Source organism: Drosophila gunungcola, unplaced genomic scaffold, assembly GCF_025200985.1.
Source record: "Drosophila gunungcola strain Sukarami unplaced genomic scaffold, Dgunungcola_SK_2 000001F, whole genome shotgun sequence".
NCBI lineage: Eukaryota > Metazoa > Arthropoda > Insecta > Diptera > Drosophilidae > Drosophila > Drosophila gunungcola.
Genome location: NW_026453197.1, coordinates 6,130,735 through 6,197,087, shown reverse-complemented (window position 1 = coordinate 6,197,087; position 66,353 = coordinate 6,130,735). Strand labels below are relative to the sequence as shown.

Below are 66,353 nucleotides of genomic sequence, written 5' to 3'. Positions count from 1 at the left end.
TTTGGCCAACAAGTTTTGCAAAGACAAAACCATCCTTTAAAGTGTCAAATTTTCTCTGCTCTGTATTAGGCAGCCATGAAAACAATCTTTTTGTCAGAGTATTTGGAGTTTCATAAGCCTTTTCAGATGTCTTTTTTGCCGGCTGCCGGTTGCTAGTTGCTATTTCGATTTTTTTTGACTCGTGTTGGCGGTTAGCGAAAATTTCAACCGCAATGTTCAAAACAGCAGCGGAACAGGAGGAGAAAATCTGTTAAAATTTCAGCAGTGGCAATAGGCGCTTAAAAAAGCTAATGGAACATATGGCTGCCAGAGCAGGGCCAAGCGGATCTTAACCCACTCAAACCACGCCCAACCTTTCATGCCACCACATATTCCCACAAAACCGAATGGGGGCTTTCGTTTGCCCCTCGACGTTTCCGTATGTGCTGTTCACTGAAATAAATACAGCCTGAATTGCGAATTGCACGATTGGATTCGATCTGTGCTAATAAAATAGTGTGAAACTATTTGGGGATCGAGATATTTCAATTCTTTATATATTTCCTTACAAGACTGTGTTAAAAGTGTAGAAAAATTAATCATTCGATTATTATTAATTACTTCTAGGTTGTCATAGTCGTGTTCTATTAAAATTAACATTGGGCAATTTAAGTAAGTGCCCACACTACGTATGAGTAATAAATTAAAATTTTTATTTTGTATACTCTGCACAACAAGACAGAGTTAAAAGTATAAAAAAATTATTCTTACGATTAACCTTAATCGGAAGAGTGGTAAGTTCTATTGAAATTAACATTAAGCAATTTAAGTTAGTGCCCACACTACGTATGAGTGATAAACGAATGTCTTTGATTTTTCTATGTGCAGAAGCTTGGCCCAAAGTATGTCGAAATACATATTTACTATTAATTGATTTGTTTTTTTTTTTTATGATTAAATTATTTTCTCACAAACAAAAAACAAAACCGTGTTTTTTGCAAATTTACAAATTTTGGGCAGTGCAGCCACTCCACGTACAATTTCCGGCTGAACACATTTTGTGGTCGGGCGCAAATGCATTTATATTTGAGAAGTAGCAGCAACAACAACTGTACAGAAAGAAAGGGAAAGAGAAAGCAGGGATTCGGACGAAGAAAAGGGAGTCGCAGGGCAAAACAGGGTGAAGTTACCATCGGCGACGCTTACGAAATCTTAAGCCATTTCATTTTTGGTTCGTTGGCGTTTGTAGCATTTGCTATTTTGCACTATTTTTATGACTCACTACAGGGCAGCATTGGCACAATGGCCACGAGCGGGTTAAGGCGTATGGAGTCGGGAGGCTGCAACTTGGAGCAGCCGCTGGACCAGCCACGGGGCACTCATATTTCTTGAAACTCATACAAGCACTCACAGAAACTAATAGAGAAAGCCATCGAGCGTCGAGCAAAATAAACGTTTGCGGGCTAAAGACCAAATACAAAACAAACCGATCAATATATAGTGTATATGGTTAATTTTGTTTTCTATAAGAAAGTTGTAATTATTACAAGGGAGGGCACTAAAAACTCAAGCAAGCTTTATGGTACTATCGATAATTGAGAGATTTCACACTTCTTAAATATTAAAATCATAATACATATAATTTAAACATTTCTCAAATAACAATTACCAAACATTTTAAATGTTAACCAACAAATAAGCTTCAGTAATAGACACCGAAAAAAAATGATTTTTCAAGAAATTCTAATTCATTCTAGGAAATAAATATAGTGCTTGAGTATATTATTTTTTCAAGTTTTCACCAGCTTCCCTTGATTGTTTAGAGACTCTGCAATCCCCCCACACATGAAACATAAAACCCAGAAACAATGCAAATGCCCCTGCTCGATGGCTTATCGTAGAGAAATTCACTTCAGGGGCGGGGTGCTAAGATGAAGCGGGGTTCCAAGTTCATTTGCAATTTATTAAACGCAGCTATAAACAAATCGAAAGCGAAATGCCCGCCATGGCCCCCCAATGACCGCATTTATGTCGATTTAAGCCATATCGGCTGGACCGAGCCCATAAAGGAAGCCAGCCGGGTCGGAGGATATGAAGAGTCACTAAGTCAGTCGGCTGTGCTTTTGCCGTCCATCGTCCTCTGTCCGCCATTGGAATTGTGGCACGGCGTATTTTGTGGACTGCAGACACGCACCAGCCTATGGAACATGCATGAGGTCTGATGGAAGGGGAGCAGATTGCACATAAATAGCTGCCAGAAGTCAGCCGAGGTACACTGGAAAAAACGAGATATTTTGGGTCCTCAGAAAATATTTTCTTTAATAATAGGAGTAAGTATCTCAAAGATAAAAAGGGAATAATGCCATTAATTAAATAATAAATGTTTAAGAAATCTAGCTCAAGTTCAAACGAAAACGAATTAAGCTTTATTAAACCAAAATGTTGAATAAAGCAACATTTTAATTGTTCGAAAATCCGGAAATCGTTAGTTCAAACAAAATCATAAATTGATAAATACCACCAAATTACACAATGAAACACAAATAAACTATTTAAAATACCAATTTATTTAAGTAAAATTAAGTTTTTATTTATGAAACTATAAAAATGATATTTGTCATAATGATATTTACTGGTTTTGTTCCGTGCACCGGCGTTCACTAAGCTAATTTACTTTCATATGAACCGAACGGAATCCTGTGCAGCGGGAGGCGGCAGTCGGTTGGGTTGAGGGGCGTGGCAGGAGCGGACTGAGCCGAACTGAACTGAACGAAACGGAACGGAACCGAGGCAAAGCGAAGCGGGCTGAATGCAATGAGCATCTACATAACGCCCAGTAGTGATTTTCTGTGTCATTTGGTTGTAATCGTGTCTGTTGTTGTTACTTATTAGTATGTGTCCTGGTGTTTTGAGTGTGTGTGTGCCGGTGTACGAATGTGCATGTGTGTGTGTGTGTGGCATATTGCATGTCTTATGCCATATTGCGCCATTTGCATGGATGTGTGTCTCTATCGGAGGAGCCTGCTTGTGTGTGTGTGTGTGAGTGCGCCGTGTGCGTTTGCAGTTTGACTTGTCTTAATGGTCATGTTAAACAAATGTTTATCAGGGCATGCAGCTGCTTCTGCTGCTTCCATCCGTTGGCCCTCTCTTAACCCACTAAGACCCACCTCCAGTTCCAGTCAAGGCCATTAGTCAATTCGATAGTGGTTTTTGCTGTTGCACTGCATTAGGTAGTCGTTGCAGCTGCAACATAAGCCAAAGTAGCACCAACACATGAAATATGCATAACTAGACGAAGAAATGGCTAAGGTTAAGGTTAAAGTTAAGTGTTTTGCCAAATGGGCAAAAGGGCAATTGGCAAGCGGGCAAATTGCATATGCAAACAACTAATAGATTGCAGACGCACAAATGCATGTTTCTTCGCACACAAACAGGGGTTAACTTATGACAGCGATCTCGCAAACAAGCTGCACCAACAAGCCGGATTCAGTTATTAAATTATTATAATGTTTCCTTACTTCGGACTCCCTTTATCATATTAATTGGGCTGCCAAGCATGCTATTATGCGATTGTATGTTTCACCAATTAGGTTGCGGTCGTAAATATAATTATTACATCTACTTAAATTCGGTATACAAAGTAAGAAACTATATTACAGCTTTATTATTGTTAAATAAAATGATTCGATTTGTTGGGATAGATAGTAAGTAGTACAGCTAGATTAAATTTATCAATCATTACAAGCAAATATCAAACATATAACATCTTAGTATGTGCAATTCTATTTAATAAAAACCATATATTTGTATTACTCTTTGCCGCAAGTCAATTGTTTCCCATGTCATTAGAAGCTATTAATTAAAGATGTGATGCCCTTGTTAAATCGGCTGTAATAAATAAAAAAAAGGTGCGATAAATTGAATTTAACGATTTACTCATTAATCCGTTTTAATTGGACCAATTAAACGTGTTTCCCTTTTTAAAGTGCATTCGAATACTATATAAAATAATGCTCAAAATGAAGGCACTTCTGAATCAATTCGATTTAATCTTGTCCTCTCAACTCATGACTACCAGTTTAAGTTATTCCATGGCCGGAAGCACGCTCAGATTTAACAGTGCATATGTTGATTTTAATGCATATGTTTATTAACACTCTTGCAGCTCTACAAGTGATGGAAAAGCACATTAATAACCATAGCCGAAAGCGTGTTTGAAGCCTGCTGCTGCTGGTCACTTCAAGTGTTTGCACTAAAAATCGACATTTTTTCAATAGTTTTCATTTTAGGTGAAAAAGTGTAGTTTTTCTGGAATTAATTTTTAAATAAATCTCCCCGATGTGCGATGTGAAAACCATGTCTTTTATGTGGTGCGTATCGAGTGGGAAATGTTATTCACCACCTGGAAAATGGTGAGTTGGGTAGAAGCAACAGGTGGAAAATGACTTTCTAGTTTTCCATTCCATTTCCTTTTTCCTTTTCACATACTTAAGAGCAAAAATCAAACTCAATGCGCTTGTCAAATAAATATTACACACACACAAAGGGCCACATTCGCTTAGTCACATATAAGCAGACACGCACACACATTCAGAAGCGGAAGTTAAATGCTATAAAAGCGCACTCCCACTTCCGTTTCCTTTCCGCCCCCTCACCCCTTACCCAAAACCCCACTGTTTGCGCTACGTTTTCAGTTGAAAGGCAAAATTAACAATATGCAAAATTCATGTTAAAATATCGGAAAAATATATATTTCTTTCCTGCGCGCAAGCAAGGAATCCCTTTTTCCCTTTTTCCTCCCTTGTTCCCCTTTTTTCGGCCGCCTTTACGCTCTTTTCGTTTGGGTTGGCAGCAGAAATAAAACAGCACAGAAAAACGAAATAACCAGGAAACGGGAATCAAGGATATTATGGCCATATCGAATAGTTAATGTCCTATAACCTGCTCATAATTATTAAATATAAATTAGGTATATATTTTATACATTCTTTATTGAAATAATTTTAACTTGTATTAAAATAAAAGACTTGTGTTCATATCTGACAGCATTAACTTCTTGGCAGCACGTGTGACAACAATCCCTGTAAAGATTTGTCGTTCAAATTGCTATTTTAATTTGTGTTTCCAAACGTTTCCGAAAGTCAACATTAAGTTAAAATAGGAAGTTTCTTCTGACAGAGTACTGGACTGGTTTAAAAGCTAGTATAATGCATAATTATACCCTTTTTTGCGATTTAACCCCTGAATGACAAAGTACTATTAGTAAAATGTTGATTGCGACATTCATAGTTGCGACATTCATGGTTAGACCAAGGAGAAATCAAGAGCCGAGTCCTGGCGCATTAATTAATTTTATGCACTGTATCCTTGATCTACCATAACTCTTCAATATATGTAGTATCCCCATCTCGACATAGAGTATTCGGCACAAAAAAGGCATTAAAGGGTTGTGGGTGTGTTTTCCTGGCGGAGCAATGGGTTCGTTCGAGCGGCTTTCATATGCTTCATGCCAAGCAATAAAAATGTAACTCCTGTTGTTGTTGCTCATGTAGCTTTTGCTACTGTTTTTGTTGCTGCCGATGCGATGCCATTGAACGAATGAATGAATGAAAGCGTCGACCCATCGACGACTCAACTTCCACGAGATGCGGAACCGAATCTCGAAAAACTTTTCACCCCAGCAAAGTGAACGCCAATATATGCTATATATGTGTTCGGCAGGAGATGTGTGTGATGAGATCTTGAGTGTGTGCATATTAAAATACAGTTATCTCTTCTAGTTGAGCATTTATAAATATTTGTTTGCCTCAGTTCTCGACATGCACATTAAACCAAACCAAACCAAACCAAACCAAACCAAATCGAAGCCATCTCCGACTCTTCTTTTTCTGTCTGAGTTATTGAATTGGGCTTTAGTCGAGAGCGGGTTGCCGACCTTTTGGCCCCCGTAACCAATCCAACACAGTCGATGTCCCACCCACACAGCATCCCTATCCCTTCAGCCCCTGGGATGCTGCGGACACCCCATAGAAACGGGGGAAAACTCTTCGCAACCTTTCCCACTGCTCTTTTGTTCGGCCCCGGTCTTTATTTGAATTGTTTGGGCATAAGTATGTCAAATTTCAAACCATTTACTGGCTCCGGCCAGTGCATAAAAGGGAAAAAAAAACGCTCGAAAAAGTATTGTGAGCTGCTGGTTTTAAAGCGTCTTTGGGGGTTTCGTTGGGCCAAGGTCAGGGGTTCAGTGCTTGCCAGTTGCGAAATTTAATAAATATTATATTTATGAAGAGATTATGTTGCGGAGTGAGAGATTGTAATAAAATGGTTGTATTTTAAATATTCAAAGGGTCAGTCATCACGTTTCACATATGAGCGTATGTGCAGTCGTTAGGTGTAATTAAAATTACATATTTAATAATCGCATTAAGAGTATTTTAATGTCGAGAAGAGAGAGTTTTTTAACGCAGGCTTAAAAGAATATCTGTGAGCAAGCGAAAGCTGATATTTATCAAAGGCTGTACCATTACGCCATTTCATGGAATTTTCAATGTTTAACACATTCAAGGTGATATATAGAGAGACTCTAATTGATTCCAATAATTAAAACGAATTCATTGTGCAACATACAGTAGAACTGGCCTTGAAGCCTTGCAAAAAACTAGTGCTCTTCGGGGAATAGTTTGATGAAAAAATCTGCCCTTTCTTTTTCGCTTATTGGAAAATAATCAAATTAACTTACTCTGCATATACATGAAAAGTTACAAAAAAGTTGAGAAACTATCTCTCCAGCAAGGACACGCACACCCTATAAACTCCCATGCGACCGGCACCCCCACCTTCTCAAGGTCATCTGGCAGCAGAGCGTTACGAAATCGCAATAAAAAAAAAAACTAAAACTGGAAAAAATACGTAAAATTTCATTTTCAAATTGCACCCCAGTGACACATTTAGCCAAACTCCTAACCTTTCACTTGCCTGAAAGCCCAGCCTCTTGCATCGCCCCATCCGCCAGAGAGACACTCCCAAGACAATCGAAAAACTTTTCCGCTTCTCGTTCTCATTTCTAGGAGTTTTTCATTGTTTTTCTTACGACTCATTTCACGTTTTAATTTCTAGGCGTTGCGCCGACTTTCTGCGTCATTTGACACCGACGACAAAAATTTGTCGAGTAGTCGGACAGGGTGAAGTGTATGAGTACACGGATAAAAATATCATATCTTTTGGCTGCAATTTAAGTTATGAAATTATATATTTATAAAGATATACTTTTAAACACTATTTATTGTTAAAAATCTATTGTTTAAAATAAAGCATAATTTGCAATACGATTTTTAAAAGTCGAAGAAAAATAACTTTGGGCAGAAGTGCTCAAGTGTTGGTCAGAGTAATAAATGACACAAAGGTATCAATCTAGCATATTGTTTTCCTAAGTGTATGGGGGGATTTTAAATATTTGTCGTTGCTGGTACTTGCACTAAAAATCCAAATTGCTTGGCTTACTAAGAGTTCAATTACGTGCAGCTCGTGGAGGATAATAATGGCAAGGGATGATGATTAGGATGATGGGCCAGATGATGGCCCACATTGATAGCAGCTGCGATTGATGAGTGGGTGTGGGATTTCGACGGAAATGATCTAGGAGGTCTAGGTCCCGAGTCCGGCAATTGGTTTAAATTTTATTTATGAGCTGCCATCAAATCAGCATAAGTAGGTTAAACGCAAATGTCAATCGTAAATTCGCTGACTTCCAGCCACGCCCCCCACGCCCTAATAAAGCGGCCAAATAAATTAAATTGTCGCCCTGTCGCCGCAGCTGAGCTGAAATGCTAACCAAAGTACGTGCCTCCATCGATGTGCAGCATCTCCGACGGAGCGTAGGCGAAAAAAGTGTTCCGCAATATTTCATAAAGTGGAGACGGACGGCAGGAGGGGCTGGGGGCCAGCCTTATAGAATTAGCTAATGCTGACATGGATACCCAAGAAAGGAACCTAATCCCGGGGCATCGTTTGTTTAGCCTAAATAGGGGAAAGCCATGCCAATTGTAACCATCAAGAGGAAAAGTGGGGGGCGGCGCTTCAGGATAAGAGGCTTCCAAGTCCACGCTAATTGGCATTGCTGCCCAGCTCTAAAAAAATAATAATTTTATTATTTTAATGGCTACTGCTGGAAATTAACAGAGAAAAAGCGAACAGGGTTTAAAAACAATTTTTAGGGGACAAAAAATCATTGACAAATTAGCAATAATAAGATTATTTATAATTTCACATTTAATTGTGATTAAAAAAAATTAATTCGGTACTCCGATTTATGTTCTCATCCTATTATATGGGATTAGCCAATGTTAACATTTAAGATACTTAATATTAATTAGTCATTACCGCTCTCCCGCTGTCTTAAATATATGATATCGTCATTTTTAATATTTAGTTACGTTATAAAATAACTTGATTGTAAAAATTTCTTTAAAATTTCTGATTTATATATACATACATAACTAACATATACTATTATATTATTCTGTTTAAAAAACTGCAAAAGTTACATGACAGAGTTGTCAATTTGTGGTATATATCGAATCGGCTATTGACCCTGATTAAGAATACATATACTTTTTCCTTACATATCATGTTACACACCTTTTACTAACATTTACCCATTTAATCTATGAGTAACGGGTATTAATATTCTTTTTCAAAATACCTAAACAAAATAAAGCGTTACAATCCAAAAAATATAACCAATGTAAATATTTGACTTTGATGAGGCTTGGAGGTAACTAACACAACTCAACTGGAAAGTAATCCAACCACCACAAACAGCTATACGACAAAGGCTCTTAGACAAAGATAGGCAACTCCTAGCCGGAAAAACTTGACTTGAGCACCGTTCTATAAAACAAAAGCGAAGGGTTATCAGATGTGCTAAACATTTTGTTACAATGCTGTTCACATTAAAGTGAAGCTCTTTAGTCCTCGGTTTGAAAATCTCACCAAAGGAATCTTCATGGTTACCATGGGTGTACTTAAGGGGTTAAACCATATGAACTGGCAATGAATTATATGATAAACTGCAAGGGGGTGTAACAAAAATATCATCCAAGCAATAAATTTGGGTTGTAATATATGTAAAATTTATTAGGTAGCTAATTTTTGTATAGATTCGACATCATTTTAATCGATAAGGAACACCTACATATATAACTACATCTGTCAGCTGACGCAGTATTTTACAGAGCAGCTTTAAGCATTTAATACTCCCAAGTACTAGCGAGTTTCAAAGTGAAAAAGCACAATTTATGTCCTTTTAATTATATATCTCCCCTTAAGTACGCCCTTGATAGCCACCATGAACACACACATGCGCTGGGGGACACGTGTTCATCTAAATCTTTCAGTTAAAACTCAAGCATTTCTCACTAATGATGAGGGTGTCCCATCATCATCCGCACCACAGTTCTCCTCGCCCCCCAGCCCCACTCTCCTTCGGCTATGTTGGCCACTGTCTCCACATTTGTCCTTAGCCTGGTTAAACCTGTTAGCGTTAACTTTTGCTCCATCCCCTTTGGGTCTCCACACCTCCAATCCAGCGGCTGGGGACAAATTGATGGAGCCTCCTTTGGAGCTCCCTCGGCTCAGTCGTGCGCACTTGACCACACATTGGCGCATTGTCACGCGCCGGGCTCTCCAGTCTCCCTCCCTTGGAACCCCTTCCATCGCTGCTCCTGCCCCTGTCCCTGCCCCTGTCACATGTGAGTGACCCACCAGCATATTCATCAATAGAGTAGCAAATGCTTCTTCCACTCCTTCTGCTAACATTCGCTCCTTTTGGGTTAACAAAAAATCTGTTAAAATAAATCACAACAATTTGTACATTTTCGCCTCGTTGGAGTCTCACATAGGGGGCTTTTCCGGGGGGTTCCGGAGGGTTAGTTTCCCACAGCGGCGAAGATGATGGCCCAGGCGACACATGGCAGCCAGCAGGAATCCTTGAGTTCGGAGAGGACAATGTCTCCGCTTGGCTTGATTTTTTGGGCGATTAAGCTGTCATTTGGCTGCGGGTGAATGTTGCCCGCTAAGCCCGGGGCGTCCTTAACGGGGGGTATCTAATGGTCGAGTATAGGGTAGCGGAACTTATAAATTATTTGTTGCAAAAAAATAGAATTTCACTTTAAAAGAGATGAATAAATTTTTTAAACCAAGAACCCACTTTAAATATGCCTTTCCTATCGAAAATTAGTTAAGTATTGTTCAGAAATTTAACCAAGAACCCACTTTAAATATGCCTTGCCTATCGAAAATTAGTTAAGTATTGTTCAGAAATTTAACCAAGCAAAAAGTATGTTTTGAAATGGTATTGATGTATTGATCATTTATTATTTTATTTTTTTATAAAAAATATCTTTAAACTTATATTTACAATAAAAAACTGTTTATATTAACCATTGTCATTAGCATATATTAAAATGTTTATTACAATTTGCGAATTAAATTATATGTAGGTATATAAGATCTTATTATTTCGACTGATATTTTAACTATTTAAGGTGAGCCTCCCAAAACCCTATGAAACCCTGCCTCTGACCCGTATACGTGACCTCAGTTATCTGTCCTTCGGCCGATGGTGCGTGGGCGTTGTCCTGCTTAACTTATGACAGCTTTGATTACAGTCAATTTATTAGCAGCTTGCCGCCAACAGAAATCTGTTTGCCAAAGGTGGGCCAAATGTGTGGACCAGGGGGTTTGGGTATGGTGCGATTATGTGTGTTGTACAAATGTCAGTCATAATTGCTTAATCCCGCTTTTTTAATTAGCTGCCACCTGTGGCCGCCGAAACCAAAAACAAACAAAGCAAAACCAACCGAAACCAAAACCAAAACGAAGCCAAGCGAACCACAAAAAAATTTCTCACGCAAAAAAAGCTGTGAATGTTTGCCGGTTATGCTTAAAACCCTATTACCATGGTAATCCTTTTGACAAATGAATTTTAGCACGGCCTCATTGCAAGGGGGTTGCATGGAAAAATGATCAGGGGGGCGGTCATATTTTGTATACTACCAAAAACATATGTACATTCTCCCGATAACAGTTTTATTTAATTTTAATTTGAAAAAATTCCTCTGCTGCGTTGCAAGCTACTGACTTTACTGATATTTAATATCTACAATCTTGAGTTAACACAATTTTTTTAAGTGCACACACACGCATAGCTCGCACCTAGAGAGCTAGCTGTCACACGAACACAAGGAGGATTGACTGACGCCGAAAGAGAAGGAGACGCTAAAAAGTATGCTACAAAATCCGTATGCTCGCTGTCACATGAGCGGAAGTGCGCGGTCCCATATTCGTATGTCTTGCATAATAGGCAGGACATGAAATCCGAATGAAACCATTTGAGAGTTGGCGCCCAACAGTGATTCGGTTTTTGGATAATTTGCGGTTTTCCCTTTGCCATTCGGCCGTGAATGCCATTTTGAATTTTGTAGCCCGATTTCGACTGGATTCGCTTTTGGCAACAACTTAAATATTTTTAGTATTTACAATATTATGTATTGCTGTTATCTTAAAAGTTTTTTTAATACTGTTAAATTATATCTAAATTTATTGGTTTTTATTAAAAATATATTATTAAAATTCTTTTCTGAACGGGATGTGGTGTTTCTAAATTATTATATTTTTTGTCTTAATTGCAAGTGTCAGCCTGTGGTAAGTGTAAGTGCTCTCCAAACTTACAAACATTTGTAATAAGCTTCCTCAGTCAAGGGCATGCACTTTCACTCGCTCGACTTTCTCTGGCGTCCTAGGATAAAATCCACTTACTCACACTTTCAATTACAGAAAATAAAATATACAAATATTCATATACGAGTTTATTTTTGTTCAACATTTTGATGCAGTAAGCAACTCGAGAGCAATAGAAAATGAAGCGCCGCACGACATCCACCAAGGAGCTTTTGGCACATCCGAAATGGCTCCTTTGATGCGTAAGCAAAGCGATCTATAGAAGGTACTGCCCCCCAGGAACCAGAAATATATTTTTGTTTAGGTACGCGGCACGCACAATCCCACGGCGGCCATAGAAGATGCTTCTGCTTCAGGAACAATGGGGTAAAAAAGTTATTCTAAAGATCTACAGTTTTTATGTTTTTTTATTGTTCAACTGAATTTCACGTTTAATAATAGAAGACACAAAAATATATATAAAATGAAAACATTCAAATGGTTAAATTGAGTTTTAATAATGGTAATTGCGTTCTTTGCAATGGATTAGTTAAAATACGCTAGGAGTCACACGTTTGATAAGTACTTTGAAAAATTTGAGAAGGCTAAACAAATAAATTGAAGATATTAAACAATTTTGGAACTACATAAGTTATTTAAACATTAAAGTTTTGGATTATGTAAAAAAAAGTTTACAAAATTGCGCATTAAGTTGACAAATCCTTCCACTTCCACCGTGCACATGGCCTCAAGGACCTGCTATGCCTGCTGTTGCACGGCGGGTGGCCAATTTCTGGGTAGCAACATGCCATACATCAAAAATCTTTCACTCACTTTCGGCTGCCGCTGATGCGCGGGCAATAAAATATTCATTTGGCTCCTTTTCTGGGAGGCGATGCAACTTTCAAAAGGAGTTTGAGAAGGGGCGGTCCCGAGCCACGCCCTCCCATTCATGTCCTGGAATCGGGGATTGACACTCCAGCCAGGAGCCAGGGCACCCCTCATAAAAAATGTAATTTCCAAACAGTGGAAGAACAAAAAATATATGCATTGATGTGGGTGTGTGGTTCGGGGCTGGAAAATAAGAAAAACATTTGAAAATTTCAAATTGAATTTGCCGCACGCTTGAAGTTTTGGGCTCCCCAACCCGCGGCGGCGGCGTGTATGCAAAAGGCGTTGCCAAGATTACCAAGTGAAAGACCAGACGGCACACATAAAAGCCAGCAAAGGGGCTGGCTAAAAGGGGCTCTGAAACATGGCCAAAAGTGTAAGTGACATGAAAGCGGGCACACAAAGCGCACACAAAACCTTTAATAACTTTACGCTTTTTATTTTCAAGTGCACTCCGCAGGCACGCCCCCAGCCGCCCACCAAAAGGGAAAACAAAGGCCTTGCAACTTCCACTTTGAAGTTCGCATCGCCCTGCTTAATACAAACTAAAGCTTAGCCAAGGACTTTTGTTTTTTGTATTTTTTTTAGAATTTTTAGAAAACACTCCCCGCCTTTTTCTCAGACCGTTCAATCCGTAATTTATGACCTGTTTATTGTCAATAAATGCAGCCTCCAAGCAACCATTTTGTGTGTGCGGCTAAATAAAGACAAATGGAATGCCTATTTTCGGTTGGTGGCTCCCGGAAAATATCTAAAATAAATACGTATATCTCAAGGTGGATGGGTAATAAGTGGTTGAAAATTGTCCCCAAACTGTTTGGACTGCTTTTCGGGGCTTATAAATATAATTTATGGTCCGTCCATTGCCACATTAGTCAGCCTAAATTTGAGACTAAAGCTTAAAGCTTTCAAAGGCAAAACCCAAAAGTTGGAAGGATTTTAGAGCTACAACACTATTGCTTTTTGATTATATGCATCGAAAGTTAAAGACCATTCAATCCAAGCACCCTTCAGTTTATGCAGGTTTGTATCTACTTAAAATTCAGGTTTGTATCTATTTAAGATTGAGAAACAATTATTTTTCATTAAAACTTGAATCATTAAAAATATAGGTTTAAATTAACGAACAAATAAGTTGTATTTAGCTTTAAGACCATTTTTGAAAAAAAATCTCACCTAAAATATATATTCAGATACACATTTCCAAAAACATTATTTCATTGTATTTGATTTTTATAGAATAAGAACACTAATTCTTAAAATTATTTTAATGATAGTGGGTAATTGTTACACCAAGGCAAGTTTTTAAAAAAATTTAAACTGACTTCACATTCCATATCAGCAAAAAATGTCAGTCCTCTATTTCCAGCCAAAAATGTAATACGATAAAATCAGGTGCTTGTATAGAATGAGACAATGAATGAGCAATGGTAAAAATAAAAACAATTTTAACAAGTCAATCTATTTTAAACGAGCTACTCATTTGCGTACACTTGTTAATTTAGCAAAGGATAAATTTTCCAGCCAAATAAAGTATATATTCTAGACCAGCATAATAATAAATATGTAAGAATATTGGTCTGCAGTTTACAACTTTTTGCATTCTGTTACATTAAGGGTCTACCAGATAGTAATTAAAAATTGTAAAAAATCGAATTAAAAGTAGATAAGTTTTTGATTTCGGTTCCCGACCGTATAAAATGCGAGTAACATAAAATTTACTAAAAAAAAAATACTTAAAATTTCGAATTAAATTTATCTAACTCTTGCAGAGGGTATTATAAATTCAGTCGAAGTTTGCCACGCAATAAAGGAAACATTTCCGACCTTACGAATAAATACGAAAAAAAAATAAAAAAAAAGTGAAAGCTTTTTCGGAGAAATTTGTATTCCATGCTCAAACCAAAAATAACTTTCCATAGGGGAAAGCAACTCCACTAAAAGCTTAATCATAAAAAGTTGCCATGGATAGAAATCAAAATACATTTTATCACTGAAAAACAAAATGTGTGGTGTTATCTTCTTTCAATTTTTTTAAAGGATCGAAGCTTAATGTTTTTCAGTTGACAAAATGAAAACACATCATCGTGTTAATGTGATTTGTTGGGATTTCTTCATTCCCTGTGTTTATTACATTATTTAAGTATACATTTTACAAAAGTTTCAATATATTTAACTACGATGACCATTTCAATTACTGATCTTATCAGTTGAAGGCAAACAATTCTTGAGTGAGTTTAAGTATCATTTTAGTTTTTTCATGTTTGTTGATTTTAATTTTAAGTACATAAATATGTGGCATACTTCTCACTTCTGGTCTTCTTCTCTTACATCGTTTTGTTTTTGCATAGAAAACTAAGTACAATAGACAATAGAAAAATACACTTGACTATGTAAATACATATACATATTAAAAACGAACGTAGAGTAACCGACGAAGGCGCAACTGGCTTGAATAATTGGGCTTAGGCTAATGAACATTCAGTTGGTATTTGCTAATTTCTTCTGGTTATTGTTTCTTTTGCTTTGTTTGTTTGCTTTTTTTTTCTTTGTTTCTAAGTTGCTTGTCCTATCCTTGAGGTAGAGCATTTTCCGACTGCCAGTTGTCAGTGCCGAATGGCTTAAAGCTACCGCTCAATAAGTTTCTTTTCGTACATCTATATTCCTAGGGTTTTTTGTTGGGGGCACACACTCTTCCGCTTGAGTTTCGTGGAGTTTCAAGTTGACATTCGTGGATCTTAAACTAGGTTGGCGTCCTTGGCCATGCTGTAGAAGGCCGACTTGGGATTGTCCAGCAGTTCCGTGGGCGAGGCAAACTCCGTGATCTGGCCCTTGTCCAGCACGATCACCTTGTCCGAGTCCAAAATAGTGTTCAAACGATGGGCAATTGTCAGCACAGTGCACTCCTTAAACTCCGAACGGATTGTTTTCTGAAAGTGACATGCAAGTTTCAACATTATTATCGCAAACAGAAATATAGCAATATTTTCGACAGTTAGTTACCTGAATCAAATCATCAGTTTCCAGATCCACAGCTGCGGTGGCTTCGTCCAGCACCAGGACCTTGGTCTTTCGCAGCAGGGCACGAGCCAAACAAACCAGCTGCCGCTGACCCACCGACAGATTCTCGCCGCCCTCGGCAATCTCGTGGTTCAGGCCCGCTGCCAAACTCTTCACAAACGACTTCAGATGGGACAGCTCCAAGGCCTTCCAGATCTCGTCATCGGTTTTGATTTCGAAGGGATCCAGGTTGACGCGCAGCGATCCAGAGAACAGCACCGGATCCTGTGGGATGATTGTCAGGCGGGAGCGCAACATGTGCAGACCCATAGTGGCAATGTCCACGCCATCGATCGCGATTCGACCACCGGCAGCTTCAATGATTCTGAAAGGAAATCAATGTTGCTTTCGGTTAGCAATATTAATCCTCTCAACTTAAAAACAAGTTCTTTACCTGAACAAAGCCAATGTGAGACTGGATTTACCGGCTCCAGTGCGACCCACGATGCCGACCTTCTCTCCACCCCTGATGTCGAAGCTAACGCCGCGCAGCACCAGATCCAGACCTTCGCGATAGCGCACCTGGAAGTTCTGGAACTCGACGCGGCCCTCCTGCGGCCAGTTCTTGGGCTTGCTCTTGTCCTGCTCCAGCTCCCAGGCAGCTTCCTGCTTCGTCTCGCCGTACTCTTTGATGCGCTCCACGGACACGATGTTCGTCTCGATGTCGGAGGTCATGCGCACCAGCCAGTTGAGGGTTTGGGTCACCTGCAGGGCGTAGCTCACCGACAGACCCACCAGGCCGGGATTGGTTTGACCGCCCAGCACGGCAAAGAGCGAGGCGAACAGGATGATCAGATTGCCAACCATTTCAAGACGAATGGCCAGCCAACGGTTGGCGATCACAGAGGGATACTTGCACACCTGGTTCTCGTCCACCTTGGCATCGGATTCGTCAATGAAGCTAAAGTTTTGGGTTTTATGGAAGTAGATAATTGTTTTGCACAAATATACAAAATTCAAATACCGATTTCCAACGTTGTAGGCGCGAATAGTCGAGGCTCCGGTCACAGTTTCGCTGAAATGCGAGTAGATCGGGGATCGGGAGACGGATTCCAGACGCATCAACTGCCGGGAAGTGGCCACATAGAAGCGCTGGGCAAAGTAGTACAGGAAGGCGATGGGCACGATCACGGCCAGGAAAATCGGTGTGGACAGACTAATGACCACAATGGTAGCCAGAACCTAGCCAATATGAAAATAGCAATGTAAGTAAAGGCAATTCAGGGTAGGAAATTGGACCAAAAGTGCGTGGAGGTGCGGGGGTTAATAGAAAGAATATAATGAACGGAAATATGTTAATGTAATATGTCTTCTTTTTTTGGATCGAACGCTTTAACTTGATGAAAGGAAAAATTGAGGGAGAGGGAGTAATGAGAGAGAGTAATGAGGCGCCGCCAATTAATCGGGGTCTGGTTAGTTCTCTGATATGCACAAGGTTAATGTCGCTGGGGTTACTGCCGATGTGTTATTGTGTAGCAATTTGAAGACTCTTCCTGGTGCCTAGTGCTGTGAAATTACCTCGTAAGCACACCAAATGCAATCGTTCATGACCTGGCATTTTCTGGTCAACCGTTTCAACGTCTTTCGAGAATCGGGACAGTATGCGACCCACCGGCGTCGTATCGAACATGGTCATTGGTGCTTTCAGCACATTTTCGAGGAGCATCGAGTGCAGGACTTTCGCGGCATGCAAACTGCCCAGCGCCGGAGCCAAGTCCGTAAAAATTGACGTGAAACCTGCGATTGGGCAATTCAGTACGGATGGAGAATTAATTTTTCAATTCATTTAGCAGAATTCGACACTTCGAGTAGGTAAAATAGAAATGCCCAGGCAAGTCCCTAAGTGGGTTCGGGGTTGGCTTACGCTCCAAAAAAAATATTTACTGCATTTAACTTATTTTCATTTCATTTAGAAATTTTTGAGTATTTTAAATTTCTTTGTTCATATCAATAAATAAAATGTATTTTTACAGTTTTATAAAATGATTCGGATTTCAAAAATGTATTGTGTGATTTACCAGTAAATACTTTATATTTTTTGTGTACTCAGGCCAAGAGAAGAGAAGACAACCACAGGAAAAATAATCTTAAGTTAGGGATTTGGATGGGAACCAAAGTACAACATGCGCCCGGCCCGTCAAACCAACTATGTATTTACAGATTAGGGATGTGGAGAGCCGGAGAATGCCTCAAATTGCTACGGGTTGAGGGATTGGTACAGTGCAATTGATACCATAATGTTAGTCGTTATTAGTTATAAAATATGTATTTTATTGGTGGTCAGTCACAGCGAACGTACCCGAAACACTTGCGAGTTAAAGACGCGTATTAGTTCTGGCAATACAATATCCAATTTGTAAATATCGTTCGACAGACGATCGATAATTCGTGCCCGGGGCTTTATGTCGAAAAAGGCTTGCGGGGCATGCATTATGTGGCCAAATAGGTGGACAAATATTTTCCGGGTCCCGATCAGGGCACCCAAGTAAACGATAATCACACTGCCTATATAGCTAAAGACTTGGAATATCGAAGGGAATATATTCTTATAAATTCTGGACGTAAGGTTCACAAACTTTGTCATCTATTTTTGACTGACCAACAACAGCATTTAGGACAAGGGTTAGGAGACAGACTAATTTTGATGTTAATTTATGGTTTTTTTTAAGGACAAAACATTGGGGAAAAACTTATCGATTTAACGAAAATCAGTGGAATACGTTTGGATTTAAAAAAAAAAAACTAAAATTATATAACAGCCGAATGCTAGAACTGTTTAAAAGAAATACTGAATTATATTGGTTTGACCAACGGAATGTATATTAACGAGATTAAAAAAAAAAAAAATAAAACATTCTCATTTGAACTTTGGATACGAAAGATTACCTGAAAGGCCGTACTCATGACCATTCTAATATTAATTGGCATAATCAAGTCCAAGCAGTTGATATCGTTCGAACAGCGATCCAATATCCGACCCTTGGGCGTGATGTCAAAAAACTCAGAGGGACAATGCATGATGTGGTTAAAGAGTCGATGGAACACTCTGGATGAGGCATGTAAGGTGGCTGTGAAAAGGGTTATGGCGGCGCCGTAATTGCAAAGACCTAACTTGATTTAATGGGCATTAGAAATCGAACAGAGATATAAAATGAGATAAGAGATAAAGAGAGATATCAAATGTTAGAGATATGAACGAGATTTTGGGCAAAACCTTGCCACAACAAAGGTTCTGCACGTACAAACCGTAACTCTTTTAAGGCTACAAATCAAAAGTTATCAAAGTAACAACAGTAGGGGGGAGATAAAAACACTGAAAAAATTGGTGAAAATCAAATATGCAAATACCATAAAGATAAAGGTCATAAAGGAATCCATGGTGGCGGGCAACTCTTCGTCGACCACATCCATATCGCCGCTAAAACTGTTCAAGAGTCGCCCGATCGGAGTGATGTCGAAGAAGCGGCACACGGAGCCCCGGATTATGACGGCCAGCAGTTCATTATGGATGGTCTTGGCCGCATGGAAGCCGCCGAGGTATACGATTACCACCGCAAAGTACGCTAGCACACCTGGGACAATCGGAAAGGTGAAAGAGCGGAACAGGTGCGCCCACGAGCACTTGGTAAGTGACTAAGAAAAGGTTTTGATTGGATGGATTGACCGAATGAGGCGATTCCCTACATTATTCTTATTCTTTATCTATATCATATAAAACCGAAGCGTAATGGCAGCTCCCACTTATAAAGAGCACTTAAGGCTAGAGGCTCTGAGACCAGTACATCTGCAGAGTGTTTTGTTTTGTTTACCATAGCCCCTGGTTAAGGCTGGGCTTAAACTAAAATGGTTTCAGTTCCTCTTTCGGGCTGTCGCACACACATCTCGCACAAATGTCGATTGTTGATAAAATGGGCAGAGCAATAATGAACCTTAGATCAGGTAAAGTCGTGATTCGATCCAAAAGAAAAGACTAATTGAAAATGAAAGTGTTGATCAAAGGCTAAAATGTTTAGTTGCTGAAGCTGCTGAAGGGTATGTTTTATGTTTCAGTTGATTGACTATATTGTGGATGGTTTATGTGTTGCTGTTAACTTTTTGTGGGAAAAAGGTTTAAGGGTTAAGGTGAGTGTAAAGTAGGTTACAAGAATCTTGGCTTTTGTTAATATGAAATTTTTAGATTGAATAAGAGTGCATATTTCGTAGTTAGTAGATTGTAGTTTTTAAAAGGTTTCAGGCGGATCTAAGTATCTAATCTCGGACAAAGGGTGGAAGTGTAAGGGTCAATCTTTACCCCGAAGCACGTGTTCAACAACTGTGCGGCTATGCTTGGAAGCACACTGTCAATCGTATCGATATCCTTGGAGTAGCGACTCAGAATGCGACCTATTGGTGTTGTATCGAACAGTTCCATCGGCCATTTAAGGCCGGTGTTCAGCAGTCTGTTGAAAATATTCATTGAGCAGTGAAGTCCTCCGAGGGCTAAGGCCAGTCCCGACAAATATTTGGCCAGTACTGCATGTAACGTAAATTAGTTTAGGCGCTTAGTTAGCTTATCTTTTGAGGGTTACAAAAAAATCGTTCTAAAGAAAATAACTCAACTTTAACTAATCATGCTTCTATGTTTGTTGATGTAAGCCCCCCGGAGGTTAGCGATTATATTTACATATATATACACAACATAGAACGTTGGAGTTAGTGCCAAATAAAATTACTTTGCCCTGAAGTTTTACAAACGTACAACACTAGGGATAAATCAAAGGGGATTGTGCCGATTGCGAAAGGTGAGTGAGTATAGTCGGCACCGCCTGAAGAAAGGTAACTGAGAAATATTGTTTCACATTTCCGTAAGATCACTTAATTTCACCCGGAACCCTTAAGCCTTCATATGCCAGCAATTAAATTAAACGGTTTTGAGATTCAGATGTATTCAAGGACTGTAAGGTGAAGAGCGTTTCAAAGTAATAGATAAAAATAATTTAAATTAATTTATAGAAAGGTTAAACATCTTTACTACTGTTTACTTCTTTTAAGTTAAGAGTCTAAACTTTGAAAGGCCCTTGCTAATGGGATAGACATTTACCGCAAACGCCTGACTTATGACCATGCGCCAAAGCATCGGCAGGACATTGTCGATCGTGTCGACGTCCTTCGAGAAGCGGTTGACAATGCGCCCGAGGGGCGTGGTATCGAACAGCTCCATGGGCCAGCGGAAGACGAAGGTCAGAAGCTTCTCGTGCAGCTCCTTGGAGCAGTAGATGCATCCAAGGGCCAGCGTGAGCGAACAAATGAAATACGAGGTAACTGGAAAGTTAAGTTATGTTCTTTTATAACTAAATTTGATCAAAATTTAATTAAAGCGTGGACAAAACATTCTAAAAAGATTTGACAACTCACAGAGGAGAACTAACCTACTCAGCTGAGGATGGGAATTGGGGTTTTTAATTTTGTAATGTTCTTTTTTTTGGTAATTACCACAAACAATTGCATGATGCCGACCCGCAAGTTGAGTGGCAGGGTATTATCAACTGTGTCTATATCCTTGGAAAACCGATTCACAACTCGACCCAGGGGCGTGATGTCAAACATTGCCATTGTCCAACGCATGGTGCCATGAAGCAGGACGTTGTGCATATATCGAGCACTGTAAACGCAGCCCAGCGAAAGGATCAGGGTAGACAGATATCCTGTCATAACTTCGAAGAGAGCGAGGATAGGGGTAAATCAGTTAATGACCAGGTACGCAACAAAACCTCTTGCCCACCGACCATGATATTCTGCCGTGCTCTCTTTTTTCCCTTGCATTTGTATTTAAGTTATGTTGATGGATTTGAAGTATACTTTTTAAAAGAAGCTTTATAGTTCTATTAAGAATACTTTTTTGATATTACAACAACAGAAATGAATTGTTTGTTTTACAAAAAATTAAACAACATTTTTTTTTAATTAATTGGCCTTTACAGAAGCGATTCTATACTTTAAGTAGACTGCAAAATTTGTATCGTTATTAAAATCTGATAGAGACTTTAAAAAACCCTATGATTTCAATAAAAAATTAAGTAAGGCCATTTTAGCAAGCTAAATAAGCTAAAGGAATATTTTTTATAAGGTTTTTAGTTAAACAAAGGCTTAAAACATTAAAAATTGGTAAAGGTAAAATAAAGAGCACGGAAGAATGTTATAATGGGATCAATTATTATTGTTAGTATGTGGTAATGCATGATGAACCAGGCCGAACCATGATATATATAAAGAATGATCCGATTCTCCTGTTTGATTATTAAGTGCCATGCATTGATTAATATTCATAGTGGCGTTCGTTAGGGGGCGTCTGCTCCGATTTCAATCAATTACCATGTATGCCTGACCAATGACGACACGAATGTTGAATGGCAGCACATTATCGATTGTATCGATATCTTTGGAGAACCGATTGACAACCCGTCCCAGCGGCGTCGTGTCGAAGAGTTCCATCGGCCAGCGGAGATTAAAGTAGAGCAGGGTCTGATGTAATACCCGCGAGCACTCGAGGCAACCCAATGAGATGGCAAGGGATGAGAAGAAGTTCGTCGCGACTAGAATTTGCGGTGGATTTGTATCGATTTTTGGCGATTATTGGTCGATAATTTTGTTTTTGTGAGTTAGGCGGGGTCCAAAAATATTGCCAAAGTCTAATATTGTTTGTGAAACTAATCAATTTACACATTTACGCACACAGACACACATACACAAGGGGGAACCGTTAGTTAAGTTGGTTAGGTGTAGTGTTCTGATATACAATAACATCAATCACTATCGATCGATAGCCAAATCATATTTATCGATATCAGAACAATTTAGTGTACGTTGTGTAAGACTAATACTAATAGCGTTTATTAATATAGAAAGCCTTTCGTTTTTGGTTGCTAAGCGTGCAGCATTAAATAAAACTACTTAGTTTGAGGTGTTACTGCTTTTTAGCTTTGTGTGCTTTGCTTGCGAGTTTTGTGAACGTCCAAAGATTGGGCCTAAAGCTAATTAAAGCCGCCTAAAGGTAGCTGAGCAGCATGTGTTCTCTTGGCACCAAGGATAGAAACAATTAAGTAAGCCAAACATTAATGAAAACCCCAAATCAAACATAGTAGAATAAACTTAAAAAGATCGTGACAAAATGAAAGAAAGATTTTATAAAAGATGGTATTTGTTGTTTAAGTTAAATATGCAAATATTTTTTGGAATTAAGCAATTAATTTTATAATAAATTTTCCATTCTGTGACACCATCTTCTTACAGTAAATAACAAAACCAAAACACAAAAAGAAAAACTTAAAAGGCATAAAAAATAAGCAAAAACATGCAATAAAATAAAACAAAAACAACTAAAACCAACTTAATCTAACACAACAAAATGGACAAAACGAACATGAAACAAGAATAAGTTCAAATAAAAAATATCGAACTAAATCGAATTACAATGGACTTACCTTGACCGAATCCAAAGGCACCATAAACACCCAGATACATGTTCCTGAGGCCAGTGTCGTTGCCCACGTCTTGGTCGTTGGCCCACTTGGTGAGCCACAGATTCGACCCGATTTGGAATGCTTGGAAAACGAAGTTCAGTACCAGCGTGGCCACCGACAGGAAGATGCCAACGCTCTTTATATAGTGTTTGTACACGGCGAACTCCACTCCACCAGTTTGTGATTTTTCCGTTTCAATAAGCTTGCCCTCGACCTCCTGCTTCTTCTTCAGCGAAGCGGCTGAGGCCACTGAGTCGTGGGAATTCTGGCGCCTGGTCCGCCGGCGAAGACTTCCCCCTCCTCCTCCTCCGCCTCCGCCCATTAAACTGTCCGCAGAGGTAACCGAGCTAAAAAACAAATATTCAATTAATTAGTATACTTTAAATACATGTTTCTATGGAAAGTTCTATATCGATAATTTAAGCACCATTTACTCACATGGAATCGGACAAGCTTTCCGTGCGCGCCAACTTAATGGCCTTCTCGACACTGCCTAGCAACTCAGGGACATCTCCGGTGCTGGAGATTTGGCGCTTGATCTGGTTGAGCTCCTCCTCCTCTTCATTGCCATCCTGCAGATGCTGGATGATAAAGTCGGCGAAGGCACCCTTGTTCTTAACCAGCTGGTCGAATGTGCCGCTCTCGCTGATCTCGCCCATTTTCAGCACGTAGATGCTGTCGACCTGGGGCAGGAACGTGACGCCATGGGTGACCAGCACGCGTGACTTGCGGGCCAGCATGCCCTTGGGTCCAATCACCTCCTCGAAAATGTGCTTACCCACATGAGAGTCCACGGCACTCAGAGGATCGTCCAGCAAATAGAGATCGGCATCACTGTATACGGCACGGGCCAACGAAATACGCTGCTTTTGGCCACCTGATAAATTAATGCCCTTCTCACCGATTTCCGTGAGATCTCCCGCCGAAAGGATGTCGATATCGGCGCGCAGGGCACAGGCATCGATGACCTTGTTGTAGCGCTTGCGGTCGTAAGCCTTGCCGAACAGGATGTTGTCCCTCACCGTCGCATTCTGAATCCACGCCTGCTGCGGCACATAGGCCAACTTGCCCACGGTGTTGACAATGCCCGCAAGTTTCTCCATTTCGCCGAGGAAGGCCTGCACCACCGAGGACTTGCCGGAGCCCACGGTGCCCACCAGGGCCACCAGGCTGTTCTTGTGCACCTCAATGTTGATGTTGCGCAGCGTGATCTCATCGCCCCAGGAGAACTCGCCGTTCTCAATGCTCATGGGATGGGCTGCAAGTAAAATATGTATGTAAACACAAATATGTCATGCCAGGTCATTAAATGTGCTTACGTTTGGAGGAATCGTGGAGAACGCTGTTGGGATCCAGTTCCTCACTGTTCAGGAACTTATTTATACGATCCACAGAAACTTGCGTCTATTCGTTCGCACATGGAAATTGGAAAGTCGATTAGAATGGTTTGCACAATATGCGTTATTGTGGTACACAGAATATGTTAGTAAAAGGTTTTGGGAAAGGAAAAGTATGATGGGGCAGATGAGGAAAAATGTAACAACCCAAAACGGAATAAATGGGGAATATCCTCGGAGTTTGCCGAGGCTTCTATATACCCCTGCAGCACAAATAAAAGGGAGGGTCTAAAAATTTGGGATGAGATATGATTGTCCAATTAATAAAATAAATAAAACAAATTCGGGATTAGTTTTATAAGGACTATTATCGATTTAACTTATTTATTCGAGAAAGGCTTGCACCTAACTGACTACAAATCACGTATTTCTTTCTAAGCACACGGACAAATTTTCATGTCTTTACTTGACCCACAATTAAGTCCCCTGAAATTACCCTCTGCAAGGGCATATTTTAAAACACAAACAAATGGTTTCTAATGAAACTGATAGAAAGGCACCCCACCACCAAATTTACGACAAATCGGAACTGGTTTGGTTCGGACACCTTTAAATTCCTGGCGAATGAGAAAGTGAAAATTTAAATGGAAAAAATGAGTGAAAGGTATCAATGAAGGAAAGGGAAACATTGGTTAGAGGGTTATATTATGGTGTAAATTTGCTTTGGCTAAAAAAGAATTCAAATTGAGTAAATAAACATAAATCACAATCACAAAACGGCACAAAACGATCGATCACAGTGGGGCCGGCGATCAGTCTGAGTTTTATATATACTATAATCGCTCAGCCCCACTGAGATCGACAAAGTGGTAGTATTTGGTATTGCAATCGAGCGTAACTTACTTGCACCACGTTGGTGATCAGTATGGGCAACACTGTTAACGGAAACCGGAGAATGTTGAATAATGATAATGAGACAAAGGTTTTTGTGGCATCAAGCACGTTATTTTCATCGATTAGAACGTAAGTGGCGAATGTGACTAATGAAACCTAAAAGATAATACACAATATCGTTTAAGGCGTTGCTAAAATGGATGTTCTTGATCCTTGTTTCGAAGTTGATGGAAAAGAGGAGGCGGAGATGCACCATAGCCGAAGAGCTTGAAACTCCATTATCGTCGTGGGCGCCGTACCTCGGCTATGTCAACACTCAGCATGGGCAGGATGGTCAGCGGGAGTTTCATGAGGTCGAAGAGGGCGATTGAGACTAACACCTTCTCGACGCTCAGCTGATTCGCCTCGCTGGTCAACACGTAAGTGGCGAACGTGACCAAGGAAACCTTTGATTGTGCGGACACGAAGTACATATATTTGCCAGATTAGTCCAATGCTATACGTCATCATCTATCTCATCTCGGTCAGCTGTAAAGAAATCTCGGAGGACTCAGAGCCCTGCGGGGCTGGCATATCTTACCAGGAAGGGGGCGCAGGACCACAGGAACGAAGTGCCCGCGTTCAGGTAAGCGGTGGATCGCAGAGTCGCGATCTCCTTTTCACGGATGTCCAAAACTTGCTTCTCGAAACTCGGCTCCCAGGCGTACAATTTGAGGACCTATCAAGGATGGCAAGGAAATAGATTAACGAGCTGACACATGTACGAATCCTAACCTCAGTCAATTTGACATGACAAATTTATAACATTTAAGGGGTTAGGGTCATTATTCCTTGTCCCAGGATCACTCACCTTAATGCCACTCAGGACTTCGTTCATGAGCTTAACACGCTCATCCTTGTACTTCATCTGCCTGATCTGATAGGTCTTGATGCGGCTGGCAACCACTCCGTTCACGGGTATAAGGATAATCATCACAGCCAGACCGGCCAGGACAGATGGTCCCAACTGCTGCCAGAGGAAATATAGTGCTAGGCCGATCTGCAGAGGCGCCGACCAGATCATATTCAGGTAGGTAGTCAGCTCCATGAAACGCTGGGCATCCACGGCCATCAGGTTGACGATCTCGCCCACGGTCGATTCCTTTTTGGTGGAGTTTGAAATGCGCAGGGCCTTGCGGTAGATGGCGTTGATCAGAGCTGTCCTGATGCGCAGGCCCACGACGAACATGCGGTGGAAGTACTGACCCAGAATTAAGGTCTGTGCAGCGGCCAACACGAAAAGCAACACGGCGTACATGATGCCCTTCCACTCGGGCTGCGGATCCGTTTCGTGGGCCTCGACGAAGCCAATGATCAGGCTCAGGACCTGCGGCTGGGCAAATGTCAGGACATCGGTAAACAGCTTCATGAGGGAGCCAAACAGGAAAACGCCTCCGAAGGATCTGTAGATGGGCGGCATAATGCTGGCCATGCCCTTCTTGCTGCCATTCTTCTCGCCATGGGGATTCTCGAAGGTCACGTGTCCGTTGCTAAACTGCGCCTTCGGCTCCACGCGGGCCCTGCCCTTGTAGTTCTTACGCACGTTCTGGTTCCAGTGGTGGGCAAAGATGGGCATCACTTCGGAGCAGCTGTCCTGCGGCCTCAGGTCCCAGAGGTCCTTCTCCTCCAGCGGATTGCGGTAGCCCTTGAGGGCCATGCTATCGAACCACTGGTAGGTGATCCTCGAGATGAAACTGGCCGACAGCTCGGGTATCTCGTTCTCTCCCCTCTGATACTTGGTTTGCTTGGGCATGCCGTCCGCAAAGCAGTTGAGGATCAGCATGATGCAGGTGAAGGTGAATGAGACGAAGAAGCTGGCGAACTGATACTCCTCCCAGAAGAAGTTGTGCTCCGTGGTCTGTTGCGAGTCCAGGATCTTCTGGCGGTCCGCATTTAGCCGAACCTCAGTGCGGCAGCGCGGAATCGAGAGCACGGTCAGCAGGAACCAGAACAGGAATTGGCATCCCGTGGTCTGCACTCCATACTTGCGATTCAGCGGGATGAATATGAAGATCAGCAGGAAGGTGGCGAACTTGATGATGGGACCCCACACGTCCAAGTCGTACAGCGGCAGCTCGGAGTCGCCGCCCTTCTTGATCAGGGCCAGTATCAGGTCCAAGGCAGTGATCACCAGCAGACCCAGATTCACCAGGGCCTTGCTCACGTTCAGCTTGTTCCAGGGTATGTTCCTGTCCAAACTCGCCTTCAGATAGTAGAAGTCGAAGATCACGAAGCACCAGTAGAAGGCGCAGGGCGTCCAGACCAGCACCGTCTGCTCAAAGCACGGCGTGAAGTCCGGATCGTCGGTCCACCATGTCTCCGAAGCGTTCTGTTCACCGGATAAACGGAAAATATGTACTTCCTCGACCTCAGGCGCAACTAAGGATGCACACTCACCCAGAATGTGGAACCACAGAATCTGTCCATCGGCGAACTTGTGTCCTCCGCCATGGTCGCTCGTCTTCTCGGCAACCTGCTCCAAGTGCAATTGGTTTATGAATAGTGCTATATCGGGCGATGTGGTAACTGTAGTGACGAAAAGGAAGCAACGGATCTATATATTTTCTGGCCAACAGCTGTTCCTTCCCAAGCGGCAGCAACTACAACAACCGCTAATCGCGGCAGTGGAAAGAGGTGTGTCTTTACACCGGTATTTTTCGTGGTATTTTGTTTTGAAGTACAGTGGTGAATAATTGGAGGTTATGCTTAAAAATCGTTGGTATTCATAAAACTCATTTTTCAGTTATTTTGAATGAAAAAATAATTTGAATGATATAATAAAATAATATTTGCGATTTTATATGGTCAAGATGATAGTTCCTATTAAAAAAGAGAGTTGAAATGTTTTTGTTTGGTAATAATATTGTAAAACAAATTTATAAATAGTTTATAGGAATATTAGAAATTAAATTTTTGTCTATATTGTTCCTCCCAGGTCTTCAATTGTCTTCATGCATATTATAATTTCATTAGGTTAACCTTTAAATAAAAAATTGAACATCTTAAATTCTGTAACCATTTGTTTTATTTTGTATACAATTGTATAATTTTTTTCTGGTACAGCGAACATTTTCGTGAAACCCCATTGTAAACGTGACATTAACATGGCCACTCAATTTGTTTCTAGTATTTTATGGGTTTTTAGCAAATCAAAACATTCAACGGATGGTCACACTATCACAATTATTGCTCCCAAACGAGTTGACAGCTCCCGTTGAAGCAAATAAAAAATTTTGTTTTCTGCGAGTGGCAAAGCGTAAAAATAGTTTTACATTTGTTTTAAATCGTGCCTGACTGTTAATAGCGTGGTGCAAAATGGCGCGTCGCTCCAATTTCATTGAGGGCAATGACAATTTTCGCGAGCAAAACTTGCGATTCGTGCGGGTAAGAAAAACACGAAGAATGCGAATTAGAGAATTTTGAAACCACTTCAATTTGTATTAATTACTGCAGAACGAGTTTGAGGACAACATAAACCAGTTCTTCGGAGGTGCGAATCCGGGCGGAAGTGGCCAGCAGAAGCCTCCGCCGCGGGATTCGCTAATTGTTCAGCCGACCGCAGGTGAGTGGCGTCCATTGCGATAACCGGGATTTTTCAGGCCACTGATATGGCGAGCAGTAGCGCGGAGAATCCCGGAATTTCTAGCCGGCTAGGCATGACACCAGACTTTATGGTCTATGTCACTTATGATTACTGTCGCTAGTCTCTGCGAGTGCTGAACCATGTCAGCCAGATAAACATCTCACGTCGCTATCGATTGCGCTTGAGAGCGGTACAGTAAACCCGCGATAAGACAAAAAGAGAACAGGCGAACGTGGACTCGCGATATGACGGACACTGATATATATTAATAACATAATAGATCATGGCAAAAAGCAACTGAAAGAGCGATGATACCAAGATTATCTGCCCAAATTTTAACTCTCAAACGCCTAGTTTTTTTTAGAAAATCATTATTACAAGCAAAAACAAGAAATGGATAATTAAGTTTAATTAATTTAAGGCGGTTGATTCATTAAAATTCTCTAAAATATATATTTTTCTAGAATATGTAAAACTTTCCTTGCTTTTTTCCGAATCGGAAATCTATTTTTAATATAATTTTATATATATATATATATTTTTTTTTAATTTACCCTCTAGAAATGAAAATCAGTTTAAATTTATAAATATTAGCCATGAAAAATAATTTGTTTCTTAATAAAATTTTTTCCCAAATCGTTATTAATATTCATTAAAATCAATATAAAAAATGTCCATATGTTCAATGTTATTCATTTATAAGATTCAAGTGGCATGCATATGTATGTATGTATATCTCAAAGAATGCTGCTTTTGAGTGTTAAAAGGGTTGATTAGAACAGTTTGTTATCTAGTCCCTCGTAATTGTGTGGTAAGAGCCGATAAGTGTTTACATGCACAGGGTACTTCGTGGAAGGTCTCATCGCTCGCCCACTTGAAACGATGGTTTATTGCCTAACAATCATTGCCAATGACAAATATTTAACGCAAAACTAGTTTTGCCACCTCGAAGAATTAATTTACACAAAAAGAAGAAAGACCAACTCGGAGCTAATCTTGACCGGAGCCGCAAATTTTGATAGAGGCGTTGGGCTGGTCACATTTTATGGACGCCAAAAACTTGTTTGCTCGTTTACGCATGTGTTTTAAGCAAGCGGCCTTAGATAAAATTCTAGCACTGAAGGAACGGGTATTTTAAGTTCGATATAATTAATGGCGAAACCTGTTCCCGCATCGATTATATAATACAACACAACACAACAATCGGCAGACGAAAACCCCCTGCAAAAGTCATTTTCAATTGCACAAAATGAGAGTTGCTTTGTCTTAGGCAAAATTTCACTGGAACACACATAAAAAGCGCCGAGTCACGATGAGATGCTAAGCGAAACGGAACCGAGATCTCTACTCTCCAATAAAAAGTGTGTGATTTTCCTCTGCCCAAAACCAATTGAGAACTCTTCTCTTACTTGACACCTTATTTGTTTGCTTTGGATTTTTCCAGCCGGCATAAATTGTTTATGCGACAAACAATCGTGATTTATTTACAAAATGTTGACGACACTTGACAGGGCGCTGTCTATATTAAGACTAAGAGAGATAAGGAAAATTGGAAGTGCAAACTCCGTAAAAGGAGACACTTCTTTGTAGCCACAATGATTTTTATAAGCAGTTCCTTATCGGAATGAACCTTATCGGTCCCATATACTAGACTCTTCCATTGTGTTTGTCGTTACTCTAGTTATGAATTGCAGTTTATAATCCTTATATTGTGGCTTATCGCACACATGTTTGCTCCAGTTGCCGCTTCGTCTCCTTGAAAGCTCCGGAGCTCATTTTTTTTGAGTTAACTGATTATCATCGTTATGGCAGAATCTGTCGAAACTATAGAACACCATCTCTCAAGGCCTCTGACGTCAGCACAGTGGATACAGTGGAGCCCACGAGGCAACTATGTAGTTTCCATCGCTGTGTAATTTTATTTGAATGACAAACAACCTTGCGCACTCCAATTATACATTTTTTTTATCAATTAAATAACCGCTCTACAAGCATGACAAAACACTAACGGTTATTATCAAACAATTGCGATAGTGAATCACCCATTTTTGAGGAATGTTTTCGCGGGATTCTCTGGAGCTGTTCGAAAATTTCACAATATCGGGCAAATAACTATCGCACCCACAACGAAATGCAGATAAATTTCACATAGATACAAGCACACACACACGCACACGCACACTTGTTCCGCTTTGGCGGGCTTGCAGCAACAAAAACCACCATGGACAGTATCGATGCGACTGAAATGTCACTTATAATTACCTCTGCGTAGGAAAAAAGTCGCTGCGATTCAAACGGATCGGAGCGAATAGAATCGAATCGACTCGACTCAACTCGGAGCGGTTGGGATCGGTATTGGATGGAGGGCAGCAGCAGCAGCAGCAGAAGCAGAAGCAGAGCACAAAATACGACGGACAACCGGCTCGTTACGAGCTAAATGGGCAACTGAATTCGAGCCAAGCGTTGTGAACAAACTTATTTGTTTTGCCTTTCCGAGCACAAATCAAAAATGAGATAATAGCCGCTGAGCGGGAGAAACGCAGAAATCAAGAGCATTTGTATACACAATAGAAAACGTTTGACGTTGCTCTTTTTTTTTTTTGGCCCACCGATCAATTAAAACCCAGGCCAGTAAGGTTCATACATTTAGGGCCATGAGGCCATATTTGGGCAGATACTGAGCGATAGCGGCGCCGCTCTCTTCCACGCTTTTAAGTGGCATACGAACATTATGGGGCTATGGGGCTTTCCGGCTCTGGTGAAATTATTTGCAAGCGTGTAAAGCATGGCAGACATCACACTCTTAAGCATTTTGTTGTCTCAAGAGCAACGGAAGCCCCTGACTAATAACGATATCTCTACGGCAGTTTCCAATTGTGAGAATTTTATTGGATGTTTACTTGCGTATTTTCCGTGTTCTTGGTAGAAGCATGACCATTACTATTATTGTTATTTGTACATGCGCGCAAAGGTTTCTTTGCATTTTATCCGTTTGTCGAGTTTTGATTTAGTTTTTATATCTTAATGCAGTGGTCGTTTGGTTTTTGGAAATAATATGCTTAAAAATTTCTAGAAGCCAAGAGGAGTATTCAAAATTCTATAAATAAAATTGATAGCATTGCTTATCTAATCGATTTGAGTAAATATTTAATTAAAATAACAGATAATGTCATTAAATCTTCCATAGATTGGCAAAAACAGCAAAAATGAAACTTAGTCAGCAACTTGATATTGACTATTGGTAATCAAGTATTAACGCGTTTGAAATCAATTAGGTTTTATTATTTCAACCATTAAGTTCTTACAATTAATTTTATCCACATATTTATACGTGTTGATAATCGATGAATATTTGCTATAACTCGTTTAAAATATTATAAGTTTATTATTACTTAAATAATAAAATACTTTCTTGCGAGCACTGCATATTCTGACAATATTGGCAAGAATAGATTGTCGTTTAAAATTGATCTAACCCCAAACGTGTCTGCTTTTCTGAATTTCTAATTGTATGTGGTGGTACCATAAAATTAGGAAACAACGAAATGGACAACCGCCGGCAGTTTCTCCGGGAGCTGGGCGCCAGTCGGATGTTGGCCAACGCCCTGGCACAGCGCACCTTTAAGGTGCCCAACTTCAACCTGCGCCACTTCCAGCGCCAGCGGTTTCGCCTCAGCGTCGAGCTGGGCGACAGTCGTCAGGACGTGGTGGACAAGGAGGTGCTGCGGGCCATCGGGGAAGCGGTGGAGAGCCAGGACATGGCAGAGTCACGTCCACGCACTCCATCGCCGCCGAGGAACATTGATTGGCACACCATCAATCGGGATAGTTCGCCGGGGCGGATTGATCGGTCGCGTCCGAGGAATCGTCAAAGGGAGGATAACTTTCAAGGCCGGAGGGACAACAGTCGGGGATTCGCAGTCCAAAGGAATTCCGGACCCAATAATGCTCCGATTAATCGAAACCAGGATGTCAATCGCAATAATCGTAGCGTGAATACTGAGGAAGCAATCCATAGGAATTCTGGACCTATTAATGTTCCGATCAATCGCAATAATCGTAGCATGAATACAGAGGAACCTAATCGAAATGCGAATCATCAGGAATTAAACCGAAACAAAAGAAGTGATGCATTCATTCATAATAATCGTAGTACAAATCAGCCGGAATTCAATCGCAATAATCGTAGTGCGAATCCACAGGAATTTCATGGCAATCGAAATGTTAATCCAAATCGAGATGATAATCGCATTAATCGAAATGCGAATGAATTGAACAGAGATCCACAGGAATTCAATCGCTCTAATAGAAATGCGAATCCGCAGGAGATCATTCGCTCTGGTAGAAATGCAAATCCGCAGGAATATATTCGCACTAATAGAAAAGCAAGCTTGCAAGATTTTAATCGTAATAATCGTAGTTTTAACAACGATGAATTTAATCGAAATGTTACCACTGATGAAATTAATCGAAACAATGTTACTGTTGGTCCGCTGGAGTTTAATCGCAGTAATGGAAATTCGGATCAATTCAATCAAAACAATCGCGATTTGTGTCCGCAAGGACTTAATCGCTATGCGAATCCACGGCAATTTAACCGCAACCAGGAACCCAATGTCGATATTCAAAATGTTCAAGGATTTAATCGCAATACCAACATTCGTGGTGAGCAACAAAATATTAGAAATAATGCCTCGAACTTTGTCAATCCCCGGATGAACTATAATCGTGGGCCCAATATTCAGGACTTTGGCAATAATCAACAAACCAGCTTGGATCGAAATTCGATAATCAATCAACATGGCAACATAGTTGAAAACTTTCAACTGCCCAGAGATCGATTCCACTCACCTGACAACCACCCACAACAGCAGCGTTATGTGGACCAGGACATTCGTGAAGTGAACGACAACTTTGGCGGAAATCCTGAACCCCAGGCTAATCGCAATTACCAACGTATTGTTAATAACAATCAAATAACACTCTGTCGCACTGATTGGATTGACGCCAACGAACGAGATCTGGACGGTGGCAACTATATGTCCAATGAACGCAACTTTATCGAAGATCCCCGTTTCGTCGATGCAGAAAATGATGCGATCATGCACGATGATGTTTTTCATGGACATCAGCAGGATAACTTTAAAAGACCCGATGTCCGCAACCAACCCATCTCCAGAGACAATTTCAGCGATGATCGTAATTCATATGTACGCGATCGCCACATTGATGACAACAGGCGCCAGCTTGATCGCGAACCCGATCGTCACCACAACTTAAACGACGATTTCGATCAGCGGAACAACTCTTCACGTGGCGCTGACACACGACGCCTTCCCCCACGAGAAACTGCAGCATTCCGGGGCTCCAATAACCCCCGCTTTCCACCGAACCACCAGTATCAGCAGACTATTGATCGCGGATCGGGCTATGGTAATCGTTACCGCGATAACCAGCAATCTGGAGGTCTCAATCCCAACAGACCAATCGGGTCGAATATACCAAATGCTGATAGATTTGCTCAAAGAAACGCCAATTCGGTTAGTTCAAATCAAAACCGTGCAAATGCAAATCATCCCCGAACGAGTCTAGATCGAAACATGGCCAGAAACATAAATCCTAGTGGCCCAGTACACCGCAAACCAAGTCTGGAGCGCAGCCCAAGGGCAAACTTTATTCCTGGCGGTCCAAACCATCAACGATTGAGTCAAGATACAATTCAAAGATCAAATTCATTAACAGCTCAAAAGCGTAGCTCATCCAGGAATTCCGGCGGACCCAATCAAATCCGCCCAAATACATCAACAAGTCTAGATCGCAGTGCATCAAGGAATGTTAATGCTCCCAGTCAAAGCAAACCAAATCCAAACCAACTGCAAGATAGAAAACCTGGTGCTCTAAATCCAAATAATAAGAAGCCAGGCGTTCTACCAAACAATCGGGCACCGAATCAGAACAAGACCAAACAACCGGCAATCCGCACTAAGAACACCAATCCTGGTGCAACCAAACCTGGTCAGCAGCCAAGTAAGGTCAAACCACAAGCCACACAAGCAACCAAGAACAACGCGGTCATGGCAAACCCACGCGCTGGTAAGGGTCAAGTTCTTAAATTCATAGTAAAAACCAAACTTAGAACGAACCAACAAGTTGAGTTACCAACTCTTGAGTTTTAATTGGTTTAAAACTGCATATAGATGTAGTTTGGAATGCAAACCGGCTGAATAAATATATTATCTTATAATGTGATTCCCAACGGGTCTACTTTATATATTCTTCTTCAGAAAAGATTTTTCTTGGTTATTTATTGTAACAATTGCGAAAAACTCTTTCTGAATCGGATTTAACTGTCGATTTAAAATAATCAAAAGCAGGTTGGGATACCAAACTGTACAAAACTGCACCAAATAATGAAGTTGTATTTCTTTCCAATTGAAACCCTCACAACTGTTGCCCTGGTTTGCATTCCTAAATCTTTAGAATCACCTACAAAGTATATAAACAGACATATTACATTTTGCAGGGCAAAAAAGGGAAGCGGATACCGCAGGGTTGGGTGGCCAAAATGGTTCTAAAAAAGCTGACCCCAAGCGCCAGAAGGTGGACTCCAATCGGAGCTTCATTATAGCCGGAATTCGCTTGCCCTATATCAAGGACGAGAGCAAGAAGCTGCCACAAAAAGAGGAGGATTCCTATGCGGTGACCTTCTTCGAGCAAACACCCATCTACAACACAAACATATATGCCACCGACGATGGAGCGATTGTTGAAGAGGAGGATGATAGTGACATATCTGAATCTGAGTCTCTGGACTCCAATCGATCTGAGGTTCAGTCAGGGGCTAAACATCGCAACTCCAAGAAGAAATTGCGCTCCCAGTTGCGTAAGGAGTGGACAAAAATCTATAGGAATAATAACTACAAGGACTGGCACAATTGGTGGCGTGATTACAAGTGGTGTGGCAGCGAAATCAACAAGAAGCTGGAGAAGTACGGTGACCGCTCGCTGCGCCACCGCTTCGGTCCCTCGTCACCAAAGGCCAAATCCGCACAAGTAGTCAATCAGGTATTCAAACTGGGCCACATGGGTCTGGAGAAGAACACTTTCAGCCACTACCGCAACATGCGCTCCATATTCCTTCTGATGAACGAGACTTTCCTCGAGAAATTGTCCAAGAAGCAAATGGAGGAGTTGCAGGACCTGATCCGTGGCATTCCGAATCACCTATGGCTGTACAAGATACGCAGCATGCTCTACCTCTGGGAGAGGTACCATGCAACTCTAAAGAGTCCAGTCGCAAAAAATGTGCACAAGGCAAAGGACATTCAGTCGATTGCGCGGGAGTGGAAGAATCCCGTCTTCCACTGGCTGGCCAAGCAAGCCTTCGATGAGCTCAAGGTGAGAGTGAATGTTTCGAGGAACAAAAATCACCTGCTAACAATACTTAAATGCTGAAAATGTCCAGCACATTCTTGTTGTCAGGTGTTTTGATTTATTCATCTTTCCTAGGATTCAACTAACGACTTACCTTACTTCTATTTATAGGCAATCAGCGAGATCGCCTGGCCGGATCACAATAAAATCTATCCTGGCTTAAAGGATAATTTAATTGCGGACCTTCTTACCCAAATAACTTTAAACTTTATGTACAATAGATTGTATACAGAATGAAAACCAAACCAAATAAATCATGGATATACATAGCTTCTGCACAAAGGAAAACTACGCTTGAATCAGCATAGGATTGATTAGTTACATGAAGCTTTGCAGAGAATAATCTCTAATAACCTTATTCGTTTCCCCTTTCTGCCTTCTCCACAGGTCTCTGCGTGAAGAGCTTTAAGTTGAATAGCGATGAGAAGTTCTTCATCAATGTGTGCCAGGCTCCGGAAGTTCCAGCACCCCAAGATGTCACCGAAGAGGAACTGATTGCCATACTGGAATCCACAACGCCCGGTTCGTACCGGGTGCCCATGAGCATCTCGGAGCCAAGACACACAAAGGATCGTTCCGACAAAACCGTCGATGTCTGCGACATTGCCATCAATCCCAAGTTCCTGGTGAAGATGCAGAAATCGCAGTTGTTTAACAACTTCTTTCTGCAAATTGTGGCCGAGGCCATGAGTGAAAAGTACAATGTGCAGCTCAACATGGAAAAGACCATTATCCTGAACAATCGCAAGTTCATCGGCACTCTGGTGTCCCATCGAGTGCGCAACGAGGATGTTCAAAGGGCTCAGCCGTCGTCTGCAGGCCCAGCTGCTATTACCGGCCAGGATCAGGTTGTGGCACAAGACAAGACTGGCAAATTGGTTCAGGAGATCAACGAGAAGGATGCGGCGGCCATAAGAAACAGCCGCCAACTGGCAGCCGGAAATCAGGAATTGCAGTACAAACTTCGCGCTCGAGTTCGAAACGATGCCGTTGATGAAATCCACGCTGAGATTTACCTACCAAATTGTGTAAGCTTTCTTAATTGATATTTTCCAAAGATTTTACGAAAAGAAACTTATAAAATCTCTTTGCACCGCAGGTATCTTCGCAGGAGGTTAGTCTTGATGTTGGAGATGATCGTATCCTGGTGGAGTCTCCGAGGCATGGCTATGTGTTTGACAAATTTGTGAATTACCGTCTGCAGCAGGATCGTGCCCAGGCTCTATTCGATAAAACCAGCAAGGTAACACACTGCGAACTTAAACGGAGGAGCAATCTTTTATAATAAAATATTGTTCTTTGTTCTTTCAGATGCTCCAGATCCGCATCCCTGTTTTTAGTAACTGAATACATAAATATAACACAAAACTTATGTTTTCCTTTCTTATTAAATCCTTGGCAGTGTGATAATAATAAAACCAATTCAGAAGTTACCAATTTCACTGTGTTTATGTCAATGTATAATAAAAATAAATAAAAAATAAAAAACCCGAATGTTATTCCATTTTTTCTAGCAACTGATTGGCGATAATTCATGACCAAGATTCTGTGGGTTTCTAATCTCAGTTTATATATATGAAATGTAAAAATATTTTTAGCGACTTTCTATCATGAATAAAAGATTAGTTGGTGCCTGGGATTTATAACAAACAGTACAAATATATAATTTAACTTAATTTAAAAAGTTAAAAACATATCCAAACCTTCGTAAATTTTGCTGTGATCGACATGAAATTTAGACACAACATTCTTAACATAAAATAAACTCATTTAAAAAAATTAAAATATAATAATAAAAAAGCCCTGCTCCCCCTAAAAGGTTTATTTTGAACCAAATTAAAATAAACTATCTTAATTTATTAATTGAAAAATAACATTATTTAAAAACCTTCAATACGATAGCACTAACGATTATATAGCAACGTTTTAGCCCATAATTATGCCTTTATCTCAAAATCCTTATTTAACATATTTTTTACATTTTAAATCCGGTTAAAAAAAAAAACCCGTTATAAAAAATACGATAGTGGTATTCTTTCGGCTGAAGTTAGTATTTTTGAGTAAAAAATACCGACGCCGTATATGGGATTTGTTACCTTTCTGTGTAGCCGGCTTCCATTGCGTTGCAACCCTGGTTGACAGAGTGCGAAAAAATCGGGGAGCATTTTTCTGGGCCGCATAAATTGTGTTGAAAAGCGTCGAGAAGCGTGTGAATCAATAGAGCAGAGCAGAGTGCCCAACGATTAGGTGACTCCGGGTAAGCAAAAGTCGGAATGGACTATCGCCAAATGAAGAACGACGCTTACGGCATTGGCCAGCGGCGTGGAATGGGCAACTCCGGTGGTGGAGGCGGAGGTGGTGGCGGAATGTATTCCACAAACTTTGGTGGTAGCTACAACAACAACTACAACGGCGGCGGCAACAACAACAACAACTATCCACGTTCCGGCGACGATCGCTCCGGTTTTAATCCAAACAATCAGCGTTTCGGCGGCAACTCCGGTGATGATTTCCAAGACAATTTCCGGGGTCAGCAGCAGCAGCTATCCAACTATGGATCATCAAATATCAATAGGGGACAATCCAATTTGGGCAATCTGGCGCGTTTGCTGGAACTTGAGTCGTCACAGAATTTCGGCAACCGCAATGCCGGAGCCTCCGGAAATTTCAACTCGGAACTGCGCAATCCGGAGAACAGCTATCGCGGCCCGCAGTCGCAGAACAACAGCGACAGATTCTTCAACGACGTGCCCAGGAATCAGAATCAGGGTTCGTTCGGCAACTTTGGTCCCAACGAGGGGCCCTCATTTGGCGGAAATAATGGTCCTTCCTTTGGACCCAACGACGGGCCCACTTTTGGCGGCAACAATGGTCCTTCCTTCGGGGGAAACAATGGCCCTTCATTTGGAGGAAACGACGGGCCCTCTTACGGAGGAAACAATCCACGCAACTCGGGCAACTTCAACAATGACAATTTTCCAGGAAGAGGTCCGAGCTTTGATAATCAGCCATCTGGATTCAATGACTCCTACGGACGAGGTGGAAACCAGGGCAATTTCGGGCAGAACTCGGGCAACTTTGGAAACAACTCGGGCAACTTTGGGGGTAACAATCGCGACATGGGAAACTTCAACAATCGAGGACCGGGCGGCGGGGGACCAGGACCAGGAGGACCTGGCTATAGTGGCAACAATTCTGGAGGCGGCTTCAGCAACAACATCAGTCGCACATTCAACGACTCTCGCAACAACTGGAACAACTCGCAGGCCCAGTCGCAATCCTCTTCGTTCCAGAGCTCCGGCTATCAATCGAACAGTGGAGGAGGAGGAGTCGGGGGCGGAGGAGCCAGTAGCACCGGCTGGGAAGCCAGCCAGCGAGCCTACAACACGAAGCGCAACCAGCTTCAGAAGATGAACCTGAACAATGGTGGGGCTGTCCGCAAGCCGGGACCTCCGCCCGCCGCCAAGGCGGTGCAGAACTTGCGAAACAATCCGCGGGCAGCTGCCGCCATCGTCACTGCCACGGGCAGGACCAATGTGCTTAACAATAGGAACAGTCAGCCCAACAAGCCCGGCAACATACGCCCGGGCAATGCAGTTGGAGGCCAGAAGAAACCGCCCAATGCCCCACCCACTCAGTATAAGGTCAACAACTTAGCTCCCAAACCGAAAACCGTTGCAGTAAACAACAAGAAGCCCCCGGTGGCTGGACAAGCTACACGGATTGTTCCCGGAGTCGTTAGGAGTGGACCACAGGCAGCCAAAACTGGACCACAGGCAGCCAAAACTGGACCACAGGCTGTTAGAACTGGACCACAGGGTCAGAAGAAAGGACCACTGGCCCAAAAGACCGCACCTCAGGCGGCTCGGACTGGTCCGCATCTAGTGAAGGCTGCCCCACAAGCAGGCTTCCCAGCCGGAGTGGCTAAAAGGCCAAACAACGCCCCTGGATTACCAGTACAAGTCGGTAAGTCGCATTCTGAAACCATGCTCAGTAGTGTTCTTTTCTTTATATACAACATAGTTTATAGGATCGCAAAGGTCTCCTTGACTGCATTACAAATTTCAAACCAAAATTAAAATAACTTATGTAAGGGTTTACTTTACCCTTTTGTCTATCTTAGATATTTTCTCTTAGATATTTTCTATATAATTTTATTTTTATGGATATTCCATAACTACAAGCCAAAATAAACAATTTAACTTTAACTATAAAAATTTTAGCATTAAAATAAAATTAAAGCAAACTGTAAACATAATCTTAAACATATTGTAGGTCAGAAGCGCATCGCCCCAGCTCCGCCTGTGGAAACTGAGCCTGCCTCCAAGTCGGTGAAGAAGTGGCGTCGTGTGGCCCGCAAGCGCGGCTTCTTAATGGGCGGCTTCAAGATCCCCTATCTGAACGATCAGCCGAAGAAGATTCCACAGCCGGAGGCCGACTCGTATGCCTTGTCCTTCTTCGAGCAGAACTTCAATTACAGCACAAACCAGGACGCCACCGAGGAGGACTTCCTGGAGGCTGCCGTGGTGCTCAACGAGGACTCGGAGGACGAGTCGGTGGCCGACGATGCCAAGTCGGCTCGCAAGATCGCCAAGCGCAATAGGAAGCGCCTGAGGACCGAGTGGGCACCGCTGCACGAGGCCAAGAAATACAAGGACTGGGCCAACTGGTGGAAGGACTACAAGAACGTGGGCGAGGAGATCAACCAGCAACTGTTGGAGTGCGGCAACCTCAATCTGGAGCACTGCTTCCTGCCCAATCTGCCCAAGCTTTCCACGGAGCAGGTGGTTTATGCAATCATTAAGTCCGCTCACTTTGGACTCGAGAAGAATGCGGATGTGCCGTACGACACCCTGAAGACAATCTTCACTTTGATGAACCGCACCTTCCTGGACAACCTCACTGAGCTGAACATGGTGGAGATCCAGGACATAATTCGCGGCATACCCAACGACCTCTGGGTATACAAGATGCGCAGCATGGTCTACCTGTGGGCCAAATACAAGGCCATCACCAATTCCAAGTCCACCGCCGAGGAGGACGTTAAGGATCAGCAGGCCATTGCCCGCGAGTGGAAGAGTCCCTGCTTCCACTGGTTGTCCAAGCAGGCTTTTGACGAGCTAGTGGTGAGTTCATAGTCTCGAACTCTTCGAACGTCCCATTTAATTATCACAAATGTGTTTCTTACAGGCAATCAGTGAAACCGAATGGAAGGACCATCGCAGCATTTTTCCGGTTTTAGAGTAAAAGAACTCGGATAATTTTGAAAGTACACAACCTTTCTCTTCTCAACATCCAGACCTACACACACGAGTCCATTAACCGAACGAAAAGTAGGTTCTTCTTCAGAACTATTTTATGAAGTATATGATTACGTATTTAGATTGTATTAAAGACCTTTATTATACACATTATGAAGGAACATCCTGACTATATGATGTAGTCTGTAATTAGATCAGAATGCTTAAATAAATAAAGAACTATCCCGAAATAACATTGATCAGAAATGTACTTCCCACTAGGAAGTCAATAGCAATTGAAACATGTATCTCCAAAACACAAGAGTGTATCGATTTTTGGTAAGAACATAACATTTTATATGACGCTAGAAGAATCCTATTTATAAACAAACTAGCATGTAATTGGAATGATTTAAATGAATAAATAACCGGCCCTCAAAACTGATTTTTTTTCAAGAGTAAATATGGGAAGTTTTTAATTGAGTTGTTCAGATGTCTCATTCAACAAAATTAAGCGGAATTTTAATGAGGTTTGTGAACCATCCATGAAAATGCATTTACACCGTAAAAATCAATTATTGAAGATAATAGAAAGCAACAGTGTTTATCTATAAATTTATGTGGCCAATGAACAAAGAGTTTGATAGTTTTTGGGAAATAAGGTTTCAGGTAGTGAATAAACTTAATAGACAACCATTTAAATATTTGTATATCAGATAAGATATAGTAAGTTCAACTAAGTGGTGGAAAAACTTGATTAGCAGCATTAATGCGATTACAACATTATATTAAAGTTACATCTAAAGGCAAAGCAAACGTTTTAAAAGAAGGAACTAAATAAATGACAGATAAGATATAACATATTCAAAAATATATGGCGCTTTTGCAGTCGGTGTCTTTAACAATTTTATTGCCAGCAACAATGTTTTACATAGTGTCTTTTTCTCAGGCTTAAGGTTACATTAAATATGCAAATTATAAATCTAATTTTGACTGCCCTTATATAACCACACTTCTCTGCTTATATGGCGCTGGAATTAGGCACCCAGCTGCTTGTAGAGGATCGGCACATAGTCGTCGTACTCCGCCTGGTAGAGATTGCCGGCAATGGGATCGCCCAGGTCGTATTTCTTGGCGAACTCGGCGATCTTGAAGCCACCACGTCCATCGCCGCTGTTGTTGGGCAGCCGCTTCTCGTCGAAGGTCAGCTTGCACTTCTGTTCGTAGATCAGGAACACGTAGCGATGGAGTCCGGTGTCCGGCGGCGGACCCGATCCCACGTAGGCGGAAAGCACTTCGCCCTTGGCGACATCACCGCCGGGGATGTTGCCGACCAGCCAATGGTGCCACTCCCGGAATTTGGGGTCCTGGCGACTGGGCGCATCCGGATCAGTCATGCAGAGGGTGTAGAGTTTGCCGGCGTCCGCCTCCCACTTCACACACGGCTGGTCCTTCACCTGGGTGGGGGTCAGCACCTGACCCGGCTTCACCACAATGTCGCACGGGTATTCCACCAGGGCCGTCTGCGCCGGGGCCTTGGCAATCACGTCCGGAACCACGCAGTTCTCCTCCATGGTTTTACCAATGCTTTCGCAAGAATACTGCCGTTGAGATTGGGTAAATGCAGAGAGCGGTTCTTTGGTTAGGATGCGTAGTTGCAGTCCGTTGTTGAATGTTTTCAGCGTTCTAATGGCGGCCGGAAAGCTGACAGCTGAAGAGTTGCCATTCACAGCGAACGAACGAGGTGAATCCTTCCACAATCCACTCAGGACGTTACGGTTGAGATTACGCAACACTCTTAGCCGCATCAAGATCATCTTTACGTTTAAATTAATTAATTGATTAATTAAATAACAGTTATTAGTCAATTCTCTTCTTTGGCTTTCTGCTATTCACCCGGAAGCGCCGGCAATAGGCAATTCTTTTGCTTGCCACTCTGGTATTCACCTGGAAACGCCTTATTTTAAAAACCGATAACCGGCTATCGATAGCAAAGCTATATTTTTTAAATTTGGAAATTTCTTGGAAAGGAAATGAAAAGCCTGATTTAGTCCACAAAATACTGTGTAAAATATAATTTTATAATTCTAAGCTGATAGTGAAAATGGCATGGGTTCCCAAATCGCGGTTCGAACACGACTTAGTGAATATGGAGCCGGGTTTTAATATGATCCAGGGTCAGATGGCCTACGAGGAGAGGAAGAAATTGGAGTACAGGACATCGGCAGGTGGAAGGGGGCGGGAAATCCGTGAGAGTCTGCAAATGATGGAGAAGATCCAGAAAATAGCGAGAACCAAACCGCTGGGCGAGCACGCCACTATGGAGGACTGGGACGACACTTCCACTGCGCATCAAGAGGCGGTGGCCATGATGCGGCACTTCGGAATGATGTCCCTGGGGCATGAAATCAGTTTTCCACAGATCACCGAAGACGGGAGCGAACGATTCCCCCTCAAAACAGATCCCGGATTCTTCATACCCCGTAGAACGCGTAGACCGGAGAATCCCTTGCCAGCGGACTGCATTCCTGAAGATTCAGCGGATGATTCCTATCATACAGCCGAAAGTTCGAGCAGTTGCATTTGGCTCTACGGATCGGGAATGTCCCAAATGGGGAGTGGCTTGGAAAAGAGTAACGAGGACAGAAAGCGGGAAAAGAGGCAGACCTTTGTCTTGGAACCCAAGATTATCCCATGTAACATGGAAAAGTCCAAGGGAAAAAAGAGGAACCAGAGGCCCAGCCAAAAGGAATGACGTCGCCAGCAATATGAAGCCCACCTTTAAAACGTAATTATGTTTGCACTACATTGATTGAAATACAGTATAGATTAAGTAAAAAGAACACATGCTTAAAAGCTAATTCATAAAATTCGTAATAAGAAACATTTGTTCATTTTTTCGGAAATTAATAATTCCGTTTTCTTACTTGTAAGCACGCAGCAAACATAACTAAAAATCAACAATATTATAAAACAGGTATTTACTCAAACAGTTAAAGTAGTAAACTAGCTAACTAGCTAAAGTAATAAACTGCAAATCATTGGCAAAATATTTGAAATTAAACAAAATTCTGATAGATATAAATATGTTACATTATTGAAGATGCATATATCGCAATATCCCGCTATTTAGTATTGTAAGCTGTTTTTTAATATCTAATAAGTAGGCAAAAGGAGTATTATGTCTTGAATCATTTTAAAAGTAACTACGAATTTATACTTGGCGGACCTGAAGCTTTGAAGATCTCTTTTGAATTCTAATAACATTAAACACAAACACAAATCGTTTTTGTTAAGTAAATCGTCTTTAATATAGTTTCAACCTACATCTAAGATCTTAAGCTAGCGAATGTGTGGATAACAAGATCGAAGGAACAACGATGGGGATGAGATGTGTGTGTGGGCAAGTGATATGCACAAATATTTGGACCAATGCTTCGTCTGCGGAGCGAGGAGCACCTCTTCAGGCCGTTCGCTGCGGGGGATGCAACTAGACCTGGTAGCGCTGCTTGCGTCAGGCCTTCCGGTACACGTCCCCGGATCCGTAGGACAGGCGTCGCTCCTTGGAGTTGCTGGTGACCAGCACCTCCTCGTCAAACTGCGACACCCGCTGCATTTTGGGCCGCATCAGACCCCTCACGTCGTTCAGCGATATATCAATGTCCCTGAAGGCGTTGAGCAGGAATACGGCGGTTATGACGATGAGGAAGCCACACACATCGCCCAGGATGTCGTCAAATCGCATGTGGGTGAACTCCTTGAACAGGATGGCAGAGGCAGCAATCACCAAGGTGGTAAACATCACATAATAAACTGGCGTCACTATGCTGGTGTTGAATATATCCAGCGCCTTGTTCAGGTAGTTCATCTGGATGGCTATGAACGTGACGGTGACCAGGATAAGGAACCAGGGCATCCAGGTGAGGAACACGTTGCCCCCATTATTCAGCGTCTGCCGAATGGCCAGACCCAAGGCCTTGCAGGACATCACAGTCAGCGATCCAATGCCCGAGCACAGGAAGATATAGACCACCACATTGGTGTGTCCATGGCGCGGGGCAATAAAGCAGGCCACAAACACCGTGGAGCCAATGATGCAGATCACGTACAGGATGAACACCGGATCCAACAGCATGTCGAACAGCAGCTGCAGATCCTCGACCTCCTTCTCCTTGGGCGAGTGGATCACAATGATCGTGGAGCCCAGTATGCACAGGAAACAACCTATCTTTCCCAGCAGATTCAGCTTCTCGTTGAGGAATCTGGAGGCCATTACGGCGGAGATGATCACACTCAAGGCACCCAATGGGGTCACCAAAGAGGCCGGCGCAAAGGCATAGGCCGCAAAGTTGGCCGCTTCTCCCACACCCACTGCAAAAAAAAAGAGGCGGTGAGTCAATGAGTCAGTGCGATAAGGGGTTTTGTTTGTCAGTTTATATACACTTGCAAGAGGTATTCTAGATTTTGGAGGAGCTTGGAAAAATAACAACTATTCTGTAGATTGTGTACATTTGCATAGTTCTTATTTCCCTGCTTTGAATAACAAAGTGCTAATCGATTACAAATATCCTAATCTTTTGTGAGCAACCTAAATAATGGGAACTACTGCACTCTGACTTCCATATGCATATCTAAAACGGTTTCAAAGAACGATCCGTCTTAATGAGATTATTTTGTTGGTATTTAATAGATAATAATAATAATACCTGGAATATGGTGTGAAATATGTTTTTTAAAATTATAAACTTGTTAGCTAGAGATATATATATATATATACTTACTACATTTTCCATAATGTTATGAACTAACTAAAGATATCCTTCAATCCAATAGAGATGTTGTAAGTCTATTAAAAAAAAAAAAGGCTAATGGGATTTTCAATACATTGGCAATAAAATTCCTCCTAACTAACCAAAGCTCATAATTTTAAATTAGTTTTAAAAAATACAAGTTGTTTCTGCCATGTCCTGAATAAAATTCGTTTGTTATCTCACTTAATGTCCTTATTTAGCACTTCTGACTTTGTTTTAAAAATAATAGTTAATTTAAACCTGGTAGATTTAAATTAAAATGTGCTTAATATAATTCTATTCTATTCCTATTAATTACAACCTTACTAGCAGATTGCAAGGGTTTTATTCTGGTTTTCCACTCACTTGTTAGAAGGCCCGCCCACCAGATCCACTCCCTTAGGTATCCGAATCCTCCAGCTGAAGCCCGAACCTCGCCGTATCTGCTCAGCCGGATGAGGGCCTTTTTCTTGATGATGAAGCTGGAGCCGATGAAGAAGCAGGAGGAAATGGCCAGGCCCACTCCGATGTAGAAGTCCGTGTTGGACACCGCATCCGCCACTGAAAGAGGCGCTGGGCCGGGTGATTGTAAGGCTTCCCCTGCGAGGATGCCCTGCACCGTCATCTGGGGCAGGGGCATCTGCAGTGATGAGGCTTCGCCGTCGCTGTTCATAGCTAATCCGCTGTGTGATCCGCTCCTGCTGTCTGTTTTTTTTTTTTGCTCTTGGACGTCTGAGTCACAAACAATGAACCTCGGGAGTGGCTGCATACGGGCAGCCGGAAAATGCCGAATACACAACACTAACAGTGATGGCAACTCGGCGCATTTACCTGCTCAGCCCAATTTAGCCATTTTATCATTTAAAAATTGCGCAGTGTCCTCCTAAATCAAAAATACATTTTTTGGGCCAGAACTTAAGAATATATTATTTTAAGAGCCACTTTTAATATAATATTTTAACTGTTTTATTTATTTATTTTAAATTTATTTCTGTGCAAAACCATCTATTTTTTTAGCCATCATTTCATTTAGCTTTTTTTCGCCAAAACCAGACAAGGCCGTCTTCAATTTGCCATTCACCAATGGACGCGTCCACCGAAAATGAAAACAAAACGTGCAACCGGTCGACGAGATGCCGCCAAAGTCGAGCAGCAAAAAAAACCAGGCTAGTTGGTACCACTGCGAGTCATGTGGCGTGCACATTCCGTCCAAGGCGAGAGACACTCACGAAGGAGTCTGTTCCGCCATCGGCCAGGATGATGTGGGTCCCGATTCAGAGGCGGAGTTCGTGCGAAGTGGGGCAATCTTCACGAGAAGCGTTCAGCAGCGGAACTTCGAGGTGGAATCCCTGAAAGATCTGCCTGCCAAGTATACGAACATGCTAGTCTTCGTCTCTGAGGGAGCTATGCAGTTGGCCAAGCTCCACATTGGACAACATGTGGTGCTAGAAGGTGCATCGACGGCGGAGAATCCGCTGGTAAGGATTCTGTGGCCCATTTCGGAGCAATTCCTGACCACAGTGTTTGTGAGCGAAAGGGGTAAGTGAGGTTAACTTTTAGAGGGAATTTTGTTTAGAAAAACATTGCCATTATGATTTCTTTTAGACTTCAAGCTCCATTGCACGCAGCTGCGGGGAAAGCTCCTGAAGATCTTCGCCCTGGATTCCAGTTGCCTCACAGCGGCTGCAAGCGTTTCCCTCAAGCATCTGAACAACACAGAGATTCATCTAACATCAGGACAACTTCAGGAGGCGGTCAGTCTGCTCAAAAGGGAAATGGTTAATAGAGTCTTTTGCCAGCACAGCCAAATCCACATGAATTTCTTCAACAAATCGCTGGTATTTCGGCTGGAACGATGGCAGGGCACCGTCGAAGAGGCCCTAGCAGGTCTCAGCCTGGACTCGAAGCCCCAGCAGTTTGTGCAGGTTACCAATGTCACCAAACTTCAACTGATACCTGAAAATTCAGATCAGCAACATGAGGATCAGACGATGAGCCACAGGATAACCAAATCGCAAATAGGAGGACTGGATAGACAACTGCAACTGGTTGAGGAGAGCATGGATTACGCTTTGGGCTTTCGGGCCTTGCCTGCAGGTGGGTGTATATCAAGATTCTCTTTCTCGTTATCTTCATTGTTTTCATCTTTCAGGTCTCCGAGTTTCTCGCGGATTGCTCCTTTACGGCGCCACTGGCTGTGGCAAGTCCATGATTCTGGAAGCCATGTGCGCAGTGGCCGAGGAGCGCAGCCAAGGTCATGTACAACTGATCCGCATCAACAGCGGCGAAGTGTACAGTAAGTTCCTGGGCGAAACGGAACAGAAACTGGCGGCCATTTTCGAGCGCGCCTACAATCACTATCCACATCCAACACTGCTGCTGATTGAGGATGTCCACAACTTGTGTCCCAAGCAGGAGGCTAGCGATCTGGTCAAGCGGGTCTCTTTGGCCTTTCTTTCTCTGCTCGATCAGCTGAGCAGTCCCAGCCAGCTAAAGGGGAAAAAAACCTTCCTGCTGGCCACCAGTTCACAGATTGAGGCTTTGCACCCGAACATTCGGAGAGCTGGTCGATTGGACAGTGAACTGGAGTTGGGTGCCCCAAGTCCGCAGGCAAGACGGGACATTATTCGTTGCCTGATCCAGTCTTTGGAGCATCAGTTGAGTGAAGAGGAGGTGGAGAATGTAGCATCTATTACCCATGGCTATGTGGGAGCAGATCTGGCGAATCTGGTGTATTCTGCGGTACTACAGGCGCAGCCCAATCCTTTGCAGCTTCCGCACCTACAGACTGCTTTGACTCGCATTAAGCCCTCGGCGATGCGAGAAGTGCTCATCGAGTGTCCCAACGTTCAGTGGTCGGACATTGGCGGTCAATCGGAGCTCCGTTTGGCCATGCAGCAGGCCATTGAGTGGCCGCTGCTTCATGCGGAGAAGTTCCAACGCCTGGGCATAAAGCCACCAAGGGGCATCCTCATGTTCGGACCGCCAGGCTGCTCCAAAACGATGATTGCCAAGGCCCTGGCTACCGAAAGCAAGCTCAACTTCCTGTCCATCAAGGGTCCAGAGCTCTTCTCCATGTGGGTCGGTGAATCGGAGCGAGCGGTGCGAGAGGTGTTCCGAAAGGCTCGCCAGGTGGCCCCCGCCATAGTCTTCTTCGATGAGATCGACGCCATTGGCGGGGAGCGGGCGGAGGGCGAGGGTTCCAGTTCTGGCTCCTCCGTCAAGGAACGCGTTCTCACTCAATTGCTCACCGAACTGGATGGCGTTGAGGCGCTGCAAAATGTCACCATTGTAGCGGCGACAAATCGCCCGGATATGATTGACAAGGCGCTACTCCGACCAGGAAGAATTGATCGCATTCTCTATGTAGGCTTACCCCAAAGTGAAGCACGTCGTGAAATCTTAAAGATCAAACTGCGCGCCATGCCGGTGGCCAAGGATGTGGACATGGAGCGGTTGGTGCAGCTAACGGAAGGCTATTCAGGGGCAGAGATCCAAGCCGTGTGCCATGAGGCTGCCCTGCGGGCCCTGGAGCAAAGCTTTGAAGCGGAGCAGGTGAAGTGGGTGGACTTCGAGCATGCCTTAAAGGCAGTGCCACCGCGGACAAGTCCGGAACTGCTTAAACTCTATGAAGACTATCTCAACCGGAAGTAGTTTGGGATCAAGAGAAACTTTGAATCGTGTTACGGAAAAACCCAATGGACTTCGAGTACGCCTAAAGGCAGTGCCACCGAGGACATGTCCGGAACTCCGAAAACTCTGTGAAGAGTAATAAAGTAATGAGTCACGAGAAATTTTTAATGAGTTTCGGAAACCCAGTCCTCGACATCAACATTATCACTGTCTTGTCAAGCTTAAACTTAACCTAATCTTTTTAATTGTATATATACCACAAAACTCTATAAAGATTACCTTTAGTGCATGTGGTAAAATCTCAAGAGGAATTTATGACTATGATGACATTTATAATCATGCCTCAGTTTTGAAGAAAGACTTATATCGAGAAAAAAGGAACATAAAATGATGACTTCGTTGATTTTTAATTTAAATTTTTCCTATAGATATATTAATGGCTAGGGCGGAGCATACTTTTTATTAAGAAATTAACTTTTAGTTAACCCTCAAAAGTTATTTATTGGAGCAGACTTAAATAAAATCGACTTGATATATACTTTGCTTGCTAGACAGTACCAAATTTAGTGTGCTAAGATTAGGCTTAGATAAGATGACAATAGCAAAGTTATCAGCAAACTTTTAATGCTTTATTTTTGCCGCTCTGAATTCAAGTGTAGATTCTCTTGTTTATGAATACGAAGAGTTTAACTATTTATAAGAGAAATCTCAATTAATGCATCACTCAATTGACGATAAATTCATTTGGAACAACCACTGAAATTCCTCGAAGCTATTTAATCGGTTTCGTGTTTGTGAGACAACTTACGATTCAGCTTACCTTGCAATGCGTCAAAAGAACTTTAGATTTTTCATTGAATTTGCGTTTTTTGTCCATGATTTAGGGCCAAATCCATACTGTGATAAGTTCTGGTTTTAAATGCTGAAAGTTAATTAATTATTGAGAATAGAATTATTGTTTCACGGTCTTTTAAGGTCAAACAGTTCTTGCAAAAAATATATGAGATATGTAAAATAATATAAGAATTGAAAATTTATAAGATTAACAAAAACGGTAATTTTAATGTATCCGATAAAAATATATAATATGTTTTTTTTTTTTGGTTTGTATACCTAATCTAACGAAAATTTAAATATATTTTTTTCCAAAAGTTGCATATAATTTCCATAGCAGTCATGCCATTTTTATAAATACTAATTTTTGACAACATATGACGAAATTGTTATTATTACAGTTTTTTTTTTTGACTAGTTAGATTTTATTTAATTTCAGAAATTATTATTATTATTCTATTAAATATAAAACATAAATTGAAATCTGATATTGACTATAAAATACTTATTATAAACAATAATAAGTTATAATTATCAGTGAACTTTATCAATTTATCAAAGCAAAAATAAATCAATTGATCTCCTCGTGCATTAAAAGCTTGACTAACCGGTTGTAGTTTTTCGCTTGTTGTGTATGGATACTTCTGGGCACCACTGTAGTCGGTTGACCGGAGAGCGACTGGGAACCCAGCGCTCCCAAATTGCGCGATCAGTTGCCGGCTGGCGTTCGTCGCGTTGGTTACGACACTTTTCGAATTCGCGCAACATCTGTCGCCGGAGCAGAGTCGAGTCCACCAGGCCACCACCACTTGGTATCGCAATTTACGACATGAAAAACTGGCTGAAGATCTCGCTGCTGCTGTGCACGTTCGGGTTTTTCCGGGAACTTCGACCCTCGGAGCCGTACGTCACGGAGTATTTGTCCTCGGATTATGGAAATCTGACCATAGAGACGATCTACCAGGATGTGTACCCCTTCGGCACCTACTCGGTGCTGGCCCAGTTGGTCATTGTGTTTCTCATCACGGACCTGGTGCGGTACAAGCCGGTTATCGTGCTGTCGGCGCTGGCCGGGATTACGCTCTTCACGCTGCTTATCTGGACGGAAACCGTGAGGATGTTGCAGGTTGCCCAGCTCTTTTTCGGCACCTTTACGGCCGCAGAGGTGGCCTACTACACGTATATGTACGCCAAGGTGGACAAGGAGCAGTACCAGATCGTCACGGGTCACACGAGGGCTGCCATCCTGAGCGGAAAGTTCCTGGGCGGTCTATTGGCCCAAGTTCTGGTGTCCACCGACAGCATGAACTACCGCCAGCTGCACTACATCTCGCTGAGCACGCAGCTCATCTCCTTGGCAGTGTCCCTATTCCTTCCTGGTGTTCCCCGAAGTCTCTACTTTTATGCTGCCGCGGACAAGAATCCGCCTGCCGGTGGCGAGGTGACGACTCCCAGATTCTCCTTTTCCAATGCATGCCGGCTCTTGTGGTACCATCTCGTCTCATCCTACTCCAATCCCGTCGTGCTGCAGTGGAGCCTGTGGTGGGCACTGGCCACGTGTGGCCAAATTCAGGTGAGTCTGGTGTTTTCTGCTTTAAATGTATCCTTTTTTCAAACTAAGCAGTTTATTTCTCTATACCATGTCCACTTAATGGATAACCTCGTTACAAACAAGAAAATAAGCAAAATTCGGCAAGCCGAAGTTCTATACCCTTTCAGCTATTTCAAAATAAATATTCTTTAAACAACAATATTTCGATTGTTATGTCTAAATGTCTATAATAGTAAAGTTAAGATGGTTTTTTTTGCTAAAATATTCGATCGCTCCTATGGCAGCTTTATATTATCGTTCTAAAAATAAAACCAAAATCTTCAATAATAAACCATTATGATGTATCAAAGTATTTTATTTTATTCATTTATTTTTTTGATTGTTCCTATAGGAGCTTTGTATATGATATAGTCGTCCGATTTCAAATGATATTAAAAACCGTAATTCTGAAATATTAACTACTTAAGAATAACGTGTTTAACTTTATTAAAATCGAAATGATCAAAAACTTTTTTTTAAACATAAACGCACAAAAATTGAAAATTTGATTTGTTTAAGAGCTGACAGAGTATAAAAACTTCGGCTTGCGAAACTTGTTTTCTTTCTTGTTCTAATAGTGGTACTCGACACAAACACTTAAAATACATAAAGCCTCACTTTTATACACGCCTGCAATAGATGCAGATGGAAAGGTAATACTTTTTAGGTTGTCGCGTTAATGGCCAAAAAAAAGTTGTTGGCGTAGACAATTACAATCATTGCTTAGACTGAAAGAAACCTTTATCGCATTTCCGAAAAATGTTTAAAAATTCATAACAGCCAAGACAAGACCAACTACTTAAGAATAATTTAGCATGGTGGCAAAAATAAAAACAATTTTATCGGACTAATTTTATTTGCGAAATTGTATTGTATTTGTATGTATTCCTACTCTTCCAAACAGCAAAATTGAAAATTATATTAATTTTATTGTAATTGGTCTTTCATCCTTCTCAAGAGAAAAAAAAAAAAAAAACAAAGGTTTTAGCTGGAAAAAGTGTCGAATGAGTAATTAAAAAAAAAAAAAATGTTGAGGCCATGACGCATTGATTGAAATACAAAAATGTTTGAATTTCGAATACATTTTTTGCACATCAAAAACGATAATGTGAATACGGGTTTTTATACTCCTCGGCCACTCTAATGTTGGTTTTTAGTGGTATTCTACAGTTTAAACATTACCTTAACACTATATTTGCCGAAATAGTGGGGTGCTCTTAACGCTGAAATATAACAAGTATTTTCGATCCGCAGGTTATCTCCTACATTCAATTCCTGTGGAAAGAGGTGGCCCCGGATCACCTGAGCGTATATAATGGCGGAGTGGAGGCCACGGCCACTCTGCTTGGCGCCATCGGAGCTATTCTAGCCGGCATGCTCAACTCCAATAAGCGCCGTGGATCCTACATGTTGGGCATATCCCTATGTGCCGCTGTCCTGGGAGCCCTGCTCATCTATGCTGCCAAGACGCAGGAAATCTGGGTGGCCTATGTGAACTACGTGCTCTTCTGCGCCGTCTTTTTCTTCATCATCACAGTGGCGGGTGCGGTGGTGGCTGGCAATCTGGTGGAGGACAGTTTCGGTTTGATATTCGGTATCAACACGCTGGCTGGGCTGCTCCTCCAGACCATCCTGACCGTTGTGGTGGTGGAGAATGTTGGCTTTGGTCTGGGACCACGCCATCAGTACGTGGTGTATGGCAGTTACTTCCTAGCTTTGGGGGGAATCTACCTAATCGGGTCCGTCCTGGCGAAATTCATCTGCAAAACTAGAATATCAAATGAGAATAATGGGGTTTCCTTAACCTAAACTAGAATGAGTTTTAAACAGGTTTTATATAGTTGAAACTAAGATAATTTCTTAAGATTCCTTTTATGCAATTTTGATGAAACAAGATTTGTTTGTAAGAGGAATTAAATCGACTGATTGCTCAGTTAATACTCGGGAATACGAACTTTTCTTCTTTTAATTTAATAAAACGTATTAAGTTTGTATACACAGACAAATTAAGATAACGAATATAACATAAATTATTAATCTACGTACTGCATCTGATTATTCAAAACAGCTTATACCATTCATTAGTCGTTTCTTAAGTCTTTCCTTTTCTTCGAATAAACAAAAAATTCAAGATTTTGTATTACATATACCGACTATTTATAAGTTTAATATTTATCTAACACATTTCATAATATTAGTACTATAAAAGCTTATTGCAAGAGTAGATCCATCTCCTCCGCATTGGAGGACATCAGATCCCTCTCCAAACTGGTGGTGGCCGCAGTCGCCTGGTTGAGGAACAGATCGAAGTCGTAGCCATCGTTCTGGGCCGCTATGGAGTCCTTTTGATTGCTGATGGTCTGCGGATTGGACAGCAGGTCCACATCGTAGAGACCCAGTTCCTTGAGCAGCGATTCGTTCTCATTGGTGGACAGGGAAGCGGACGACTCTACGGCTGCCTTGACCTCCACACTGATGATGGCCGCCGGCTGCTCCACGGCCTCGAAACCGCAATCCACTTGGCGTGGAGTGGAACTGGAGAGATTGTTGGCCTCGATTTCGTCTTCGTCCAACTCCTGTGGCTTCAGCGTGCTCGACTTGTACTGGAAGTCCGTCTCCTTGAAGTCCACCTCGATGGGAAAGAGCGGTGGCAGGGAGTCCAGTCGCTCCACCAGACTCCGGTGGAGTTCCGCCAAACTCTCCAGCAGGCTCCTCAGCTGCTTGTTCAGATCCATGGCATGTTTGCACTCCAGCAGCTCCATCTTTTCGAGCACATCCGTTCGCAGTTTGGCGAACTTGCTGCGTGCATCCTGGCGACATCTGAGGATCAATCTGTACTCATAGTTCCCCGTCTCCACCCGATAGAGTGGCTCCTGGAGGGCAGCAAAGCCATGCTCCTCATCGTCCATCTCCTTGACTTTCAGGCAATACGAAAGATACGTGAACTTGGCATCCGCATATCGACGTACCGTGAGCTTTGTGTCCGGAATGGCTTTGTTCAGATACGTACCCAGATCGGCCAGCACTGGCTTAATCTGCTTGATGATGCCCAAGCCATCCTTTTCCAAGGTGCGATGAAACTCGCCGAAGGTGCGGAAAGCCTCCGAGGCTCGCTGCTGCGGTTCATGGACCGAAATTTGGGTGAAGCAATCGCCAAAGGACTTGTACGTCTGCAGCAGATCGTAGTAGGCTTTGAGCATGCGGCGGGCATGCTCCACCAGACCCTTGTACATCAACTCAGTGCCCTCCAGCTCCTCCAGTCGCTTCACCAGTGAATCATTGCAGAGTATCGCCCGGGAGAGTCCCAAAGTGTCGGCCGTGTTGCTCGATAAATTGTCCACTATCCGATGCTTCAGCTTCTTCAGAATAATGTCCAGTGTCTTGCCCTGTTCGGGATCGGCGTGCAGCTTGTTGTAGTGGACGACCACCTCGTCGGTGGCCGTCTGGATCATCTTGGCCACCTCCACCTTCGTCTTGCCCTTCACGCTCACCGAGTTCACCGCCAGCAGCTCGTCCCCGGATTGCAGGGATCCCTTCCTTGCAGCGGGAGTGCCATCGAAGATCTGCAGTTTAAGAGGGAAAAATTGTATCATTATCGATCTCTTATCTTGAACAAACATTGTTGTAGCTTTTATTTTGAGACCGAACTTTTAATTAAGTTAATCCGAACACTGAATTGTTTATTAGCATTACTTTATTAAAAAGTAATGAATGGTTTTTTCATTAGCATTCATTTTTCCAATTGTTTTTTCATTAGCATTACCTTTGTCAAAAGCAATAAATTGATTTTTAATTGATTAATTGATTTAATTATTAAGCATAACTTGTCTTAATGACAATGAAAGTTGATATCACTAGCATAATATTTTTTTTTTTTGTGATAACTAAACTTCCAATTAAACTTATGCATTAGACATAACTTTTGTGAAGAAGAATAACTTTCAGGCTATTGAATCTATTTCATATTATTTCTAAACCAAATATCGTAACCATGTGTGTAGTAGACTTTTGTCCAAGCTTCTAAATTGCTTAAAAACAACAGTTCCCAAATTGGCTAGCCAAGTTATGACCATCACCGACTGGAATAAGTGGTCCCTAGAGCAGTTCAGAAATGAACCCCAGCTCAAACCAAAGTTGATTCCGGGCTTCGATCGGCTGGATAACCGGCTGAGGGCAGTGCTCCGGGAGCAGGACTTGCAAAGCGTTTTTCACAAGCGTAAACCGGCGGGTGGTGGCCAAAAGCAGGGAAAGTCGAAGAAGTTCAAGAGGACGCCTCGGGCTTATGACATCCAGCAGGTGTACGACGAGAGGCGCAAGGAGCTTAGCCGTTTGGCTAAAGTCCAAGGCGTAGGGAATCAGTTCCGGAGTAGACCTGTGCCCAATTTCGAGCGATCCCATCAGCGTTTGGAGAGGCGTAAGCTGTACCTAAACTCTCTGCAAAAGCTAACGAAGCCCCGATGTCCCGGCACCCTGTTCGTCTCAATGGAGGCGCTCCACAAGCGACAGAAGCAGGAAAGGCAAAGCGAAAGGCTGACCGACTTTACTCCCAGGATCAATCCAAAATCTTCAATGGACTACCTGCACCGCCAGCCCTTCATTCCGCGAATCGACACTACTTACACCCGCCCAAAGCCTTTTCATCTTCATACTTCCGAACGCGCTCTGAGTCGACGGTTGTATGACGAGCAGAAAAAGTGGCGGATGGATCAAAAGCTGGAGCAGAAGGCCAGCGACTGCTTTAAGCGAGAACGGAAGGAGTTTCTCAAGCTCCGCAAAACTACTAACTTTAAGGCTACTCCGAATCCCTGGACAAGGGTCAGTGCTGCATATGGATCCCAGGGATCCTAGGAATTTAATATTCATTAAAATAAATCTAGAAAGTGATGCGAGTAACGATCAGTTAGTTAAATAAACAGTAAGAACATACTCCGAAAAATTGACAGAAAATTATACAAATACTTTTATATTATATCATTGAGTTTCGGATGTGGGAAAAGGACTTTGTGTTTTTTATGGTTGATACATATTAATCTATTAAATATAGAATTAAAACATATTGATCGCAAGAAGAGATAGAATAGCTTAATCCTAAAACCCGATTATTTTCTGGGGGCATATTTATTTTGATATTGGTCAGATAAGAACGGGTATATAATAGTCGGGACCCTTAATAATAACTTTAAAGTCTGAACTTTAAACTCACCTGCACAATATATAGACAGGGACACATGGGTGCTCCACCTCCGATGCTTATTCCAATTAGGTTGCTCTGGTCCTTGGTAATAACAACGGCATTGGTGGTGACTGTCATGCCCCTAATTTATGGTTTATAAAGAAGGTTACCGATTAGTTTTGTCAAACTATAGTTTAGAACCAAGCGGGATCTACGCGTGCTATATGATTTTAAATATTCAATTATGTTTGGGTGATTTTATATCAACTTTCCATACGTATTACGTACTCACATCGGTTGGTGCCATTTTCTAATTAGCCATTAGTTCTAGCAAGGCAATTATACTATAATTAGTTTACCTACTGCTGTTTGAGGAAACTGATATTCGGGGCAGTTTAGTGATACTAACGACATCGATTAATAGGAGTCCGATTGCCTAAGGACGCCTCGAAGTAATATAATTTACTATTTCACTAGCTAGCCTAGCTATGAATACGTTATTGTTTATTATAAGCAACTAGATCTCTACACAAAAATAAAAATTGTAGTTGTCCTATTTTGAGTTGAATCATTAATTTAAATAAAACAAAATACCGTTAGTTCTAGTTCTGGTTATTTTGTTGTTCAAAGTACGATATAAATACAGTGTTTGTTAAAAAAAAACTATACAAAATATATGAAGAAATTAAATGTTAACTCAAAATTAAATAAATTATTAACAAAAATAAAAAAAACATAATAATAATAATTTAACTTGGCCATAGTTCGAAACTGTAATATTGTTTCGAACTTTACTGACTGTTAAACATTTGAAAAGAGCAATAATGTGCAAAGTAAAAAAAAATAATAAAATATTTAACATAAAATATTAAACAAAATATTTAATTGTTTCAAGAACTTAACAAATTGTTCACATATTAAAAAGGACCTTGGAAATACACTTTTCTAGTAATGTTTTAACGATTCCGGGTCAACGGGGCCGACTTACAAACGATCTAACTCATATTTCTGCCTATTGGCTGACTCGATGGAAAAGCCCGCCGGAGAACAGAGCATAACGGTGGTCTCGGGTGGAGCAGCGGAGGGTTTTTCCAGCTCCACTGGAAGATCCTTGTCTTCATCCAACTGGATGAGCAGCGGTTCTGGCCTGAGTCCAACAATATGTTTCGTTTGGGACGATTATTGATTTTTAACAGACACTTTGGCACATCGCAACAGATTGTTGTGCTCGATTTAAGCTAGGCAGAGAGTTTCCGTTAACTGATGGCTTCCATCGGGTACTTACATCTTATCCTCCTCAAAGAAGAAGTCATCGTCGGTGTCTGTCAGCATTTTCCGTGATTAAAAAAAATATGTTTGTTTATTTTGGCAACTTGAAATTCCTCGCTCTGTCATCGGGTATTGATAACTACTGATTTGAAAACTATCGTATCGCAGGGCGAATGGCAAACTCCAGGAGAAACTCAGCCATTCACACGGAGCAACCATGACCACTTGTTGCCTTGGAAACGCTGAGGAAAAACGTAAACAAAAAATGATGGACTGGGCCGAAGAACTGAAGATGACCATAAGAAAGGTGAAGAATAACCATTAAATAGGGGCATATAACAGTTTGAACATATTTTTACCCCCAGACGACGGCCAGGAAGGGCCGGCGCTCCAAGAGTCGCGATGTCTTGAAGGGGGACCCCTCACAGGCGGCCTCAGGATCCAAGGACATATCCATCGACATCACCCTGAATGTCCAGGCAGGAACTCCGCCAACAACTTCGGACACGGCCACTTCGTCGACCTACAACAATGAGTTCGAGTCGCATCGACCACCCATCCGTCGAATTTCGGGGGGATGGGCGGATTCTGGGCTAAAGGGATTAAAGTGGGTGTCGTAGTCCTCTATAAAGAAACCATTTTCCTAATTACTCTTTCTTCACAGGTCCAAGAAGAATTCCTTTGATGAGTAAGTACATATATCTAAAGCTTGTAAAATTGTTTTTAGGATCACCAAGAATAATTAATAAATAAAAATAATTTATAAACAATTTTTGACAGAAAACGATTTTAATTTTAAGAAGTTCTACATTTTTTCAGTAATTAAAAAAAACTAATATTGATTTAATTGTATTTTTTGCAGCGAACGCTTTAAGCAAACAAAATCGGCTACAAATTCAATACCAACCGATGACATTCCAGTCATCCCAGATATGGAAGATGTTAAAGATGAAATTATGCTGAATGAGATAGTCGAACCACCTGCGTAAGCCTGAGATTACACATTTTGCCGACCCCAGAAACTAAATAACCACCATTTTTAGTATCGGCACTACTCGGTCTGCTGTTTTAAAGGAGGCAAATTCGGACTTGCTTTCCCAGTACGCATTTTCAGCGGTGGATGGCTTTGATCTCTCAATCCTAGCCGAATGCCTGGTTCCCCAGGAAAGTCTCAACGAGAAGGACGATCTCTGGCAGTGGGACAAACTCTTCACCGAGGTCACGGCTGAAATCCATTCGGATAAGGTGCCCAATGTGGGCATGAAGATAGGACCCGATGTGGTGCCCCCCACACAATATACTTGAGAGATTTTACCATTCGATATCAGTGCAATACGAATACTCAAATGTTTTAATACATTTTATGCCTTAAATGATCACAAAATATACTTAACAGAGATACTCAATTAAATTGCGAATTTAAACTAACATAAAAGCAGGCTTTTCCTCATTTATTGGATAGCTCTTCCCACGCCATCGAAAGCCTTTTCCTTGTGATCTGCGGCATTGGCACGAGCTTCGTAATTGCAGATGGTTACACCATGATAATGGGCTTCAGTGAACTCCCCTCGAAGTCCTGAGAATATAGCATTTTAATGGGTGATATTGAAGGCAGGATTCTGTGGCACCTACCTATATAGTAAATTCGAGTGTTGTCATCGCCAAAATTACTGGGGAAGTACAGCGAGAGGTGATGCACGGATGAGAAAGTGACCACTTTGGGTGAGTACTCGATTTCTCCACGGGCGTCGCGGGTGAGATGGAATTCCTGGTCGGGCTTAGCCTTCGCATCATCAAAAGTCATCCTCGGGCGATTCTTAAAGCTGAAAATTGTAAATCAAAGAAAGGAAAGTTTTAACCTCAAGCCCCAGAGTTAAGAAAGTACAAATTTTTTCGATTCCTTAGAGTATTGCTCTTACATTTTAACTCTGTTGGGATGTGAATCATCATTGGCACCGCTTATAATGATTCCCTTGAGCTTAACGTTGCCGGTAAAGGGAATATTGAATAGCAGTTCCTCGTCCGCGTCGCTCTGGACGTATTTCGAGAGGTCCTGGCGTCGCTCATAGGGCTTAAAAACACTTTTTCCCTGGCCATCAGTCTCCTCGTTCAGACACTCTGTGTTGTCCAGGTCGATTTTTGTGTACAAACTGTACTCTATGCCCATTTCCAGTGCGTGGTCCACATCCGTGGCCTCGTGGCTGCATCCTCCGTGATCGTGCGAGTGTCCGTGCGGCATGTTTTCAATTTCAAATTTAACAAAATCCAAACGTAAATAAACCAGCCGAGTCACCTTTGAGAAAACGGTAACCCCAAAATAGCATTCACAGGGAACGATGACATCGGTAGCACCGAGTACAATCGATTTCAAGACGGCGGTATTTTTCAGCTCGTTGGGTGCGGCCACACTAATTCCAGCCCGAAAAAAATAAATTTACCCATTTTTAATCCGTGTAAATCGCTGTGAATTTAGTGTGAAATAATTGTGTTTTGCTAAAAACTGAATCGTATCGTTCCAATGGCGCCCAAGGCACAATCGGTTGGCATCAAGCCCACGGCCAAGGCCTTTAAAAACAAGTCGAAGCCCACGGATGTGCGCTTGTCGAACATCCAAGCGGCAAAAGGTGAGAAAATGTGCAAAATTAAACGAAACTTGGGTGAAATGTGTGCCCAGGGACTATTTGTGGTCCAGGAAGGCTCTTCAATGGGTTTTCAGATGGTGTTATGCCAGAATTACGGGCCAAATGGCAACTGAAAATCGCAGTTGGATGCCGGCTGTCTGGAAACTTCTTGGGCCGGAAGAAGAAGAGCGAGCATTACTCATGTGATGAATGAACAGTGCTGTGAATTTTTAAGGCTTATAATACCCTTCTTGGGAGTATTATAGCTCCGATAAGCGGTTTGCTCTGCCTCCCATTCTAGGAAATAAAATAGCTATGGGTCCTATAAAGACCAGACCATCTGTATGTTTATTGCAAAATTAGTCATCATATTTTAAAGCGTTATGTGCGGAACTTAGCACATGCCATTCCTTCTTACTGCTTATTTGTATGTGCGTAATAAACATAAACCACAATTCATCCAATATCGTATAGCTTTTTTTATATGTCCCTCATTACTTAAAAATTAACAAGCTGCGCTCAACCTTCTAATTGCATGTTTTTTGAATTTTTTTTTTTCAAATAAATTTTATGAATACCAATTAGTGTAAGCATTGCAACATTTTTAGGCTTTACTATTATTTATCGAAATTGTCTGTAGATTTAAATTAAATTCTAAACAAGTTTGCGATTTGTTCTTATTCCTTGGTTCTGTGAGGGTTTGAAAAATCAAGAACTTTAATTAATAATCACTTCTCCTTTGCAGCCGTTTCCGATGCCATTCGTACCAGTTTGGGCCCCCGCGGCATGGACAAGATGATCCAGGCGGGCAATGGCGAAGTGTCCATCACCAACGATGGAGCCACCATCCTGAAGCAGATGAACGTGCTGCACCCGGCCGCCAAGATGCTGGTGGAGCTGTCTCGTGCCCAGGATGTGGCCGCTGGCGATGGCACCACCTCCGTGGTGGTCATTGCCGGCGCTCTGCTGGAAGCCTGCGAGAAGCTGCTGCAGAAGGGCCTGCATCCCACGGCCATTTCGGACTCGTTCCAGCGCTGCTCCAACAAGGCCGTGGAGATCCTCAAACAGATGTCCACTCCCATCGAGCTGAACGACCGCGAGACGCTGATCAAGAGTGCCTCCACCTCGCTCAACTCCAAGGTGGTGTCGCAGCAGAGCAGCCTGTTGGCCCCCATTGCCGTGGATGCCGTCCTCAAGGTCACGGACCCCAGCAAGGAGGGCTCCGTGGATCTCAAGAACATCAAGGTCATCTCCAGCCTGGGCGGCACCGTCGAGGATACCGAGCTGGTCGATGGATTGGTCTTCACCTGCCGCTCGGCCGGATCCAATGCTCCCAAGCGCATCGAGAAGGCAAAGATCGGTCTCATCCAGTTCTGCATCTCGGCTCCCAAGACCGATGTAAGTACCAAATAGGAACAATGATTATTTATAATTTAGTTCTTGTTGTTACTAGTAATATTAATTCACTCAACTTGTTTTCCAGATGGACCACAATGTGATTGTGTCGGACTACGCTGCCATGGATCGTGTGCTGAAGGAGGAGCGTTCATACATCCTCAACATTGTCAAGCAGATCAAGAAGTCCGGTTGCAATGTGCTGCTGGTTCAGAAGTCCATCCTGCGGTAGGTTCAGCGATACTTTCGCCCCACTTCTTGCTCATAGTTTCATGTTTCATTTTTAGCGATGCTGTCTCTGACCTGGCTCAGCACTTTTTGGACAAGATCAAGTGTCTGGTGGTCAAGGATGTGGAGCGCGAGGACATCGAGTTTGTGTGCAAGACTCTGCACTGCCGTCCGATCGCCTCGCTGGATCACTTCACAGCCGAGAACCTGTCCAGTGCCGAGTTGGTCGAGGAAGTGGCCAGTGGCACCAACAAGTTTGTGAAGATCACCGGCATCCAGAACATGGGACGCACAGTCTCGATCATCTGCCGCGGATCCAACAAGCTGGTGCTTGAGGAGGCTGCCCGCTCCCTGCACGACGCCCTCTGTGTGGTGCGTTGCCTGGTGAAGTTGCGCGCCCAAATTGTGGGCGGTGGTGCACCGGAGATTGAGATGGCACTGCAACTGGCGGCCTTGGCTCAAACTGTTGAGGGTGTGGATGCGTACTGCTTCCGCGCATTTGCCGATGCCCTGGAGGTCATTCCTTCGACTCTGGCCGAGAACGCCGGCTTGAACCCCATTGCCACGGTCACAGAGCTGCGAAACCGCCACGCCCAGGGCGAGAAAACGGCTGGTATTAATGTGCGCAAGGGCGCCATCACAGACATTTATGCGGAGAATGTGGTGCAACCGCTGCTGGTCAGTATTTCCTCAATCACCCTGGCCACGGAGACGATTCGCTCGATCTTGAAGATTGATGATATTGTAAGTGTTGCATGAACTTATTTAATGATTTAATTGATCGCTAATCCCTGTCTCTCTCTGTTTTAAGGTTAACACCTTCAGTTAAGCATTGTGACCCGCCTCCTTCGGTTCTCTGTCTCCGATCAAGTTCAATCTTAAAGCATTTTCATCTAATCCCTCACATCTTTTACCCATTATGCGATTATGCATTAAATTTGAATACAATTCACATATACACTACGCCTTACCAGCTTAATATGTATTTAAAAAAACAACACGAAAACTAAAAGATTAAATACTTTGCTAACACAACCCAAATAAAAACGTTTTTTAACTATGAGTCACATTTTGGTAGATAAATATTGTTCGCTATGTATGCTCAGTACACTCTTAAGATAAATATAGACACATGTGAGCAATTTTTATGATTTGTTCTAAAAGGTTTTTAAACTGGAATGTATTAGCTAAAAAGGTAAACGTCAATCTTTTCAAGAAAAGATCCTTGTTCAATTAATTTTGAAGAGAGTGATCAATTTAAAGAATTGAAATAAACAATATAAATATGTTTTTTTTTTATTTCTTTTTAGTTGTAAACTTGTGATTATTTTGCGAAATTGCGTAGTAAATTAACCCAATAAGTATTCTAATTCGATTTGGTTAAACATGAAGTGAAGGATTTTTTGACTACAAATGCGTGCTCTTATTTTTATATACATTTTTTGGGAAATAACTTTGCTATCGGTTCTGTTAGGTAGGATTTATAGGCTTCAAAAATTACGTTCGCAAGAAAATCGCTCGTCGTTTGCCCATTAGATAATTATTAATATTTAATAATTAACTAGATTTAATCAGTAAGGGGTATCTAATATTCGGCGACACAAATTGATATTATCGGTTATACCGTCTTACTTTTACCCTGGAAAATGCCCATTTGACAATCCTATTTGACAGTTTTTATAATTCATAATTATTTTGAAGATTGTTAATGAATATAAATCTCAGGGAACCATCAGTTAAATCAGGAAACTTAGCGAGATTCCCTAGCTAGAAAGTACGAAGCCATTCATTTTATTTTGTTTAAGCCTAAATGATTACCAACCGTATCCTTATCTAATGTGCGAACTCATTTTCATCGCTTTCAGCCACCACCTTGGGTTTCAAAGGGGTTCCCTGAACCCCACCCGTTTCACACCCCCGCCCCAGTCATATCCACCCCCTTTGATTTGGGGCTCGTTTTCATCCTGGGCGTGTAAATAAAAATCACTTGATGCGATTTTTATGATGTGCGTTAAATGATTAAACCACTTGAGCTGGTTTCAAATTGTCAAAAAGAAGGCGGCGGTTTGGGTCGCGCAAGGGTCTTTATCCTTTTGTTTTCTTAGCCCCATTTTGAAAGTTGGTGGGTTGGGGTCTCGCCTGGGTGTGATTAGATGGGGACCATCTCTGGTGTCCGGAAACTTTCGACGCGTGTGTAAGTTAATTAAATGTGTAAACATGTCAAAGGGATCAAGTTTTCCAGCCCACTATCTCCAACCACCCATCTGCCTAGATGGTGTTGATTTCGGATCACGCCCTTGATTGGCTTTGATTTTCGAGCCTCAGAAAAGCTATTGCGCTAATTGGCTTGTGAAAAATACAGGGGTAGGTTTTCCATCAGCTTTCGGGGGACGCATGCAAATTTCCATTTTAAAGTTTTTTCCTCCAGCGGCCATTGATTTGTGTTTTCCATTTTGGTTTGCCAAATGCAGGGTGGAAAATTCACTTCCCACAAGTTTTCTTTTTTTTTTTGTTGCCCCTTTTTTATGGTATATAAAAGCCCTATATAATCCGTTTTTATATTATTTATTTATATTACTAAATTTTTGAAACGCTACCTATGTAAATGGTAATTTAACTTAAAACTAGGTAAGTATCAAAAGTTCGTTCATCTAAGGAATACAATAAAAGTCTATTAAAAAGTCATACAAAAAGTTTCGTAAAAAATTGGTTTAAGAATCAAAATGTATAACCTAAAGGGTATTGAAAACTTCGATTTATGCAGCATTCTCTCTCGTTATTTATTCTACTTTTGTTACTTTTTTAGCTATTTGCTCGACAGTCTTGGGGCATTTGACGTTGGCGTCCTCGCTCCCATTTGTTTCTTGTGCAAATATTGAATTTGCGCTTTTTTCCCCAGCTATTTGCCGGAGCCAGTGGCCCACACACCCTTTGAAACTTTTCATTTCGGGGGTTTTTCCATTGTTTCGCCTGTTTGCTTAATTTTTGTATGCGATTTTCTCATCTACTTTTTGCTCATTTCATATTTTCATTGTAATTCAATTGTGTTTTCCCCGCTGCTGTTGTTTTTGGCCAAATGTTTGCACAAGTCTTATGTTCTTGAGTCGGGCAAAAAGGGGTGTGTCCCCGTTGTCCATGTTCCTTT

At 42.0% G+C, this 66,353-nt stretch overlaps 13 protein-coding genes across 31 annotated transcripts; 8 read left to right on the top strand and 5 right to left on the bottom strand.

The window, feature by feature from the left end:
* Nucleotides 1–14,673: 14,673 nt before the first annotated feature.
* On the bottom strand, nucleotides 14,674–32,035 carry LOC128261555 (multidrug resistance-associated protein 1). Of its 16 annotated transcripts, none has more exons than XM_052995313.1 (13): nucleotides 31,263–32,025; nucleotides 27,815–27,943; nucleotides 26,229–27,746; nucleotides 25,959–26,096; nucleotides 25,678–25,824; nucleotides 24,467–24,551; nucleotides 23,586–24,405; nucleotides 23,109–23,494; nucleotides 21,121–21,341; nucleotides 16,613–16,830; nucleotides 16,043–16,549; nucleotides 15,592–15,973; nucleotides 14,674–15,518 (listed from the first exon to the last, which is right to left on the bottom strand). In XM_052995313.1, exons 2-13 carry the CDS (start codon nucleotides 27,866–27,868, stop codon nucleotides 15,327–15,329), a joined length of 4,668 nt encoding a protein of 1,555 aa, XP_052851273.1. In that variant the 5' UTR covers nucleotides 27,869–27,943; nucleotides 31,263–32,025; the 3' UTR covers nucleotides 14,674–15,326. The 16 variants fall into 16 exon arrangements, with proteins under 16 accessions (XP_052851273.1, XP_052851271.1, XP_052851272.1 ...); XM_052995311.1 differs by lacking the exon at nucleotides 21,121–21,341 and adding an exon at nucleotides 20,729–20,949; XM_052995312.1 differs by lacking the exon at nucleotides 21,121–21,341 and adding an exon at nucleotides 17,948–18,168.
* Nucleotides 28,564–37,922, top strand: LOC128261558 (PIH1 domain-containing protein 1). 3 transcript variants are annotated; one of them, XM_052995320.1, is made up of 6 exons: nucleotides 28,564–28,801; nucleotides 28,871–28,979; nucleotides 32,535–34,998; nucleotides 35,056–35,093; nucleotides 35,524–36,398; nucleotides 36,546–36,815. In XM_052995320.1, the coding sequence occupies exons 1-6, from the start codon at nucleotides 28,733–28,735 to the stop codon at nucleotides 36,669–36,671; spliced, it is 3,681 nt and encodes a 1,226-aa protein (XP_052851280.1). In that variant the 5' UTR covers nucleotides 28,564–28,732; the 3' UTR covers nucleotides 36,672–36,815. The 3 variants fall into 3 exon arrangements, with proteins under 3 accessions (XP_052851280.1, XP_052851279.1, XP_052851281.1); XM_052995319.1 differs by having other exon boundaries at nucleotides 32,535–35,093; XM_052995321.1 differs by lacking the exons at nucleotides 32,535–34,998; nucleotides 35,056–35,093; nucleotides 35,524–36,398; nucleotides 36,546–36,815 and adding exons at nucleotides 36,822–37,462; nucleotides 37,534–37,677; nucleotides 37,746–37,922 and having other exon boundaries at nucleotides 28,595–28,801.
* A 626-nt stretch (nucleotides 37,923–38,548) lies between these two features.
* Nucleotides 38,549–42,115, top strand: LOC128261561 (uncharacterized transmembrane protein DDB_G0289901). Its single transcript, XM_052995327.1, has 3 exons — nucleotides 38,549–40,400; nucleotides 40,710–41,560; nucleotides 41,625–42,115. The coding sequence occupies exons 1-3, from the start codon at nucleotides 38,708–38,710 to the stop codon at nucleotides 41,679–41,681; spliced, it is 2,601 nt and encodes an 866-aa protein (XP_052851287.1). The 5' UTR covers nucleotides 38,549–38,707; the 3' UTR covers nucleotides 41,682–42,115.
* Nucleotides 42,116–42,537: 422 nt separating this feature from the next.
* On the bottom strand, nucleotides 42,538–43,535 carry LOC128261571 (protein D3). Its single transcript, XM_052995339.1, has one exon. It carries the CDS (start codon nucleotides 43,489–43,491, stop codon nucleotides 42,712–42,714), a length of 780 nt encoding a protein of 259 aa, XP_052851299.1. The 5' UTR covers nucleotides 43,492–43,535; the 3' UTR covers nucleotides 42,538–42,711.
* A 193-nt stretch (nucleotides 43,536–43,728) lies between these two features.
* Nucleotides 43,729–44,718, top strand: LOC128261572 (uncharacterized). The gene has a single exon (XM_052995340.1). The coding sequence runs from the start codon at nucleotides 43,779–43,781 to the stop codon at nucleotides 44,427–44,429; it is 651 nt and encodes a 216-aa protein (XP_052851300.1). The 5' UTR covers nucleotides 43,729–43,778; the 3' UTR covers nucleotides 44,430–44,718.
* Nucleotides 44,719–44,960: 242 nt separating this feature from the next.
* LOC128261568 (magnesium transporter NIPA2) lies at nucleotides 44,961–47,244 on the bottom strand. The gene is made up of 2 exons (XM_052995336.1): nucleotides 46,831–47,244; nucleotides 44,961–46,045 (listed from the first exon to the last, which is right to left on the bottom strand). The coding sequence occupies exons 1-2, from the start codon at nucleotides 47,231–47,233 to the stop codon at nucleotides 45,189–45,191; spliced, it is 1,260 nt and encodes a 419-aa protein (XP_052851296.1). The 5' UTR covers nucleotides 47,234–47,244; the 3' UTR covers nucleotides 44,961–45,188.
* Nucleotides 47,245–47,556: 312 nt separating this feature from the next.
* LOC128261562 (ribosome biogenesis protein SPATA5) lies at nucleotides 47,557–50,488 on the top strand. Its single transcript, XM_052995328.1, has 3 exons — nucleotides 47,557–48,003; nucleotides 48,070–48,561; nucleotides 48,617–50,488. Exons 1-3 carry the CDS (start codon nucleotides 47,598–47,600, stop codon nucleotides 50,116–50,118), a joined length of 2,400 nt encoding a protein of 799 aa, XP_052851288.1. The 5' UTR covers nucleotides 47,557–47,597; the 3' UTR covers nucleotides 50,119–50,488.
* A 1,045-nt stretch (nucleotides 50,489–51,533) lies between these two features.
* LOC128261566 (thiamine transporter 1) lies at nucleotides 51,534–54,667 on the top strand. The gene is made up of 2 exons (XM_052995333.1): nucleotides 51,534–52,504; nucleotides 53,777–54,667. Exons 1-2 carry the CDS (start codon nucleotides 51,566–51,568, stop codon nucleotides 54,329–54,331), a joined length of 1,494 nt encoding a protein of 497 aa, XP_052851293.1. The 5' UTR covers nucleotides 51,534–51,565; the 3' UTR covers nucleotides 54,332–54,667.
* Nucleotides 54,599–59,117, bottom strand: LOC128261564 (PRKCA-binding protein). Of its 2 annotated transcripts, XM_052995330.1 has the most exons (4): nucleotides 58,981–59,092; nucleotides 58,684–58,842; nucleotides 57,726–57,837; nucleotides 54,599–56,085 (listed from the first exon to the last, which is right to left on the bottom strand). In XM_052995330.1, exons 1-4 carry the CDS (start codon nucleotides 59,025–59,027, stop codon nucleotides 54,733–54,735), a joined length of 1,671 nt encoding a protein of 556 aa, XP_052851290.1. In that variant the 5' UTR covers nucleotides 59,028–59,092; the 3' UTR covers nucleotides 54,599–54,732. The 2 variants fall into 2 exon arrangements, with proteins under 2 accessions (XP_052851290.1, XP_052851291.1); XM_052995331.1 differs by lacking the exon at nucleotides 58,684–58,842 and having other exon boundaries at nucleotides 58,981–59,117.
* On the top strand, nucleotides 56,446–57,491 carry LOC128261570 (uncharacterized). The gene has a single exon (XM_052995338.1). It carries the CDS (start codon nucleotides 56,588–56,590, stop codon nucleotides 57,368–57,370), a length of 783 nt encoding a protein of 260 aa, XP_052851298.1. The 5' UTR covers nucleotides 56,446–56,587; the 3' UTR covers nucleotides 57,371–57,491.
* A 24-nt stretch (nucleotides 59,118–59,141) lies between the features above and the next one.
* LOC128261569 (intraflagellar transport protein 43 homolog) lies at nucleotides 59,142–60,375 on the top strand. The gene is made up of 5 exons (XM_052995337.1): nucleotides 59,142–59,271; nucleotides 59,330–59,571; nucleotides 59,629–59,652; nucleotides 59,827–59,949; nucleotides 60,008–60,375. Exons 1-5 carry the CDS (start codon nucleotides 59,182–59,184, stop codon nucleotides 60,267–60,269), a joined length of 741 nt encoding a protein of 246 aa, XP_052851297.1. The 5' UTR covers nucleotides 59,142–59,181; the 3' UTR covers nucleotides 60,270–60,375.
* Nucleotides 60,289–61,323, bottom strand: LOC128261573 (PITH domain-containing protein CG6153). Its single transcript, XM_052995342.1, has 3 exons — nucleotides 60,884–61,323; nucleotides 60,597–60,787; nucleotides 60,289–60,540 (listed from the first exon to the last, which is right to left on the bottom strand). Exons 1-3 carry the CDS (start codon nucleotides 61,201–61,203, stop codon nucleotides 60,416–60,418), a joined length of 636 nt encoding a protein of 211 aa, XP_052851302.1. The 5' UTR covers nucleotides 61,204–61,323; the 3' UTR covers nucleotides 60,289–60,415.
* A 20-nt stretch (nucleotides 61,324–61,343) lies between these two features.
* Nucleotides 61,344–64,266, top strand: LOC128261565 (T-complex protein 1 subunit delta). The gene is made up of 5 exons (XM_052995332.1): nucleotides 61,344–61,588; nucleotides 62,331–62,983; nucleotides 63,069–63,208; nucleotides 63,268–63,952; nucleotides 64,020–64,266. The coding sequence occupies exons 1-5, from the start codon at nucleotides 61,483–61,485 to the stop codon at nucleotides 64,035–64,037; spliced, it is 1,602 nt and encodes a 533-aa protein (XP_052851292.1). The 5' UTR covers nucleotides 61,344–61,482; the 3' UTR covers nucleotides 64,038–64,266.
* Nucleotides 64,267–66,353: the final 2,087 nt, after the last annotated feature.

Excerpts from the sequence above, each read along its gene's own strand:
- LOC128261558 (XM_052995319.1), top strand. The coding sequence starts at position 28,733 with ATGGCGCGTCGCTCCAATTTCATTGAGGGCAATGACAATTTTCGCGAG. Across the intron at positions 28,980-32,534 it reads AATTGTTCAGCCGACCGCAG|GAAACAACGAAATGGACAAC; the intron begins GTGAGTGGCGTC and ends CCATAAAATTAG. Across the intron at positions 36,399-36,545 it reads AAGCCTTCGATGAGCTCAAG|GCAATCAGCGAGATCGCCTG; the intron begins GTGAGAGTGAAT and ends TTCTATTTATAG.
- LOC128261568 (XM_052995336.1), bottom strand. The coding sequence starts at position 47,233 with ATGCAGCCACTCCCGAGGTTCATTGTTTGTGACTCAGACGTCCAAGAG. Across the intron at positions 46,046-46,830 it reads GTGGGCGGGCCTTCTAACAA|TGGGTGTGGGAGAAGCGGCC; the intron begins GTGAGTGGAAAA and ends TTTTTTTTGCAG.
- LOC128261565 (XM_052995332.1), top strand. The coding sequence starts at position 61,483 with ATGGCGCCCAAGGCACAATCGGTTGGCATCAAGCCCACGGCCAAGGCC. Across the intron at positions 62,984-63,068 it reads TCTCGGCTCCCAAGACCGAT|ATGGACCACAATGTGATTGT; the intron begins GTAAGTACCAAA and ends CTTGTTTTCCAG. Across the intron at positions 63,209-63,267 it reads GTTCAGAAGTCCATCCTGCG|CGATGCTGTCTCTGACCTGG; the intron begins GTAGGTTCAGCG and ends TTTCATTTTTAG.
- LOC128261561 (XM_052995327.1), top strand. The coding sequence starts at position 38,708 with ATGGACTATCGCCAAATGAAGAACGACGCTTACGGCATTGGCCAGCGG. Across the intron at positions 40,401-40,709 it reads TGGATTACCAGTACAAGTCG|GTCAGAAGCGCATCGCCCCA; the intron begins GTAAGTCGCATT and ends AACATATTGTAG. Across the intron at positions 41,561-41,624 it reads AGGCTTTTGACGAGCTAGTG|GCAATCAGTGAAACCGAATG; the intron begins GTGAGTTCATAG and ends TGTTTCTTACAG.
- LOC128261555 (XM_052995303.1), bottom strand. The coding sequence starts at position 27,868 with ATGGCGGAGGACACAAGTTCGCCGATGGACAGATTCTGTGGTTCCACA. Across the intron at positions 27,747-27,814 it reads TCTGTGGTTCCACATTCTGG|AACGCTTCGGAGACATGGTG; the intron begins GTGAGTGTGCAT and ends TCCGGTGAACAG. Across the intron at positions 19,221-23,108 it reads TGCCTTTGGATTCGGTCAAG|GTGTGCTAGCGTACTTTGCG; the intron begins GTAAGTCCATTG and ends CGATTGTCCCAG.
- LOC128261571 (XM_052995339.1), bottom strand. The coding sequence starts at position 43,491 with ATGATCTTGATGCGGCTAAGAGTGTTGCGTAATCTCAACCGTAACGTC.
- LOC128261572 (XM_052995340.1), top strand. The coding sequence starts at position 43,779 with ATGGCATGGGTTCCCAAATCGCGGTTCGAACACGACTTAGTGAATATG.
- LOC128261562 (XM_052995328.1), top strand. The coding sequence starts at position 47,598 with ATGCCGCCAAAGTCGAGCAGCAAAAAAAACCAGGCTAGTTGGTACCAC. Across the intron at positions 48,004-48,069 it reads AGTGTTTGTGAGCGAAAGGG|ACTTCAAGCTCCATTGCACG; the intron begins GTAAGTGAGGTT and ends GATTTCTTTTAG. Across the intron at positions 48,562-48,616 it reads CTTTCGGGCCTTGCCTGCAG|GTCTCCGAGTTTCTCGCGGA; the intron begins GTGGGTGTATAT and ends TTCATCTTTCAG.
- LOC128261564 (XM_052995330.1), bottom strand. The coding sequence starts at position 59,027 with ATGCTGACAGACACCGACGATGACTTCTTCTTTGAGGAGGATAAGAT. Across the intron at positions 58,843-58,980 it reads TTCTTTGAGGAGGATAAGAT|GCCAGAACCGCTGCTCATCC; the intron begins GTAAGTACCCGA and ends TGTTGGACTCAG. Across the intron at positions 56,086-57,725 it reads CCTGTCTATATATTGTGCAG|ATCTTCGATGGCACTCCCGC; the intron begins GTGAGTTTAAAG and ends CTTAAACTGCAG.
- LOC128261569 (XM_052995337.1), top strand. The coding sequence starts at position 59,182 with ATGACCACTTGTTGCCTTGGAAACGCTGAGGAAAAACGTAAACAAAAA. Across the intron at positions 59,272-59,329 it reads TGAAGATGACCATAAGAAAG|ACGACGGCCAGGAAGGGCCG; the intron begins GTGAAGAATAAC and ends TTTTACCCCCAG. Across the intron at positions 59,950-60,007 it reads GAGATAGTCGAACCACCTGC|TATCGGCACTACTCGGTCTG; the intron begins GTAAGCCTGAGA and ends CACCATTTTTAG.
- LOC128261570 (XM_052995338.1), top strand. The coding sequence starts at position 56,588 with ATGACCATCACCGACTGGAATAAGTGGTCCCTAGAGCAGTTCAGAAAT.
- LOC128261573 (XM_052995342.1), bottom strand. The coding sequence starts at position 61,203 with ATGCCGCACGGACACTCGCACGATCACGGAGGATGCAGCCACGAGGCC. Across the intron at positions 60,788-60,883 it reads CATCCCAACAGAGTTAAAAT|CTTTAAGAATCGCCCGAGGA; the intron begins GTAAGAGCAATA and ends TACAATTTTCAG. Across the intron at positions 60,541-60,596 it reads CACTCGAATTTACTATATAG|GACTTCGAGGGGAGTTCACT; the intron begins GTAGGTGCCACA and ends CTATATTCTCAG.
- LOC128261566 (XM_052995333.1), top strand. The coding sequence starts at position 51,566 with ATGGATACTTCTGGGCACCACTGTAGTCGGTTGACCGGAGAGCGACTG. Across the intron at positions 52,505-53,776 it reads CCACGTGTGGCCAAATTCAG|GTTATCTCCTACATTCAATT; the intron begins GTGAGTCTGGTG and ends TTCGATCCGCAG.